Genomic DNA, 53519 nt, shown 5'->3' with positions numbered 1-53519 from the left:
GATGTAGTACTGAGTGCCGGGTATAAAAGTTGTGACGCGTAAGAAGCGTCTCACACGTCCCTTCTCGTTCCCTCTTGGTTTTATGGAGGGACACGCAGCCTTGAAGGCTTTGTTGCATGCCTCCGTGAACCTATTTACAAGACTGTTAAGGTCGTCTTGTGTATCAGGGCATGTTGGTGTTGTTGGGGGAAGAAGTTCTTCCAGGGTTTTAGAATATATCTCCCAGTTGGCTTTCCTGGGGTTGATATTAGCTATTGGGCATTTGAGAGATATCATCGTCTCTAAGTACCTCGTCGAGGTACCTCGTCTAAGTACCTCGTCGGAGATGGAGTGCTCTTCTAGGACTCTCCAGCCCTTAACTAAGCCCAGTATGCTATGGGACACTAGATTCGAGTTTAGGATGAAGCTGAAAAGTGACTCACCCCTTACATTTATGTCCGAACTTCCCCATTGAGTATGGTGGGCGTTGGCATCGCAACCTATCAGTAGGCCTGTGTTTGACCTCTCGCTGTCGCTGGCTATCTTGCGGACGAGGTCGCTGGGAGGGTCACATTGGTCATGAGCCATATAGGACGACACCACTCTGAGGTGTGTCCCTTGCAGCACTAGGCTAGCTGCTGTGTTGTCGCCATCGCTAAGATTGTGGAGCAGAAAGATGTTTATGTGCTTTCTAGCTGAAATGCAGGTACGAATTTTACCTTCCTTTGGTGCTACAATCAGCTTGTAGTCCTTCGTCGCTAATCCACCTTCTCTCGAACTACCGAAGGCTCCTGCATTAGGACTACGTCGCCTCCGCTCGATTCCAAGCGGAGTAGGAGGGCAGCAGTTGCTGATTTACAGTGGTGGAGATTTATCTGAAGAAGCCTCAGAGGGATCCTTGCACATCTCCACCACTGTATTGGCGGCGTCCGCCTCGCCGGAGCTCTCATTACGGCACATTGCCTCGAATTCGAACATCAGCTCCGACTCTAGGGAATCGCTTTCGTGGGCTAAGTCCGATCTCCGAGGCAACATCCTGCTCGACTGGGTTGTCGACAGGACGCGCCCTTCGCCCCAGTCGACTGCGACTAGTTTCGCCCCTAGGTATACTTCCCCAACTTGCGTTACCGCTGCTTTATACAGCTGCACGGAGCGCTCGTCTTCGCAGGCTATGATCTTTGTGTTACCCTCGAACCATCCCATGTCTTTGCAGACTGGAGGTGGGCCGAGGTCCTTGTCCAGTAACTCGAAGAAGCAGTCGGCCAATGCCACTTCCACCCACTTCGACTGGCTTCTGGGGATTCTGCCGTCCTCTCATTGTCAATCTGCGCGAACGACACGCTTGGCAGTATCCTGGTCCTGGCATACGTGAAGTGTTTGGCTTCTGCGCTGGTGGATGGCTCAACCTCCCCCTCTACTTTGCCAGAAGGTCGGGCAGCCGCAATGTTGCTTAGCTGCCTCTGCAAGGCGTCAGTATTGGCGGGTGGTGTGCCACCCACCCCAGGATTGGAGTGGGGCCCCAACGGGCTCGCACCCTCGCTTTCCACCGAGCAGGTCTTTCCTTCTGTCGAGCGGGTTAGGCCAGGCCTTTGGGCCGCTGCCTTCCTCTGCTTGGGATTACTACCTGTAGACGTTTGGGGAGTGTCAGTCTCATTCGTTTTTTTTTGTGTTTTTTGTTTTTTTGTTTGAATTTATCTGTTTCATATTTTTCCCACGAGATGCAGAGAAGGGGAACGGTCAGCCCGGGCAGAGATCCACGTTGACCGAGTAAGGCATCATTATAACAGGGGTCTGCCATTTCCCTGAGCTCTCCGTTCACGACTGGGTTAGTTTTTACACCGGGCCCCCAGCCGGACTGACTCTCGGAACGGGTCGAATAACACCTCAGTCCGGCCCAGTTTGAGGTGGGTGGGTGGGATGTGGGGAGGGTTATTGTGTGAGCTACTTATACGAGGCGGCACCACAAGCGCATCGTCAGTGTTGCTACTTCGCGAACACCCGCTGGCTGTCCGGAGCTGTTTATTTCCGCTTATTCACAGCTGACCTACCTAAACAAGGTAGGCCGTTCGCTATCCGCAACCTGCGACCCGTCCGGTGGCCTCAGCTAGGCCCTCTTGAGCCACCTCATGCTCGTTGGATTCGTCGTTGGATTCGTCGTTGGAAGTTCAAGAATTAATAAAGACAGTTTTAATTTAATGAAATTTATCATGTAAAGACCCTCTGCCGTCAGATAATAAGGTTGAGGCGAAAATCAACTGAAATTGCGCAATGTCGTCGATGCCAGAATTATTGCCACACGGCTAAGTACTGCCGTCGACATCCCAACTGTGCGAAATGTGGTGAAAATCGCCAAACATCGCAATGCACTAGTCCCCTAGATGCGCAGCCTACATACATCCACTGTTCTGGAAGCCATATGGCCACATGCAAGGGATGCTTAAGCTACCAGCCGTTCAATAGAAACTGCAAAGAAGTCAAATAACCAAGAACGGGTCAAGCCCACTTTAATACGCAAGTGGATTATTCTTACCTAACACACAGATCAGCCACGGTTTCCGACCTTGGCGTCTGGACGCAGCAAGAAACCTAATAGACCTACAATGCAGAAACAACAGATAATATCACAACAGCGGATAAGTACTGGTCAACATCCACCATATGTAGCTACTTCAGGCAATGCAGGAGTTTCCTATTCCGTAATAGTAAAAGGCAAATCAAATGCAATACTTTGTAGAGAAGAACCTGCTTAGAATCGTCTAAATTCTCAACAAGCGAACCAGTTAACTCAACAACAAGGATCGCAACTGAATTCCTGTGACGTGCAGGCACTGCTGCAGCAGCAGCAACAACATTTCCAGCAATGGCAGCAGCTCCAACAACAACAGCAACTGCCGTTCCAGTTAACTCAACAACAAGGATCGCAACTGAATTCCTGTGACGTGCAGGCACTGCTGCAGCAGCAGCAACAACATTTCCAGCAATGGCAGCAGCTCCAACAACAACAGCAACTGCCGTTCCTTGTGTGGTTACAGCCGCAGCATCAGAAGAGTAGCAAGAAGCATTAACAGTACTCTGATCCAATCTTATCCCAATTCGGTGATCTGATAGAAATGGGCATTCCCTACAGAATGCCATTTTTAGTTCTTCTTATTTTCTTAATTGTGGCTGGGCGAGTATTCGGAGCAGCAGCAAATGCATATTTATTAAGAGCAGCTCGTCTCATTTATCTCTTTTACTAATGTCCACAGTGCATAGAAGCGCACGCAGTCCGAGAATCGTAGTTCACGGCCACGCCCCTTTAAATTGTATTTAATCGTCGAATAATAAACCAACGAGAAGGAACGTGTGAGACGCTTTTTATGCGTCACAACTTTTATACCCGGCACTCAGTAGACCATCTGTACCTTAACGCTTTTTTTTTAATTCAAAAATTTAAAATTGTTTCTACATCTTTCATCAACATCTACATCACTTCTCACGCCAACACGCTCCTTTAGCTCGCCCCCCTCCCCTAGAACCTCACACTGCAGAAGCAGAGTGTGAATGAGAGAATGTGAAAAAAAAACAAAAGCTGCGGGATGGGGTGGGTTAGCCACTGCAAATTAATTTCTTCGTTGTGGCTATAATAATGATCCAATCGGATCCCAATTCGGTACTGATATATATGGTCCTTCCCTACGGAATGACGTTTTTAGTTTTCTTTTATCTTCAAAATTGTAGGTTTGGGAGGTTTTCGCCCTTTTGCGGGGGCGGGGCTCATTTTTTAAATACACTTGTAACAGTGTGAGCGTACAGAAGTCTGGATGCAAAATTTGGTGGCTCTAGCTTTTATGGCCTCTGAGATCCAGGACGGACCGACGGACATGAGGACAGACGGACGGACGGACAGACAGACATGGCTCAATCGACTCGGCTATTGATGCTGATCAAGAATATATATACTTTAGGTTCCAATTTAACTTCCTGTCTATTACCAACCCAAGGTAACTAGCACTGTCGCTAAAGGTTAACCTACATTTGTTTAATGTTGGGGGGTTAAGTGGCGGGGTTTTGTACTTGTTAGTAAATAGTACAAGTTCCGTTTTCGAGGCATTTACACCCAATCCGCTCGATCTTGTCCATTCTGACAGTCGCGCAAGTTTTGTGGGGAATTTCCCCGTGAACATTAGGACAACGTCGTCTGCATATGCCACTACTTTGCACAGTCAGTCTGACAGCATCTGAGGGTTGATGATTGTCCTCAGATGTAGTCCGACTATTTTTTCGAATGTTTTTAGGAGAAAGGAGGTAAGACTTATCGGTCTCAAGTCCTTTGCCGTCGAGTAGTAGGCGTTTCCCGCTTTCGGGATGAAGACAATTTCTGCTTTGAGCCATGCCTTAGGAATCTTTCCTACCTTTAGTATCTTCTTGAAGATACATTGTAGCCAGTGGATAGGTTGGTCCCCAGCCTTCTGAAGTTGAACTGGGATGACCTTGTCTGGCCCTGGCGATTTGAACGGTTTAAAGCTGTTAACCGCCCAGCAGATATTCCGTTTCGTGAGGAGGTGCGCCAACGAGATGGCTGATGGTGGTTGTGCACCCTGGGAAGTGGGTATCGAGTAGGATGTGTAGGGACTCCTTGCTGGAGTTGGTCCACGTACCATCTGTACTCTTGATGTATCCTACAGAGGTATTTGTTTTTGAGAGGATCTTGCGCAGCCTTGCGGCTTTTGCCGTCTCCTCGATCTCAGTACAGAATTTTTGCCAGGAGGCTCTTTTCGCTCACATAGTTTCTTTTTTGTATAGGGCAAGACTGGTCTTTTAGTTTGATCATAGTTCATCCTCGTTGCTGTTTTTGGCTTTATTAAAATTTTCCCTGCAGCTTCTACGTAGGACATCAATGTTCTTAGACCACCAAGGGGGTTTCTTTTTATACACGGTACTCGAAGAGTAAATAGGGTATATTGTATTTTTGCGGATAACGGTAGTATGTAATGCACAGAAGGAAACGTTTCCGACCCCATAAATTATATATATTCTTGATCAGCATCAATAGCCGAGTCGATTGAGCCATGTCTGTCTGTCCGTCCGTCCGTCTGTCCGTCCGTCCGTCTGTCCGTCTGTCCGTCTTGTTTGTCGGCTAGTTCTCAGAGACTATAAGAGCTAGAGCCACCAAATTTTGGCACCAGACTGCTGTATGCTCACACTGAAACCAGTGTATTTCAAAAATGAGCCCCGCCCCTCTCCGCCCCCGGAACGCCATTCCGTAGGGAAGGACCATATGTATCAGATCACCAAATTGGGATCCGATTGGATCATTACTATAGCCACAATGGAGAAATTAATTTTCACCTATTTACCTATTTACAAGACTGTTAAGGTCGTCTTGTGTATCAGGGCATGTTGGTGCTGTTGGGGGAAGAAGTTCTTCCAGGGTTTTAGAATATATATCCCAGTTGGCTTTCCTGGGGTTGATATTAGCTATTGGGCATTCGAGAGATATCATCGTCTCTAAGTACCTCGTCGAGGTACCTCGTCTAAGTACCTCGTCGGAGATGGAGTGCTCTTCTAGGACTCTCCAGCCCTTAACTAAGCCCAGTATGCTATGGGACACTAGATTTGAGTTTAGGATGAAGCTGAAAAGTGACTCACCCCTTACATTTATGTCCGAACTTCCCCATTGAGTATGGTGGGCGTTGGCATCGCAACCTATCAGTAGGCCTGTGTTTGACCTCTCGCTGTCGCTGGCTATCTTGCGGACGAGGTCGCTGGGAGGGTCACATTGGTCATGAGCCATAAAGGACGACACCACTCTGAGGTGTGTCCCTTGCAGCACTAGGCTAGCTGCTCTGTTATCGCCATCGCTAAAATTGTGGATCAGAAAGATGTTTATGTGCTTTCTAGCTGAAATGCAGGTACGAATTTTACGTTCCTTTGGTGCTACAATCAGCTTGTAGTCCTTCGTCGCTAATCCACAAACCTTCTCTCGAACTACCGAAGGCTCCTGGATTAGGACTACGTCGCCTCCGCTCGATTCCAAGCGGAGTAGGAGGGCACATCTCCACCACTGTATTGGCGGCGTCCGCCTCGCCGGAGCTCTCATTACTGCACATTGCCTCGAATTCGAACATCAGCTCCGACTCTAGGGAGTCACTTTCGTGGGCTAAGTCCGATCTCCGAGGCAACATCCTGCTCGACTGGGTTGTCGACAGGACGCGCCCTTCGCTCCAGTCGACTGCGACTAGTTTCGCCCCTAGGTATACTTCCCCAACTTGCGTTACCGCTGCTTTATACAGCTGCACGGAGCGCTCGTCTTCGCAGTCTATGATCTTTGTGTTACCCTCGAACCATCCCATGTCTTTGCAGACTGGAGGTGGGCCGGGGTCCTTGTCCAGTAACTCGAAGAAGCAGTCGGCCAATGCCACTTCCACCCACTTCCACTGGCTTCTGGGGATTCTGCCGTCCTCTCATTGTCAGTCTGCGCGAACGACACGTTTGGCAGTATCCTGGTCCAGGCATACGTGAAGCGTTTGGCTTCTGCGCTGGTGGATGGCTCAACCTCCCCCTCTACTTTGCCAGAAGGTCGGGCAGCCGCAATGTTGCTTAGCTGCCTCTGCAAGGCGTCAGTATTGGCGGGTGGTGTGCCACCCACCCCAGGATTGGAGTGGGGCCCCAACGGGCTCGCACCCTCGCTTTCCACCGAGCAGGTCTTTCCTTCTGTCGAGCGGGTTAGGCCAGGCCTTTGGGCCGCTGCCTTCCTCTGCTTGGGATTACTCCCTGTAGACGTTTGGGGAGTGTCAGTCTCATTCGTTTTTTGTGTTTTTTGTTTTTTTGTTTGAATTTATCTGTTTCAAATTTTTCCCACGAGATGCAGAGAAGGGGAACGGTCAGCCCGGGCAGAGATCCACGTTGACCAAGTAAGGCATCATTATAACACGGGTCTGCCATTTCCCTGAGCTCTCCGTTCACGACTGGGTTAGTTTTTATACCGGGCCCCCAGCCGGACTGACTCTCGGAACGGGTCGAATAACACCTCAGTCCGGCCCAGTTTGAGGTGGGTGGGTGGGATGTGGGGAGGGTTATTGTGTGAGCTACTTATACGAGGCGGCACCACAAGCGCATCGTCAGTGTTGCTACTTCGCGAACACCCGCTGGCTTTCCGGAGCTGTTTATTTCCGCTTATTCACAGCTGACCTACCTAAACAAGGTAGGCCGTTCGCTATCCGCAACCTGCGACCCGTCCGGTGGCCTCAGCTAGGCCCTCTTGAGCCACCTCATGCTCGTTGGATTCGTCGTTGGAAGTTCAAGAATTAATAAAGACAGTTTTAATTTAATGAAATTTATCATGTAAAGACCCTCTGCCGTCAGATAATAAGGTTGAGGCGAAAATCAACTGAAATTGCGCAATGTCGTCGATGCCAGAATTATTGCCACACGGCTAAGTACTGCCGTCGACATCCCAACTGTGCGAAATGTGGTGAAAATCACCAAACATCGCAATGCACTAGTCCCCTAGATGCGCAGCCTACATACATCCACTGTTCTGGAAGCCATATGGCCACATGCAAGGGATGCTTAAGCTACCAGCCGTTCAATGGAAACTGCAAAGAAGTCAAATAACCAAGAACGGGTCAAGCCCACTTTAATACGCAAGTGGATTATTCTTACCTAACACACAGATCAGCCACTGTTTCCGACCTTGGCGTCTGGACGCAGCAAGAAACCTAATAAACCTACAATGCAGAAACAACAGATAATATCTCAACAGCGGATAAGTACTGGTCAACATCCACCATATGTAGCTACTTCAGGCAATGCAGGAGTTTCCTATTCCGTAATAGTAAAAGGCAAATCAAATGCAATACTTTGTAGAGAAGAACCTGCTTAGAATCGTCTAAATTCTCAACAAGCGAACCAGTTAACTCAACAACAAGGATCGCAACTGAATTCCTGTGACGTGCAGGCACTGCTGCAGCAGCAGCAACAACATTTCCAGCAATGGCAGAAGCTCCAACAACAACAGCAACTGCCGTTCCTTGTGTAGTTACAGCCGCAGCAACAAGAAGAGTAGCAAGAAGCAGTAACAGTACTCTGCAATTTAATTTCTTCATTATGGCTATAATAATGATCCAATCTTATCCCGATTCGGTGATCTGATAGAAATGGGCATTCCCTACAGAATGCCATTTTTAGTTCTTCTTATTTTCTTAATTGTGGCTGGGCGAGTATTCGGAGCAGCAGCAAATGCATATTTATTAAGAGCAGCTCGTCTCATTTATCTCTTTTACTAATGTCCACAGTGCATAGAAGCGCACGCAGTCCGAGAATCGTAGTTCACGGCCACGCCCCTTTAAATTGTATTTAATCGTCGAATAATAAACAAACGAGAAGGAACGTGTGAGACGCTTTTTTATGCGTCACAACTTTTATACCCGGCACTCAGTAGAACATCTGTACCGTCTGAGGACAGACGGACGGACGGACAGACAGACATGGCTCAATCGACTCGGCTATTGATGCTGATCAAGAATATATATACTTTATGGGGTCGGAAACGTTTCCTTCTGTGCGTTACATACATTCACTTTTTGCACAAATACAATATACATTATTTACTCTTCGAGAACCGGGTATAAAAATATGCATTTTAAAAAAACGTTCTCATGGCTGAGGCTATGTTACTTTCGAAGTTACTTTCACCAAATATCAACACTTAATATAAGATTTAATTGGTAGATGCTAGCAAATGGCATTTTTCATACACACATATTCTAAATGGGAACTACCACTGTCGCCTTCTCACACCATGCGGTTAATGCTCTTACTCTCTAAGCATCGATGCGACGCCAGTTTTGTATTTGATGTGCCTTTGTAGTGATCAGATCAATGTTTTAGTTGTTGCTATTCGGCATAGTGACATTTACATATCCCGATTTTCCTTCACAAATAGAAAACACATCGAATTGCTGAAACGTTTGTGGTTAATCAATAGGATTAAACGGCTACATATTGGATATTGTTTGGTGTGATTTTTTTGTTTTATCTAGTTGTCAATAGTTTATAAAAATCGAAAAATATATACTGTTTTATCTTAACAAGACAGAATTCGAATTGATAAATTAAATAATTCCTAAAGAGTTGCATACAATGGTGAGTTTTTAGAATTGGCAGCTTTGGAGACTGTAACCAAAAAAAAAGTATTGTACAATAGACATACAAAAACAGAAGATACTGCAGAGATAAATAAGTGTAAGACTACAAAAATAAGTATATAAATCATATCTTTGCGTTATATTTGGCTAATTTTAAGAAAAATTATTGTGACGCGAATTTCTATTCTGAGCAGGGAAAATATATCACAATTTGCAGATCACACATGCAATGGGCGCATAATGATTTACAATTTTGTACGTTTTACAGGCTGAAGGAGAGTATGACAAAGAACAATTGAGAAGTACGTGGCATATTTTAATATTTTACTTATTGACTTATATCGGTACTGTTTTTCAGTTCTTCGAAATGCTTTTAAGGCTTTTGATCACGACGGTGCGGGGTCGATCGACCATACAGATGTATCTAGCATACTTGAAATTCTAGGTCAGAAGCTAGAGCCGCCAGCAGTTAAGGCGCTCATTAAAGAAGTCGACAAGGGAACAAGTGGTAAATTGGATTTCGGTCAATTTTGCAAACTGGCGGCTCGTTTTATTGAAGTAGAGGAGGATTTGGGAGCTCTGCAAAATGAACTAAAAGAAGCTTTTCGTGTTTACGATAAGGAAGGAAAAGGTTATCTCACGGTTGCCACACTGCGTGGTATTCTTCACGAATTAGATGATAAGATATCTAATCAAGACTTGGATTTGATCATAGAAGAAATTGATGCTGATGGCTCAGGCACGGTTGACTTTGATGGTAAGAGGAGTAATTATTGACTAAAATTTATTCATCTAAAATTAATCTAAACATAATGTTTCAGAATTTATGCAAGTTATGACAGGTAATACTTGATTTCTTATTGACAACTTATTTTGGCGATTCTTGTAGGTCGTCTTGGAGTCCGTCTTCACGCAATTTCTGTAGAGCATGTACCTATGTAGATAACCTTTAACATTCGGTAGAATATTTAAATTGTTCAATTGAACTCCTAAGAAAAACCCACACACTAATGCACATATTTACATATGCATGTACATATGTATGTATAAATGTACCCATATGATTTTTTCGAATTTTACATTTTATACATTGTTTTACATCTGCCATCTATGTATATATGTACATGTACATACATAACTTCTCATACCAACACGCCCTTTTAGCTCGCCAACCTCCCCCAGAGCACAACACTGCACATTGTGCGAATGAAAGAGAATTAGCAAAAACAAACAAAGCTGCTGAAGGGGGTTGGGGGTAGCCACTGCAAATAATTGTTGTCATTCTGGCTATAATAATGATCTAAGCTAATCTCAACTCGGGGATCTGATTAATATGGAAATTCTCTACTGAACTGTGCGTGCAAAAATTGCTTTTCAGTCCCTTAAATAAGTCTACAATCTGTCAGTCTATTACAGAGAATTTTCAGTAGTAACACTAAGCAAATAACAGGTAGAGGATGCAAATCGAGTAAAAACTGGCTGCCTGAGAGTCAGAGTTTGGCGTTGGCTCTCTTGAGTATTGAACGCAAAGCGTCTCTCGCAAAAACAAAGTTTGGTTTCCTTTTCAAGTCTGCTTCGTAATTTCATGTGTGCGGTGACACATCCATACATGATGGCAATGCGTGTATCCATTCTCGACTTCATATGCGTTTTCATTTTTAGCGCTTGAGACGTTTGGCACTTTTGTGTTGCTTTTGAGATCACATACCCTTCCTTCAAACTTTATGAAGAAGCTTGACCCAAAAAAATAAATTGATTTTGTGTATCCTCTCTATGCTCATATATTTCTTAAATACATTTAGGACGAAAGGGATAAACGGTTATAAACATCTAAATATATACATATACTTATAACAACAATTGACTTGGCGTTTCAAATATTTTCAATTAGAGTATTCAGCGTACACTGTGTGAATAAACATACAGAGACACACACGAGACTACAGAACCAACTCGAAAAGGAAAAAAAAATAAATTCTTTTTCGGCACAGCTGCCATGTTTCCACTTATAACTCTATGTATATTCACACAGTGTACGCTGAATACTCTAATGGAAAATATTTGAAACGCCAAGTCAATTGTTGTTATATGTATACATATTTAGATGTTTATAACCGTTTATCCCTTTCGTCCTAAATGTATTCAAGAAATATACATATGAGCATAGAGGGGATACACAAAATCAATTTATTTTTATTTGGGGCAAGCTGCTTCATAAAGTCGCAAGTTTGAAAAAAGGGTCTGTGATCTCAGAACAACAGAAAAATGCCAAACGTCTCAAACGCTAAAAATTGAAGTCGAGAATGGATACACGCATTGCCATCATTTATGTATGTACATAGTATGTGTCACCGCACACATGAAATGTCGAAGCAGACTTGAAGAGGAAACAAAACTTTGTTTTTGCGAGAGTCGCTTAGCGTTCAATGTTCAAGAGAGCCAACGCCAAACTCTCTCAGCCGAAGGCTCTCTCACCAAGAGCCGAAGCCAATGGGAGCCGATCCACTATACTGATTACGCAGCCAGTTTTAGGTCGCTCTGACCACTCTATGAGTTCTTTGCTTAGTGATTCAATGCTCAAGAGAGCCAACGCCAAACTCTCTCAGCCAATCTACCATACTGATTAGGCAGCCAGTTTTAGGTCGCTCTGACCACTCTATGAGTTGTTTGCTTAGTGGTTCAATGCTCAAGAGAGCCAACGCCAAACTCTCTCACTGGGAGCCAATCCACTATACTGATTAGGCAGCCAGTTTTTACTCGATTTGCAGCCTCTATGAGTTGTTAGCTTAGCGGTAGTAATTTACTTTTCTCGGATACCATATTATCTGAAGCATTCGTCCGACAATGGAATATTTCACTATCTGTGTGTCCGTTTATTGTTTTTGTACGTACATATGTAACGCAGTGCAGAAAACGAACCGAAGTTATATATATATATATACTTGATCATCATCAATAGCCGAGTCTATATGAGAATAGAGAGGATACACAAAATCAATTTATTTTTTTGGGGCAAGCTTCTTCATAAAGTTTGAAGGAAGATTTTTATATCAGATTAAGAAATGGCCAAGCCTGTCTGTCCGTACGTCGTATTTGACGCCTCGTTCTCTGAGACTATAAGAGCTAGATTCACTAAATTTTGTGTGAAACCTCATTTGATATCTCACTGACTAATGTTTGTTTCAATTTAGCCACGCCCCCACCTGCCCCCACAAAGGGTGATAATCTCTGACATCCACAATTTTAAAGACATGAGAAAACGTAAATACAATTCAGTAGAGAATGGCCATATCTATCACATTAAGATTATTATAGCAAGGATGACTCAATTCATGTCCAGTGCCTACCCCACCCCTTCCAACAGCATTTTTTTATTTTTTACACATTTACTCACTCAGATGTCTGTCCGGAGAAGCCGTTAGACTATATACATACATATGTACATATGTACATATATATGTTTTTGGACGTTCAATCATTGAGTCATACCTAATGAAAATATCTTTATAAACTTCTCTACCTTGTAGGGTAATCATCAGCAAGAATCCAGGATAATGGATAGCGGCAGGTGGATATCACGTTATATATTATGTAATTGCTTACATATGTATTTTCTTCAAACTTACTAGTATCTTCCTGTACATCATGTGTTTTTAATCCCAAAATTGAATGTAAGAAGGATATCCAAATCAAAATAAACTTTGAGGCAATTACTTTTAATATGAATGTATGTGTATGATAGTGAAAATGAATTAGACCTGTAGGTCTGTCTCAACCTGTGAATTGTGATCTTAGGGTCAACGAATGGGGTCGTTTTACACACAAAAAAAAAATCAAAATAAAAGTACAAATCGGCAGGTCTGTCTATCTGACTGTCAAAGCACCTGAATGTACGAGTATGAGATAATAATAATAATAAGACCTAAATTAAAAAAATTTAAACCATGTAAATTCTGGTCAAGTGTCTTTGTGCACTTCTATACTGGCGGCGGTGGACGGAGATGATTTTCTAATATCATATTATTTTCTAAATGCCAATGTACGTGCCAATAGATAGTTTCTGAGCCGATTGTATTTACGACGTCGCTATAGTTAAGTATAGGAGATTTTAATTGTGGTCGAAATATGTAACAGAGAGAAGGAAATGTTTCGTGGGCGTGTTTGCGAGAGAAGTGATGTACATACATATGTATGTAGATGTAGATGACAGGTGCAGAAAATGTAACATTTAAAATCTAAAATTCGAAAGAACCACTAACCGGTTGAACTGAACTGACCGGGTATAAAATTTGTGACGCGTAAGAAGCGTCTCACACGTCCCTTCTCGTTTCTGAAAGATTTGGGGCTTTTAATTTGGTTTGTTTTTCTTTGGCAGAACTTTTTATACCTGGTACTCGAAGAGTAAATAGGGTATATTGTATTTGTGGGGAATAACGGTTGTATGTATCGCACATAAGGAAACGTTTCCGACCCCATAAAGTATATATATTCTTGATCAGCATCAATGGACGAGTCTATAGAGCCATGTCTGTCTGTCCGTCTGTCCGTCCGTCCGTCCTGATGAGCGCCTAGTACTCAGAGACTATAAGAGCTAGAGCCAGACTTCTGTATGCTCACACTGTTACAAGTGTATTTCAAAAATGAGCCCCGCAAAAGGGCGAAAACCTCCCAAACCTACAATTTTGAAGATAGCAGACAACTAAAAATCACCATATCTATCCGATCACCAAATTGGGATACGATTGGAGCATTATTATAGCCACAATGAAGAAATTAATTTGCAGTGGCCAAACCCACCCCGTCCCGCAGCATTCACACTCGTGACTCATGACACGTCTCTGCCTCTGCCTCTTCCACGACTCTGCAGTGTGTGTCTATAGGGGAGGGTGGCGAGCTAAAGGAGCGTGTTGGCGTGAGCAGTGTTGTTGATGTAGATGACAGATGAAGCAAAAATGTAAAATTTGACAAATAACCGCTAAAGTGCAGATGTATTACTGAGTGCCGGGTATAAAAGTTGTGACGCGTAAGAAGCGTCTCACACGTCCCTTCTCGTTTTTAAAGAATTTTTAAAGGTTTTTATACCCGGTACTCGAAGAGTAAATAGTGTATATTGTATTTTTGCGAAAACCGGTTGTATGTAATGCACAGAAGGAAACGTTTCCGACCCCATAAAGTATATATATTCTTGATCAGCATCAATAGCCGAGTCAATAGAACCATGTCTGTCTGTCCGTCCGTCCGTCCTGATGAGCGCCTAGTACTCAGAGACTATAAGAGCTAGAGCCACCAAATTTTGCATCCTGACTTCTGTATGCTCACACTGTTACAAGTGTATTTCAAAGATGAGCCCCGCCCCCGCAAAAGGTCGGAATTGATAAATTAAATAATTGCTAAAGAGTTGCATACAATGGTGAGTTTTTAGAATTTGCAGCTTTGGAGACTGTAACCAAAAAAAATGTATTGTACAATAGACATACAAAAACAGAAGATACTGCAGAGATAAATAAGTGTAAGACTACAAAAATGAGTATATAAATCATATCTTTGCGTTATATTTGGCTAATTTTAGGAAAAATTATTGTGACGCGAATTTCTCTTCTGAGCAGGGAAAATATATCACAATTTGCAGATCACACATGCAATGGGCGCATAATGATTTACAATTTTGACAAAGAACAATTGAGAAGTACGTGGCATATTTTAATATTTTACTTATTGACTTATATCGGTACTGTTTTTCAGTTCTTCGAAATGCTTTTAAGGCTTTTGATCACGACGGTGCGGGGTCGATCGACCATACAGATGTATCTAGCATACTTGAAATTCTAGGTCAGAAGCTAGAGCCGCCAGCAGTTAAGGCGCTCATTAAAGAAGTCGGCAAGGGAACAAGTGGTAAATTGGATTTCGGTCAATTTTGCAAACTGACGGCTCGTTTTATTGAAGTAGAGGAGGATTTGGGAGCTCTGCAAAATGAACTAAAAGAAGCTTTTCGTGTTTACGATAAGGAAGGAAAAGGTTATCTAACGGTTGCCACACTGCGTGGTATTCTTCACGAATTAGATGATAAGATATCTAATCAAGACTTGGATTTGATCATAGAAGAAAATGATGCTGATGGCTCAGGCACGGTTTACTGGCGGTTGGGCGGAAACCTCCCAAATCTACATAAAACATCTACATCTTGAAGATAAAAGAAAACTAAAAACGCCATTCCGTAGGGAATGACCATATCTATCAGATCACCAAATTGGCCTATTATTATAGCCACTATGAAGAAATTTATTTGCAGTGGCTAAACCCACCCTGTCCCGCAGCTTATATTTGTTTTGTGCACATTCTCTCATTCACACTCTGCTTCGCGCAGTTTGTGGCCTCTGCCTCTGACACGTCTCTGCCTCTGCCGCGTCTCTGCCCTTACTCTGCAGTGTGTGGCTCTAGGGGAGGGTGGCGAGCTAAAGGAGCCTGTTGGCTTGAGTAGTGTTGTTGATGTAGATGTCAGATGAAGAAAAAATGTAAAATTTCACAAATAACCGCTAATAACCGCACAAATATCTGCTAAAATGTAATACTGTGTGTGCCGGGTATAAAAGTTGTGACGCGTACGAAGCGTCTCACACGTCCCTTCTCGTTTTTTTTTTGTATATTTAGAGGTAGCAGTTTTTTTTCACATAATTTGAGTGTCTTAGATCTGATTGTAAAGACCTTTGTTTAACTGAAAAGCTAATTTATGCAGCTAAAAAGTTAAATTAAACACTTTGTGGTTTAAGCTTACCTCTGGGAAATTTTCAGCTTTGAAATGCCAAATTTTTTTTAATTTATTGTGACGTATTTTTAGTAAAATGTCGACTTTAAAAACTCAGGAAATCTGTCAGTCTCGGATACCATATTATCTGAAGCATTCGTCCGACAATGGAATCTTTCACTATCTGTGTGTCCGTTTATTGTATTTGTACGTACATATGTAACGCAGTGCAGAAAACGAACCGAACATACATACCCTTTTAAGTGATCATCATCAATAGCCGAGTCTATATAGCCATGCCTGTCTGTCCGTACGTCGTATCTGACGCCTCGTTCTCTGAGACTATAAGAGCTAGATTCACTAAATTTTGTGTGAAACCTCATTTGATATCTCACTGACTAAAGTTTGTTTCAATTTAGCCACGCCCCCACCTGCCCCCACAAAGGGAGATAATCTCTGACATCCACAATTTTAAAGACATGAGAAAACGTGAATACAATTCCGTAGAGAATGGCCATAACTATCAGATTAAGATTAGATTGGATCATTATTATTTATTTATTTATTTATTTCAATGAACAGTTAGTTATCTGCTAATTATGGAATAGGAATAAAAATGTAAGTACAGGAGAGAAAGGAAAGATCCAATTTACAAATTTTCTAAACTAAGGTGATGGTAAATGAGAAATACAATTTTTTCAAGAGATATTTCGGGGGATATTAAATGGTACAAGTAATTAACCCGAAGAGGTTCATGCTGGACGTAATTAGATCGACATATGGGTAATCGGATGGGGCGGAAAGTACGGGTTGGTCTGGAGGGAACTCTGCGATGGTGTTAAGAAGGTAGGTCCAGTAGTTTTAGCCTAGATAGGTATAGTGGAAGGAGTATGTCAGAGTCCCGGCTCATATTTCTAAGGGCGGATATTAAAAATTGTTTTTGAACGGACTCAACAAGAATTTTTTGCTCCTTGTATTGTGGACTCCAAACACAAAAACAATGCGCTAATATCGGGCGTACCAACGAGACGTACAGTGCTTTACTTACACATACATATACGGACCGTTAAATTCTTTTGACCAACGCTTAATAAACGATAGGACTCCCTTGGCTTTGTTAACCGTTGAAGCAATATGGCTATTAAAACATAGCTTGTGATCAAAAAGGATATAGAGATTCGATCCAGAACATGGTGTCCTAGAGAATAGGAGACAAAATATGGTGCACGGCGGCGAAAGGTCATAAAGGTTCCACTTAGAATGGTTCAAGAAAAGTAGGTTATTCGAACACCAAATGCTTAATTCATCAAGGTCAAGTTGTAGGCGAGCATGCAAGTACCAGTCGGAAAAGTCAGTCATCAGCACGCATTAAAGTAACTGAGTGTAAAATAACTTGGGGCAACAGATGGAATAAGAGCGGACCTAAATGACTTCCTTGAGGAACGCCAGAGGTTACTTTTGCAATATTTGACAAAACATTTGACGCTGTATGTGATTCGACAGACACGATGATATCCAAATTACGAGATTTGTAGGAAACCCTAATAAAGATAGTTTATGGATCAGCAAAGTATGATTAACAGAGTCAAAAGCTTTGCTGCAATCTGTAAAACTGACTTCTGTTTGCAAGCCACTTTGAAATCCTCGGTTGATTAGAGACGATAACTCTAAAAATGTAGTTGATGTTGATCGATGTGTAAAAAAACCGAGTTGCGACGGGGATATTAAACTAGAACATCCGAGTTGCAATTGACGAGTAACAAGGTGCTCGAGCAACTTTGGAATGGCAGATAGTTTAGCAATACCGCTGTAGTTTTCGATGTTAGATCTGGAACCTTTTTTGTGAAGAGGATCAAGGTAGGGCACATTCCAAATCATGGGGAGACGAGAACGCTCCAGGGATAAATTAAACAGGAAGGTCAAATGAGATAGGTCTTGATCCCAAAATTTTAGGATACAACTTGGAACTTTATCTGAAACTTTCGAAGACTGCTCTTTCTTCAAGGAAGGGAAGATCATTAACATGAGGTGGAAGGAATGGAGGAGTCATAAGTATCCGAGGAGTACGTCGTTTGAAAGAAGGTGGCAAATAAATTTGTAATCCTGTAATCCAATATCCTGTAAATGAAGGGCAGAAGGGAACGCGTTATACTTACGTTTTGAGTTGACGAACGAAAAGAATATTTTGAGATCATTACGGAAATTTGTACCACATTGGGAAAGATATAGGTTATTACATTTCTATTTGACAGTAAGAAATTTAGAGAGAACCGAAGAATATTGAGCAAAGACAGACAAAGAACCAGTTATCTGGTACTTTTTGTAGAGCCGGAATTTTTTATTTTTTAGGTACGACAGATACTTGGAAAGCCAGGGAGGTTTAGAGGAAACCTACATATATGGTAACTTCAGGGACTTAAGAATTCAGGGCAGAGTAAAACCTTAAAACAAATTGCCAGTTGGCGCTATATTTGATGAGGACTGAAGAAAGGACCAATCAACTTGCGAGAGATGTAGACAAAGAACGAAAAAATTAGTTTTTGCTTAAACACTTTATACGACTTCTTGAAGGTAAAGTGGTGTTAGTACTTGAGAACTCGACAAATATAGATAAAGTAGGATGACGCGGATCTTCGGGAAAATATAAATGGTAATCGGTCAAAACCTGTTTTACGTTTTCCTGAGCCGCTCTATGGGAACGATTGTCTTCAATTGTGATGATTTCTTTTCTCGAGCGATTCTTGCGATTCTTCCGATGAGAATGAAGACTCGCTTTACAGGGAATTGGGCTTCCTCTAGGACTATCTGTTTCCTAAAACAATCGACGGGCTTATATGTCGTCTGTATGGTATAGGATAGCGATATTTCTCTATGTACCGTCGCTGCGTCAGCAACGTGACGCAAATATGACATATTTGTATATTTTTAGTGTGAATTAATATTTTAAAGAGTACATTTTTCTGATACATGTATAGTATATGTAGTTCACAAGAGACATTTTTTATTATAGTGTAAATACGTATATTATCCATAATTTCACAATACATAAGTAAGATGATGCTGAACTTACGATGCCTCTACATATACTTTCTTGGTACGGCTGGTAGGGGGTCACTAGAAAGTCGTTTTGAAAGTTGATAAATTTGCGTATCCTCTACAAAGGTCGATTTATGAGAACCCTTCTCGACCGATATACAAACTTCGTCCAATGTCATGTAGGCTGGTACGCTTTCGTAGAGGTTCGCGATCATATAGCTTTGAGTACTGGAAATACTTTCAGAAGAGTTATTTCTCGAGATACAGGAAAGAAGCCTTGATAAATCGAACGCATATATTAATAACAGAGAGTAAAAAAGATCAATCACATACCGTTTTGGCTTACTTCCCGAAATTACAGCTTCTTGTCTCTCAAGGTTTTGAACAGTATTGCCTCTAGGCAAAACAACTATATTTCCAGAGCTGCTCTTTGGTTTCATTACACGTTTGCTGCCTCTTAACCAATCGGGCTTTTGCTTCAGTACTAGAAACATAAATATTATCCCCAGAAAAAGAAATGTCACAATTCCCAAGATCATCCACGATATGCCCTTAAAAATAAACAGTATTAAAATATATTTTAAATCAAATAAAACGGGTTTTTTTTTATTTACTTTGGAGCGAATATGTTCTGACATCCAAGAAAAATAATACACTTCTATGTTTCCGCTTATGTGCACAGATTTACAACTGAATGGTGATACGCTATTTTGATTCGAGTCGATCAGGCAGAAGGTATAAGCAACGTTAGGAACTAAGTTCGTTACAATTGTTCTAAGTGGCATTGTAAAATAACACCCAAAACCGTACTCATCAGGAAAAAGCTCCATCATATAGTACTCTTTTGTTGTCTTAGAGAACCAAACGATTCCAAATTTAGAACCATTTAAATCTTCCAATTCTACTGTAATTTGAACAGTGAGTGATCCATGGGTTTTTGGAAAAAAGTTTATTTGAGGCCACCATAAATTTTGTCGAATGTTTTCCTGTGCTTTGGTACCAGTCTGATTTTGTGCAAGACATTCCAGTGCTACGACTTCGTTCGGAGGTACTGTGGCTGGTGTCGGTAGTGTTGGTATATGTATTGGACTTTCCGTTGTCTTCATGGTGGAATTTTGTGAGGTAATTGTTGCTCCTAAGGTGCTGTCCGTTTCGTACGATTCTTCGGTATCATTGCTATAGCAATATCGTTCATCAAATACCGAGCAGTTCTTGAAAGCCTCTGGAGACCAACAATACATTGGTAGTTTTGATGATGCAAAAAATGGTATTCATTTCATATTGTAGTGTACAGTCGCAGTGCCAAACATTATCGTTAGCTATGATCCGTACATTTTGTGCAATGGTACGACTACCAAATATGCTACTGGAAATTGTTTTCAGCTTATTATGTGATATATCCAAGTACTCTAAGTATTCCATTCCTGAAAAATAATAAAAACATTTTTTATGTTTAGTGTTCTATCAGCTTCGATTGGAAATTTGAACTTTCTTCTTAAAAAGTTTATTTCTCTTTAGCATTATATATTTAAAATCAGCTCGTTAGTTGCGATGTCAGCCAGGACCGCGATGTCAGCAAGGTATACCTGGTAGGGCCACTTCGGCCCTTTGGAATTAATTAATTGAAATAAAAATCAGAAAATCCTTTTAACTGCTTTTAGCAAGTGCTTTACTTCTCGTGCTTTCAAGATCTATCGATATGCAAATGGTATTTTATGACTACTTAACAATACACATATGTATATGCATACATATGTACATATGTGTAACAATGCCGTGATTTAAGCCTAGTACTCAGATCGAAAAAAAAGGGGCCGCTAGAAAAATCAGGGATGATATTCGTATGTAACCGTTAAGAAATTTACTTACTAGACTCTAACGTTACTAACAGACTCTAACAGACTCCTTCCACCATACATATCTAGGCTAAAACTACTGAACCTACCCTCTTTATACCATCGCAGAATTTGCAATGGGGTGGTATTCATGCATAAGCTCATTCTCGGGATTGTGGACTCCCAAACGCTTTTGGGACGAATCTATTTTTCGGTTCCCTCCAGACCAACTCGCACTTTCCGCCCCAACCGATTATCCATATGTAGATCTAACTACTCCCAGCATGAACATTTCCGGGTTTTATGCAATAATTATAATTATTTGTACCATCTAACATCCCCCGAATTATCCCTTGAAAAAATTATATTTAACATTTATCATTACCTTAGTTTAGAAAATGTGTAAATTGTATCAGATAATTGTTAATTGAAATAAATAAATAAATAAAAATGAGGGTGGGGGTTGGTGGACGGACCCTTGGGGGTTGGAAAAAATAAATATACCAATAAAAGTTGTTATTGTATTTGAATGCTGTAATTGTTTTAAATTCAGATTTTATACTGCAAAATTGTATACATACATATTATGGAAGCGCCGTCGCTTCTCGACTTCATTGCTGCCTTATTATCAACATTGTTACCAAATCCATCTTTTACAGACAAATCTTTTCAGATACATATAAACACATATTTGTACATATATGTATGTATAATGCATACACAACTTTTCAACTGCTGTTCTCGTCGTCGTTTCTGTTCTCGACTTCATGTGCGCTTTAATTGTTAGCACTTGAAACCTTTTCCATTTTTTATACCCGGAACTCTAAGAGTATACAGGGTATATTGTATTTGTGGGGAATAACGGATGTTTGTAGCGCACAGAAGGAAAGTTTCCGACCCCATAAAATATATATATATTTTTGATCGGCATCAATAGCCGAATCGATTGAGCCATGTCTGTCTGTCCGTCCGTCCGTCCGTCCGTCCTTATGAGCGCATGGATCTCAGAGACCAGAAGAGCTAGAGCCACCAAATTTTGAATCCAGACTTCTGTATGCTCACACTGTTACAAGTGTATTTCAAAAATGAGCCCCGCCCCCTTCCGCCCCCGCAAAAGGGTGAAAACCTCCCAAACCCACAATTTTAAAGATAAAAGAAAACTAAAAACGCCATTCCGTAGGGAATGAGCATATCTATCAGATCACCAAATTGGGATCCGATTGGACCAATATTATGAGGAATGAGGAAATTAATTTGCAGTGGCTAAACCCACCCCGTCCCGCAGCTTATATTTGTTTTTTGTACATTCTCTCATTCACACTCTGCTTCGCGCAGTGGCCACACACTGGCCGCCGGCCGCTGGCTCTGCTTCTGCCGTGAGTCTGCAGTGTGTTGCTTTAGGGGAGGGTGGCGAGCTAAAGAGGCGTTGGCGTGAGTAGCGTAGTAGATGTAGATGACAGATGAAGAAAAACTTAAAATTTAACAAATAACCGCTAAGGTGCAGATTTAGTACTGAGTGCCGGGTATAAAAGTTGTGACGCGTAAGAAGCGTCTCACACGTCTCTTCTCGTTTGTATTGCTTGTGAGCTGACATACCATTCAAAATGAAAACCCTCAAGACTTTATGAAGAAGCTTGCCCCTCAATATCAAAATAAATTTATTTTGTGTGACCTTTATATGCTTTATATAATTTAGGATGAAAGGGGTAACGGATATAAACATCTGAATATGACTACAAATAATGAATTGCGGCAATCGACTTTGCGATGCAAATATTTCCCATTAGAGTATTCAGAGTCACGGTGTGAACAAGCAAGAAGTTTTGACGGAACGGGACATGGAGACATGTTTGCTGGCAAGGCGGCTGCCTTGCACATGTACACACACATTACACACACATTAAAACTTGAACATTTTCCTCCGACTCCCATCGGCAAATCGAGATTTGGACAACTGACCTCAAATTTGATGCCCAAGCAAGGCACTAAAATCTACATAGACCCACCCATCGATTTGCCGATGGGAGTCGGAGGAAAATGCATATCAAGCAATACAAAAAAATGCAAAAGGTTTCAAGCGCTAACAATTAAAGCGCACATGAAGTCGAGAACAGAAACGACGACGAGAACAGCAGTTGAAAAGTTGTATGTACATACATATACATACATATGTATATACACATGTGTATGCATATATACATACATATATATGTGTTTATATATATCTGAAAAGATTTGTCTGTAAAAGATGGATTTGGTAACAATGTTGATAATACGGCAGCAATGAAGTCGAGAAGCGACGGCGTTTCCATAATATGTATGTATACAATTTTGCAGTATAAAATCTGAATTTAAAACAATTACAGCATTGAAATACAATAACAACTTTTATTGGTATATTTATTTTTTCCAACCCCCAAGGGTCTGGCCACCAACCCCCACCCCTCATTCTGCACATGTTGCGGCAGGTCAGGTTAAAACGCTAAGCCCCGAAAACAAAATCAAATCATCAAAACGAATTTTCGTTCCATCGCAGTTAAGCAAGTCAACGCACCAACACATACATTGTTTGCAGTGTCCGTGTGAATGAAGACAAAACCGGTTTGAAGCGCTAAAAAATCATTGGCTACACGCACTTATACAAATGTAGCTGGGGCTTCTAGCTGCGTGCTCTACACGCACTAATCCCCATGTAGCTTATGCTTCTAGCTACGTGTTCTACACGCACTAATACTTGTAGCCGGGACTCCAGGCAGAGGCCTGGGACTCCAAGACGCACATTTAGCGGTGACGTTTCGCTTGGCTCAAGTTGAGAGTCTATTATACTATTTGGTTAGTGGCAGTACTCAGATCGACAAAAAAACAGGCCGAAATAATCTAGAAAGTCAGACGATAGTTTTTTGTGGTATTGTGTGATATTGATTTTATTTGTGTGGTATTCGTTGGTATGTTGCTAGCAGCTCGACAAATATAGATCTGCTCTTTATTCCGAGAGGGTACCTAGCAAACATAGTCTAAAGTCTCAATCAAATGGAAGCAACAATGCCTCTGAAGTTGAAAGATAAATGAATACGATAAGATAAATCTTATCGGTTCCATACGAATATCATCCCTGATTTTTTTAGCGGCCCCTTTTTTTCGATCTGAGTACTAGGCTTTAAGATATGAGACTTAAAAAAATAAAGATTGCCTGTTGATATTTTGCTTGCGATTCATTTGCATGTTTATATAGTAATTTTTTTATCATACCTTGGAAAATGTATTGCGGTAGGTACATGATATTTGAATTCGATAAAACGAATCGCTCAACCATGGTTAGTTTACTGAACGTGTCTTCCAGCAATTGTGAGCTGAAGTTGTTGTAGCTGAAGTCAACAAAGGCGAGTAATCCCATAACAGGGTCATGAGCTGTCACATTCCTTACACATTCGAGTCCTACTCGTATTACTAGGTGCTCAATTTGAAATTTTACGCTGTCCAGAAAACTTGGGTATATACATTGTACTGGTTCTTCCCGCTGCGTAATATAAATTCCCTTTAAATCTTCAGAAATGTTTCTAAAAATTCCATTAGTAATGTCTTTTAACCGAAGATCCTCAAGAATAATTTTATTGAAGATACCTTCACCAAAAGCACCATTCTCAATGGCAGTAACATTTGAGATAGCTATATAGATATCTTTGACTTTATCACCAAAAGTTGATAAGAATCCGATTCCCACAGTTGCATTAATAAATTCATAGTTGTATAGACGGAGCTCGTCAATAACATCACATGATTCTGACTGTAAAAATACCAAGCAATTTTAGGTATTTAGTAAATTTTCCGGAATTCGTACTACTCACATGATTAGAGATAGATATTGCGTACTGAATATCGCTGACGATTTCTTTTTGTCGGCCGTTAAAGCAGGTGTAGCTACATTGAACCTTCAAGCAATGCTGTGGTAATTTTTTAAAGGAAGCTCCTAAATATGCACTGTCACATAAAGAAAAATAAGAAGATGTTCGGATATTTTACTTAATTTCAGTTCCGTTTAGATTCTAAAATTTAGAATCTAAATACATATATGGAAAGACCTTTTTTTAAAATTATAAGTGCTACAGACACCATATTTTGCATCCAGACTTCTGTGTTATCACACTGTTACAAGTGTATTTCAAAATGTCGGCTTATTGGGAATAAATTCTGTTGGCCGTTCGGGCCATCTTCGGTCATTATTCTACCAGCTGTGCTCTGGTGTATTTCACTTTAAGTACATATATATTTAATAGCTTTAAGTCTGTGCCTTCCCCTTTTACAGTAGAACGGTTCTACTATGCGTTCAAACTATACAAGGCCAGAGCCTACCTTCAAGATATTTGTATATCCATTCGACAACCGACTCATTACACACCCCCTGCCAAAATTACACTTAGGGGTCAAAAACTTCCAAGGGTGATCATCCTTTGGAGAGTTCGTTGTATCGATCATTGTTTAATGTCTTTGGCATGGTACTATCTCCATAAATTACCTGGAGATCCTCCAATTCATAATAACCATGTGCTAACCTTGTCCTTACGCCAGCCAAACGTCTGGGTGAGTTTTGCATTTTCATCTCGCCTATGTTGCTTCTGCATGGTTTGTTGGGCCGTTTTCGATTGAGGTCGAATGAATCTCGTCTATCGAATGCAATTGAACAATCCTCCAATACCCCTCAGTTCCGTAACAGCGTATAAGCAAAGCCGCTCGTGATCATATTCTTACCAGAGAAGGCTTAGGGCTTAGAAGTGGTCCTTGATAATCATTTTTTCTTTCTATGCCAAAACTTTTTTTTTAAGAATCTTTTAAATCTGGTGTTGTTTTTAAACTTTTTTCAGAGGTGGCGGTTTGTTTTTACATATAACTTAATTATCTTAGATCTGGTTGAAAATAACTTTGTTTATCTGAAAAGCTGATTGATGCAGCGAACACTTTGTGGTTTAAGTTTACCGTCTGGGAAATATTAAGCTTTGAAATGCAAAAATATAGATTTTTGTGCGGTATTTTTCACAACATTTGGACTTTAAAAACCCAGGAAAAGTCAAAACAAGGCTTTAACGACATATACAGTCATCAAGAACATCAATTTTATACAGATATAGTTGAATGAAACGCCTTTTCCACCAATATTTTTCCGACGTGGATGGACCTTTGACCTTTGATGGCCTTTCTTATCGATGGACAACTAGCCAAAGAAGTACCCAACATACCTTTTAGTTCGCTCAGCAGCATCGTGATTGCTGACCACTTGAACTCGGCTATCTATATTATTAACCCGGGTTTTTACGTAAGGACTTATATCTCCGCTATACGAATCATAAAGACAAACGTATTTTAAAAGCCAAAAGATAATAATAATTTGGAATGATAATAGAGCCATTTTTACTCGTATAAAAAACAACTTCTATTCAGAGTGCTAAATAATGCATTTTGGTGTTCTCTTTAGTAGAGCAGATGCTACGGCTACTAAAATGTAACTCAACTGAGTAGAATGGACTCTCATTCTTCTTGTAAATATGTATTTTGTATACCCTTTCGAACAGATATGTATGGAACTCACTTATACTGGTGACACTATTGACAAAAATATCAAAAATTAAAATGGTTTAAAAATAACACACTAAAAATTACTTATAAAGTCTTTATTTCAATCGATTTATTCAAACGCATGTAAGCCAATTACACTACTCGACAAAATCGAACTTTCTTTTCCTCAAGGAACCAAACCTACTTTTTCTAATAGATATCGGGCATTAAAATTGTTTAATTAATCATGTTTTTTTGTATGGCAAATCTTTTTTTTAAGAATTAAAAAAAACGTATTTTTTGCTAATGCTTTAATAACTCAGAAATAGTAAACAAAAAATGAAATGCTAGGTTCATTATTTTTTTATGAATAGGTGAATTCATTAGGCGCCGTTTAAGGTATTGCTCGGCACAATCTATCTAAAGATGCCTGAGCCAAAATTGGTTAACCAAACCTAAAAAAGTTAAGAATAAATGTGTACGATAGAAAGACGTTCTAGCAGATTCACAACACGTTTTGAAGTTAGATACTCAAGAGTAAATAGGGGATATTGTATTTGTGGTCGAAAGTGGATGTTCGTAACGCACAGAAAGAAACGTTTCCCACCGATTCGATATAGTAATGTCTGTCTGTCTGTCCGTCTTGTTTGACGCATCGTTCTCAGAGACCATAAGAGGTAGAGTCACCAAATTTTGTGTGAGGACTCATGGTATATATATCACACTAAGTACATCAAGTTTGTTTCAATTTTTCGCTTTGCCCTGTTCCGCCCCAACAAAAGGCGAACATAAGTTAAAACTAAAAACGCAGTAGACAATGGCCGTATCTATCAGATCGAAGAATAAGGATCAGATTGGATCACTATTATGGCCATAATGACGAAATTCTTGTTCTGTGGCTACGCCCACCCCTTCTTTCTTTATTTATTTTTGCTCGCACACTCAGCCTCGTGAAGTGTGATGCTCATGGTAAGGGGGCGATGGTAGATGTAGAAAAAATGTAAAATTTAATATTCGTTTAAATCATTTGTTAAATAGGGACCTATATGTTCATGTTAATAAATATTCTGTAAGATATTTATCCATATTATCCACTTTGGAAAGGTATTTCTCGGCTCCTGCTCTTCACTCTAATTGGTAGCCACTGAAACAAATACAATTTAGAGTAGATTTAGGTTACCAAATCCAACAAAAAAATATATATCTACATATACATATTTCAAATCTAAGAAGGGGAAATATATTTTGTATTGATCAAATTTAAAATATCAATACAAATTAACATATTTTATATTGAATACATTTTAAAAAATAAAATACATAAGGTCTCGTGACAAGTTTCATTTTATTTTAGCTAAAATAATTTACTTTAAATTTGGATGCGTGATTGCGTTGCTGCATATAGAAAAATAATTGTTTGTTGGAAAAACGAATTTGATTCTTAAGATAATTGTTTACAGCAGAGACAGCTGTCATATAAAGTACATGTTAACATTCGGTCTTAGAGTATTGAAAGTTTCGACCATCAAGAGTAGCCTTTCCCTCTAGTCTTCATTACTTAGGTCGTGAAGTCAACAAATGATTATCTCAACTTGATAAAAATATACATTTGCACGTACGATTACGAAAGGAATCCTATGATTGTACTTATCTTCATATGTACACTCCCAATCAGACGAATAGACTCACGAGTTTTCAAAATGACAAAAGGGTTCTAAAAATCCAGCAGCGAATGATAGTGGAGCAAATTTATTTTTCCATTAATCAAAATTCTTTTCCTTATTTAAAAAGTAAAGAATTCGACTTCTTAGTGAAGAGGGTTTTTTTTTATAAATTATTTTGTGTAAATACCCCAAAAAAAGGCCCGTTTTAGCGATCACCGAATAGACTCAATGATGCATTTTAGACAAAATCTTTTAATAGCTTTGTAATACATATTTTTTGTATGATGTTTATGATGTATGTATGTGGGCAGGGTTTTGCCAATTGCGATCCCTAGACAAAACGAGAGCAAACACAAAGAGAAAACGAAGGAAAGTAAGAAAGTAAAAAGTGTTTCTGCATTGAGTCAATACGGTCTGTACGTAGTACTGAGGGCATCAAACACAGATGAGCCGCATTCTATGGCTTTATTTACCATGCAAGAACTGTGTTCAGAAAACTTTAATTTGGGGTCTAGTTTAACACCAATATAATTTCCTTATAAGTCTTCGAGAGTTTGATAAGACAAAGGGCAGGTCATTAATAAATACTATGAAAAGTTGGTGGCCTAGATGGCTACCCTGTGGTAGTCCAGAAGTAACCATAACAGGTCAATTTAAAGTGTTTTTGAATAAGACTCTTGGAGACCTAACATACAGGTAGTTGGAAATCCATCTCAAAAGATTATGCGGAAACCCTAGAAGGCCAAGCTTTTGTGCAAGAAGAGAGTTGTTTACAGAATCGAATTCTTTACTAAAATCAGTGTAAATAACATCCATCCAAAATTAGTGGTTGTTAATCGACGCCTTATAAATCCGTGCTGAGCTGGAGAAATAAGTGATTTGCAGAGATGCTGCAAGTGCTGAGTTGAAATTTTCTCAAACATTCTAGGAATAATGGATAACTTAGATACACCTCTATAGTTTTTTGCGTAAGATTTGCTACCGTTCTTATGGAGAGGATTTATATAAAATTCCTTCCAGATGGGGGAAAGCATGAGGAATGGATGGATATTGTGAAAAGTTTAAGCGAGGGTCCGCACAGAGACTCGCCACAGTACCTGAGTACACAGCCGGGAAATCCGTCAGGGCCCTGTGAAAATACCGGCTTAACTAATTGAAGATCATGAAGCAGGGAGCTTTTATTTAACAAAGGGCTGAAAATGACGTTCGACCTTGGTAAACTGTATCGATACACCCTGTATCGACCAGGGTAGCTGTCCTGGGAATTAGTCGGTGCCAAAAGATCAGCAATTGCCTGATCATTCTCTACCGACGTATTTAAAAATGATAGCATGGATGGATGTGCGGACGTTCTACGCTTACTGTTTACAAAGCTGTAGAACTGTTTAGGGTCCTGTGAAAAACGTATCCTGCATCGAAGTAGGTAGTTCCTATAGCATTGAGCATTAAGAACAGTGAAATTTGACCGAGCTATTAATTAGAAAGAGAAGAGGGAGAACCAACTTCTTGAGATTTTTTAAATAGTCTTGATTTGAGGTTCTTTAGACTGGATAACTCTTTGGTGAACCAAGGAGGTTTCGCAGATCTAGTCGGACATGAAAGTGGGACACACGTGTCAAAATTGTGTCAAGTACATTGTAAAAAATGTCTGTGCCTTCAATAACGTTAGTGCTCAAGTACAGAGGGGACCAATTACACTCCCTAATTAACTATTGAGCTTTGTAAACTCGGCTTTACGAAAGCAGCGGACGCGTTCAGATAGCCTACCCGCCCGATCCGATCCGAGGTCCAATATCTACCGACCTTTTGAAAGTAGGATGATAGCTGTTTTCAGGTATAGTGAGCGGAAGTGCTCGGTCGGATACGAGACAAAGCACAGATCATGAAATTTACCCAAGGAATTTTTTTAATGGTTGACGAGACAGAGACAGGTTTAATAAGCCATCAGTAAAGTCATGTCGTGACATGGGCACAAGGTTATTAGACTCGTTAACCGAAGACCAAACAGTACCTGGCAGGTTGAAATCACCAAGAACTATTATATGGCCTATATCAGATAGCAAGAAAGAAACAGTTTTTAAGGCGGACAAGTGCTGCTCGATATTAGGACATCCGAATTCGATGGAAAATACGAGCAAGTGACATAAATAGAATGGCCGGGAAGAATCAGTCTTACACAGAGGGGTTTAATTTAATTTTTATATCTGGCACTCGATGAATAAATAGGGTGTATTGTATTTGTGTGAAAAGTGGATGTATGTAACGCAGAGTTGGAAACATGTCCGACCCCATAAAGTATATATGTATATTCTTGATCAGCATCAATAGCCGAGTCGATTGAGCCATGTCTGTCTGTTCGTCCGTCTTGTTAAGCACCTGGATCTCAGAGTCCATAAAAGCTAGAGCATCCAAATTTTGAATCCAGATGGCTGGATGCTCGTACTGTTACAAGTGTAAGTTTAAAGTTTTGGCCCGCCCTTTTTCGCCCCCGCAAAGGCCGAAAAACTGCGGAACCCACAGTTTTGAAGATAAGAGAGAACAAAAACCGCAATTCTGTAGAGAAAAGAAAAATCAATCAGATGCCCGAATTAAGATTGGCTAAGATCATTATTATAGCCAGAATGAAAAAATTCATTTGCATTGGCTTCTCCCCAGCCTCTCAAACAGCTTTGCTTAAGATTGCTTATTGTTGGCAACTTTAAAATGCAGAATGTAAAATTGGAAAAAATCATAATGTAACATATGTTTGTACATACATACATACATATGTGCATACTTATCACACATTTAGGTAACGTTTGTAACATTTCATATATATGTACCTACATATGTATGTATGTATGTACACACCTATTTACATACATATGTACATATATACTGAGTGAGTACGGGGTATAAAAGTTGTCACGCGTACGAAGCTTCTAACAAACGTTCCCTCTCGTTTAATATGTAAAGCCTAGTACTTCCCTTAGAAACGAATAGAAATCATCGGTTATTTGTTCGACAGAAAATATCGCTGCCAGCTTTTCTATTAAATGATTACGATTAACGATTAAATTCTCCCATCTCGAACGGAAAAATAGATTTAATCTATCTGCAGTCGACAGATACACATACACACACAAACACACTTACCCGTGCGGTGAGCGCTCAACGGATCGTCGACGCAGGCGATCAGTCCATGATAAGGCGGAAGCCGTCTCTGCGAGGAACACCGTGCTACTGGTGGACCCAGGAGATATGCGAGCTGAGAAGAGCTTGCCTCTGACACCGCGCCCAACGAGCCAGAGGCCGCCACGACTTCCCAACTAGGCAAGAGGATGTCGAGGAAGGTCGACAACTTCCGACGCATCTGTGACGAAGCGGACATCGATATAGGCAGTACCTGCCTATAAGGTAGTCACCAAGAGGGTCCGAGGAATGAGCACCCCAACACCGACGTGCCCAGATCTGCTGAGCACGATCGTGACAGCACTGTTCCCCAGGCACTTAGCCCAGTCCAGGCGGAAACACCATTCATGCCAGACAGTGTACAACAGACTCTCTTCGGAGGAGACTCAAGCTCCATCCGAGGCACAATACGGCTTCCGGAAAGCCCTCTCGACGGTGTCCGCCATCATGGCGGCTGTCAGCATCGTAGAGAAGGCCATAGAGGGAGTAAAATGGAGGTGGGACACGAAGGAATATTGCGCCGACCTCTCGACATCCAAAATGCCTTCAATTCGGCCATCTGGGCGAAGATCGAAGCTGCGCTGCGTCGAATCGGACTGACGGACGGGGCGCTCGAGTACTCAACCGATCAAGGAGAGATGTCGTACGATGTCACGGCGGAAGCCCCTCAAGGATCAGTCCTTGGACCTCTTCTATGGAACCTGATGAACGACAGCGTGCTCAGACTGCAGCTACCATTAGGATGCCAGCTAATCAGCTTTGCCGACGTCGTCGACACTAGGCGTCGTATCAAAGGAGATCAGGAAAGTCGAGTCCTCAGCCAACAGCCGGTCTGGTTTTGGCCAGGCGCAAGACGGAGGCGATCCTAACCAGCAGGAAGAAAACGGATTACGCCACAGTGAGGGTAGGAGCGGATGTGATAAAGTCGCAAGACTTTATCAAGTATCTGGGCGTGATGCTGGACAACCGCCTAACCTTCCGCCACCATTTGGAGTACGTTGCCCAGAAGGCAGCAAAGATGCAACGATAGTCTGCGGATAGCCAGATCCATATAGACTAACCGCCTTGAGGGTCATCTTCGGCTTCAGGACTGTCCCTGAGGATCTCGAAGGGCAAGTCCCGCTTATGGAGCCGGTAAGGGAGAGGTAGGAGACCCACGCCGCCATCCTGGGCGGAAGCGAAGCGACAAAAGCCGAACTGAAGGTTGCCGCAAGGAGTAGCAGCATCGATGAGACAGATCACCTAAAGGTCGCTGGACACACACCCTCATCCGGACAGGTGGATTTTTATCACACCAAGGCGCTGAGTGGACACGGATGCCTTCGCAGGTACCTCAAGCGCTTCGGCTACGAGACGTAGTGCTGGTGCCAAGCGTGCGGCACCGGTATAGTGGAGGACGCACAGCAACGCCTGGAGGTAGTCGCAGGGGCCAGGATCACCGCCCTGACCTTAGTGCCGATTATGCTGCCAGAGCCGAGGGCATAGGAAGCGGACGCAGAGTACGCCCAGAGCGTTATGGGAACCCTAAGAGCCCTGGAGCGAAGGCGGAAGCAACAGATGGAGTAAGAGTCTAGCAGTCTAATATTGTAAAACCACTTAGAAAAAGAAGTCATATTTAGATGAAGAAAAGTCATAAGTAGAAGCTGCACAGTAAAATATTTTTTAGAAACACAACCTAAAATGGAAGTAATCAAGCGAATTTTTAAATTTATGAATTCAATCGAACAAATAAATGTTATAATGTTAAATATATTATAGTTTATTAATATTTTTCTCGTTTCTCATTTTATAATTTTATAAGGAGATAAAACACATGTTTATTACTGTTCGAGGGGGAGGTTCCTGTGAGTATGTTATATCGACTTCCTTCGATATGCTGAGGTCGCTTTCTCGGGTATAGTCGGGGGGAATATTCGGTGCTCGAAATAGATTAAAGCGCGCGTGCGTATGGTTTGTTTCCGTTTATTCGTGACTCTGTTTTGTTTCGAAGCTTAATTCTAAATCTATTCGGGCGCGCAGTCCGCTGCTCTGCTCAGAGCTTTCGGGTTGTAGGTGAGTTTGGAATGTTGTGTTTTTTGGATTGCTAGGGTGCATGGTGCATGCTTTTCGGTATGAAAATCCAGTGAAAAGTGTCGTCGAAGGAGCAGGGGATCTGGAGGTCGATCTCGTTGGTGGCGAGCCTGCCCTTGATGGAAGAGAGCGTTACTTCGGACGTGAAGTCCGACGGGTTTCGCCCAGGTGGAGGAGTGTGTGGTGGCCTTTTCCGCATACCCGGCATGTGTAGCCGTTTCGGCAAAAGGTCCCGGAGTGCTGGTGAGCCAGGAAATTATGGCAGTACTTGTTAATAAGCACTGCCCGTAGATGCTTTTTCTCGGACAGCTTCAGGAACCGTTGGCCCATCCTTAGCGCGTGGACTTCTCGGCAGACCCGACAGCGGAAGCTGTTAGATCCCTTCGGCTGGTTGCGCTGTACTGGACGTTGGCGAGGTGTCATGCTTAAAAAAGAAAGATCGTGGAATATTAACGGATGGATAATTTTCAACAAACAACATCAAACATATTGGTTAGTTGGATACTGGGACGCGGACAGCACTGTCTATCGGAAGAAGAAAGTTTTGCTACTGGCCGCTAAATGGTATCACGCGGACCATGGGAGAAATCGCTCCTATCTTGGAGAGGAGGGTCGACAACTTTTCAAAAGTGTACTTCAATGTCGACGTGGACTTGTAGAAAAGCGTTTTGAAACTTTTCACTCCCGCTTCCCACAAGCCACCTATGTGAGGATATGCGGAAATAAAGCAATCTCTTGTGGCTACTAAAAAGTCTAAGGACATGGCTTTGTCGGAGCATGAAGAAACTATATAAGGAGGTCTCGTCGTCAAAAATAAGCAGAGCGTGCGAGCGGGTGACGGCTTGGACAAGTTGCACTCACCGTGCGTTGCTCCAGTTCCGTCTCGTGCGGAGGGTCAGCAGGGATATTGGTCTTGGTTGAGTTGCAACCATTCTGGCTCGTGCCACCATAGATCACTGCTCGCAAAATCTTGGGATGAAACCCCTCTGCTAGTTAAATCCGCTGGGTTGTGCTCCGATCTTACAAGAGACACGTTCCCTGGATGACTGACTGTGTGATTCTAGTCACTCTGTTGGCCACAAAAGTTGTCCATCTACAAGGAGCTTTGTTTAGCAAGGCTAGCACAATTCTGGAGTCTGTCCAATAAAAGCATTCGTAGCTATAAAGGGACAGTCGATGAAGAAAAGACGAGGACAGCTCAGCGAGAAGAACGGCACACAATTCCAAGCGGTCATCCTCGCAGGCGATGGCTTTTACCGTGCCTTGGTGCCACCCGGCGTCCGTACATTTTGGTGGCGGTCCGCCGTTTTCCTCGAGCTCCAGCAGGAATCTATCCTGGAGCTCTGCGGCAACTAGGTGCCTTTTGTCCCGAGGGACATTGCCATCCATGGCGCCCCTGTCCCAGAAGCCAATGAGGGTTCTGCCCTTCGCCACCTCTTCGAACGATCTGTTCAACAACTGCGTTTATGCCCGCTTGGCTTGATGGGTCTGGCACGGATTGGCGGCAGGGTCCTCTGCTACTCGCTGGTAAAATTTGAAATAAGCCACTTCGGTACAAATGTACTACTAAGTATCGGGAATAAAAGTTGTGACGCGTAAGGAGCGTCTCACACGTCCCTTCCCGTTATCTATCGCTCGGACTCGGCTAAGCAGCACCACGAACTGTTCCAACGATCTCTAAACAATCAACAGCTTTTAAAAACGCTAAATATCTTAACATTTCGAATTCATATTTTTTAGTCCAAATGAAAGACACAATTCCAGTTTGTCCGCGATATTTAACTTATATAATTCCTTGATTTAATTTAATAATAAATTGTTAGAATTACGCTTTGGTAATGGTGGTGGAATGGCAAATTTACTTCCCAAACTGAGATCACTATACTCTTTTAATGAATAAACAAGATCTTTAGGCATTTCATACTCGTCCGCTTTATAAACGATGTCGAGAACACGTCCAGTGTCAACATCAGTTTCTTCTGAGTAAAGACTGTAAAAAAGTGTTTTTTATTAAATTTCTTCAAAAAAATTAACCGAATGAATTACTTACTGCAGAGGTTCACTGCCAAGTTGTGCACCAACGTGTTTTCGGTTTGATGCATCTAGTGTGTATTCCGATTCTGCTATGGTTGATATATAGCACGTTTTATCCAACTTCTTGATTATTAATACTTTATTTGAGCCTTCTAAAAGATCTGGGTATACTTTGATACTAAGATATGCAATTATTGCACCAAAAATGGTAGAAAGAAAAAAAATTAACCCCAGCATTGCGACCGAAAACTGCTTATTACTGTTCTGATCAAAATTCGTCGCATTATGAGTTAAGAGCGGGGAAATAGCTACGTTTTCAGTTGGCATCATACAAAAAGCATAGGTATGATTTCCATAAAGGGGAATCGTTAAAAACGGCGCAGAATATTGCACACAGCTGTATGAGGAGTCTACATCACGAACATCTTTATTACCATCAAACATTTCTGTGAACCAAATAATGTTTAGCTGGTCTACATCATTATAATTATCAATCCGTACTTGTACACTAAGGTCATCAGATAACTCCAAATAAAGGTCATATGCGGGGGGTTGGAAAACAAAAAAGTTATTGGCATAGTTTGACTGATTTTGCTCGACTTCATCTGTGTTTAAGTCTCTCTGTGCTTCGTGACTTACACTTTCATTTAAATCAATCGCCTCAGAGCAACTTAACTGTATTATAGGACCGTAAGAATATTCATTTGTGTAAGAGCTAGTGTATTTACCACTCCCAATTGTAGTTCGCGGCAAAAGATCTTCTTGGCTGCCTGCAGTAGTATGAGTCAGTTTCTCAGTCGTGGTTGAAACATATATTTTCTGTGTTGTAATCATAGGTTCATTAGGCAAAGAACAATTTATTTCACTGCTGTTCAGGTCGTTAAAGAGTATACCAAAAAAATGGTAGGGCATGCGACAATAAGGTACGTTTATAAAGATCCTAGAGTTTTTAGCGACGTAATTTATCAAGGATAAAAGTTCGCAATTACAAAGCCAATTGTTGGGCTCAAGCTCAATATATATAGGATGAATTCCAGTTAGCACAATCGAACTGACCGAAGAAAGCATGTTGTATGCAAGATCAACAATCTTTAAATTATGAGCTATATCACTAAAGCATTATTATATTCTATAGAAGTAAGCGAACAATGCTGTAAGTAGAGGTAAGTTGTGTTAGGCACGGCAATGAATATTCGCTTGTTAAGCGGACCAAGAAATCTATTGTGGCTAAGGTCCAAATAAGTAACCTTTTTAAGATATATATTCTCAAAAAGACTCAAGTTACTGTAAAATATGAAGTGTGTATTCAGTTTAAGATGTGTTAACGTGGTTTGCACTGGCTGTAAAAATGACATACTCATGGTTGGAAGTTTCGATTTTATCTCCAGCTTATTTAACGAGTATAAACCAAGCAAAGCACCACTGTCGAGTTCTTGAATCTTCAGGTTTATCCAGGACATGTGAAACACCTTCGAAAATATAGGTACGTTAAATGAAGCACTTTTGATTGCAGTCAAGTGGCTATGGCTTAGAATAATATCTAACACATCCACATCTTTATATACCCAATTATTTTCAAGACAATATCTGAATTGATTCAAGATAATTATTGAAGTGATCACTTTACATGAGCTCGTATTCATTATAGCAGACATGTCCTCGTATAAATCTTCGTTGTTTGAACAGACAACTCTTAAAATATTTCCGTACATCTGACCTCGCTGATATTGGATATACCATTTGAAGTTTTACTAAAAATTTAATTATATGCATATATTTTTAAATTAATTAATATAATGATTACACTATTCGACAAAATTTAACTCTTCATTCGAAGCAAACCGACACTTTCTGATAGGCGTTCCGAAGACTTAAGATGTTATTGTATTTGTCTGGACGTTGATATGCAATGACTGCACCAGCAAGTGGCTAATGCGACACCAAGTTAAAGCCTGTTACGCGCGGAACCCAGCAGGCCGCAGCCCTCCTCCCGACCAACCGACCTAGGGGTGCTGCCGCATGACGCGCGGCGCGATTAACCGAACCGGTCGCGAGCATGCAGGAAAGATAGATGTTACGCTAATATTCGAGGAAAATTAGAGCTAAACACAACTAAACTAGAGCAACTATAGCTAAGCAAGCAAAAATTACCAAAATCAGAAACAAGACAAAGCTAAAATTAAACTAACTACGGGAGAGGTAGGCTAGTATAATAAATTTAAGAAGAAGAAGGGAGTTAGTCGACGATATAATGTGATAGAGGAAATTATAATCCGAGCATAAAACTCTAAAGGGTTCGTGCAAGGCATAATTCGATCTACACATTGGAAGGAACAAAGTAATATAGTTTCTAGTGGGTCTAATGGGAATCGTAAAGTTTACGCGGCTCAACAAGTCTGGGCTGTCTACATCCCCCCTGATCAAGTTGTGCATAACAATTACACAAAGCATTTTTCTACCATTAACTAAGGATGAAGGTTTATTAGAAGGAGTCTACTACGGTAGGATGGCAGTCTCATAGTTGCATCCCAGTTGAGGCCACTCAGGGCAAAAAGTAAAAAGTGCTTCTGCACTGATTGAATACGGTCCTGATGTATGTATGTTGTACTGAGGGCACCATACACATGAGCAGTATTCCAAAATCGCACGAACAAAAGATATAGATATAGAGAGTCTTCGTTATATAGGGGTCATCAAATTCCTTTCACCACCTCTTTATAAACCCAAGCACATCCATGGCTTTATTTACCATGGTAGAAATGTGTTCAGAAAACTTTAACTTGGGGTCTAGTTTAACACCAAGATCATCAACTAATGTAATTCTCTCAAGAGAACTACCGCAGAGGGTGTATGGTGCCAGTAAGGGGCTGGAGCGATGAAAAGTCATTACTTTGCACTTCGAGGCATTAAGGTGTAACATATTTGCACAACACCATGACTGAAAGCTATTCAGATCAGATTGCAAGCGAGAAAGAAATGAAATTTCCTTATACTGGACACAGAGCTTAACATCATCAGCATACATAAGTACTCCAGAATTTGTTAATACAGAAGGCAGGTCATTAATAAAAAGTGTGAAAAGTAAGGGGCCTAAATGGCTACCCTGTGGTACTCCAGAAGTAACCATGACAGGTAAAGATAAGGAGTTTTTGAAAAGGACCCTTTCAGACCAAGAACACAGGTAGCTAGAAATCCATCTCAACAGATTGGGCGGAAACTTTAGAAGGTCGAGCTTTTGTGCAAGAAGAGAATGGCTTGCAGAATCGAATGCCTTACTGAAGTCAGTGTAAATAACATCCGTCTGCAAATTACCTTGGAATCCTTTAATGACAAAGGAGGTGAACTCTAAAAGATTAGTGGTTGTTGATCGTCGCCGTATAAATCCGTGCTGAGCTGGAGATATAAGTGATTTGCAAAGATGTTGCAAGTGCGGAGTTAAAATTTTCTCGAACATTTTAGGAATAGCGGATAACTTGGATATACCTCTACAGTTTTTAGCGTCAGACTTGCTACCTTTCTTATGGAGAGGAATTATAAAGGATTCCTTCCATATGGGGGGAAAGCTAGAAGAATGGATGGATAGAGTGAATATTTTAAGCAAAGGTCTGCACAGAGACTCTGCACAGTACCTGAGTACACAGCCGGGAACTCCGTCAGGGCCCGGTGAAAATACCGGCTTAACTAATTTAAGTTCATGAAGTAAGGAGCCTTCATTTAACATAGGGCAGAAAATGCCATTCGACCTTGGTAAACTATATGGATACATAGTGCCTGGGTAGCTTTCCTGGGAATAGGTGGTTTGGAAAAATTGTGCAAAAAGATCGGCGATTGCCTGATCATTGTTTGCCGACATATTCAAAAATGATAGCATGGATGGATGTGCGGACGTTCTACGCTTACTGTTTACACAGCTGTAAAACTGTTTGGGGTCCTGTGAAAAACGTTTCCTGCATCGAAGGAGGTAGTTCCCATAGCATTGAGCATTAAGAACAGTGAAATTTGACCGAGCTATTAAGTAATTAGAAAGAGAAGGGGAAGAACCAACTTCTTGAGATTTTTTAAATAGTCTTGATTTTAGGTTTTTTAGACTGGATAACTCTTTGGTGAAACAAAGGAGGTTTCTAGTCGGACATGCGAGTGGGACACACGTATCATAAATTGCGTCGGGGCTCATTTTTGAAATACACTTGTAACAGTGTGAGCATACAGAAGTATGGATGCAAAATTTGGTGGCTCTAGCTTTTATAGTCTCTGAGATCCAGGCGCTCAACAAGACGGACGGACGGACGGACAGACGGACAGACAGACATGGCTCAATCGACTCGGCTATTGATGCTGATCAAGAATATATATACTTTATGGGGTCGGAAACGTTTCCTTCTGTACGTTACATACAACCGTTATTCCCCACAAATACAATATACCCTATTTACTCTTCGAGTACCGGGTATAAAAATTACGAAAGCAGCGGACGCGTTCAGATAGCCTACCCGCACGATCTGATACAGTAGGTCCAATATCTACCGACACTTCGAAAGTAGGATGATAGCAGTCTTCAGGTATAGTGAGCGGGAGTGCTCGTGTTAACAACGCTACGGTCGGATCTGAGACAAAGCACAGATCAAGTAATCGACCCAAGGAAGAGTCTGACACAGAGGAATTCCAGGTCTTGTGAGACCTGGACTATGAAAAGTTCCGACGTGAAGTAAGAGTTTACTGCAATTAGAACCCCTCCTCCACGTCGAGACGAACGATCATTCCTATAAATTGTCTACCGACACTAAGCAAACAACACTATACTGATTAGGCAGCCAGTTTTTACTTGATTTGCAGTCTCTATGTGTTGTTTGCTTAGTGGTACCGATCTGCCAAAACTTCGGAACTAAGAATTTCCGACTTTAACCAGGTTTCGGTAAACACAATAACATTGGATGAAAATGTGAAACTATCCATAAAAAGAGTGCTCAGTTTACTACGTAAGCCGAGAGCATTTTGATGGGCTACAATCAGGTTTTTGACTGCGAGGAATTGCAGTGGGAAGAGGTGGATGGAGCAGAGGAGGAAGGAGCACTGGTTTCACTACTGGGAAGAGCTATGGGGGGCCTATTTATCTTCTTAGCCTTAAACTCTTTTACAACCAGGTGCTCTGGCCAAAATTTGGAAGAGAAAATGGTCTCGAATTGAGTTGGAGATACGCTAATCTTGAAAGAAGCTCTCTCCCTGGCATAAGAGCCTTTGTTCCTTCCAATGTGTAGATCGAATTATGCCTTGCACGAGCCCTTTAGAGTGTTATGCTCGGATTATAATTCCCTCTATCACATTATATCCTCGACTCACTCCCTTCCTCTTCTTAAATCTCTTATATTAGCCTACCTCTCCCGTAGTTAATTTAATTTTTGACTTTGATCATTTTGCTTGCTTAGCTATAGTTGCTCTAGTTTAGTTGTGTTTAGTTCTAATTTTCCTCGAATATTAGCCTAACATCTATCTTTCCTGCATGCTCGCGACCGGTTCGGTTAATCGCGCCGAGCGTCATGCGGCAGCGCCCCTCGGTCGGTTGGGCGGGAGGAGGGCTGCGTTCTGCTGGGTTCCGCGCGTAACAGGCTTTGGCTTGGTGTCGCATGGGCCACTTGATGGTGCAGTCATTGCATATCAACGTCCAGACAAATAAGAGCAATTAAACTTCTCCACCTTTAAGCCATCGGCCTTTATTTTGCTCTGTTTAAAAGCAGTTACGTCATTAGATGTGAGGTCAGGGGCAAGCCGAGAGACAGCAACTTGCCGCTTTGGTGGGACTCCCACCAGAGGTTTTGGCAGATCTGGTACCTGTGACGGCAATATCCGGTGGTCCGGGACGTTTATTAACTGGTGGGATCGAAATAGATGGGAAATGATGTGGCTTTGGAACGGACTCGACAGACACGGACGCTATAGTACTAACTGGCTGCATGTTCTCCGAAATGATCGATTCGGTAGCTGAAACTTGATCACCAGCAGCTGTCGTTGCCCTTGGGGTGGCAAACGAAATTAGCTGCTGCACTATCGAAGTGGACGGAAACAGTTGATCAGCAGCGAGCGGTCGAGAGACAGGCACTTGCAGATCACGAGGAGTGACTTTTTTGCGCCTAGGAGACTCATTCAGCAGTTTAAAACCGCTGAATTGAGACTCCATGGCTAGGAGCCGATCGTACTGCTTCTTAAAGCCCACGGTCAGCTCCTTAAAGCCCTTTCGCGTTTGCCTCATAAACGTGACCATGTCATTTTCGACAGACCGACATGCCTCGCAACTGTAATGCAGACCATTACGCTTTGAGGCCTGAAAACCCACTACATTTTGCGTGCACTACGTTATCGCAGAGCCAGCATGTGATGTTCGGCTGGTCGTGGGTGATCTGCTTCTTGCCAGTCTTAGCGGAACACACAACCACGTATTCCATTATTTCTATTACTTATATTAAATATATAAATAAAAAATAAATAAAAATTATTTTCTCAAAACAAATAGCAATGGGACCAGTGTGCCGACAAGCGGGATCGAGAAACAGTTAAGTGGAGAGAGGACTGAAGAACAAGTGCAGCAACAGCTAAGCAGAGAGCGTGCGCTACTGCACAGAAACTTTAGAGAGCGAGAGAGGAAGAACAGTTAACTCGACCGAGAAAGACGCAACTACAAGAGAGAGCGGCTAATAGTGAGGGCGTACTTACAAAAAGAAAAAGCACAAACACACGACTAAACGACGCAAAAAATAAAATAATAAATAATAAATAAAATAAATAAAAATACTTTTACACAAATAACAGGCATGCACTCGCGTGTCAGGACAGGTTAAAGTTGTAAGGGATGCAAATTTAGAAATCAATTTTGAAATAAACACCGGTCGTTTATCCAAAATAGAAAAGAAAGTACGGAGCGCAAACCAAAAAAACGTCTGGTCACTACGAAAGAGAACGAACAAACGAATTTGTGGTCGAAAAATGTAACACACAAAAGCAAGCGTTTCGGACCCTATAAAGTATATACATATATTCTTGATCAGTATCAATAGCAGAGTCGATATGGCCATGTCTGTCTGTCCGTCCGTCCGTCCGTCCGTCTTGTTGAGCGGCTGGATCTCAGAGACTATAAAAGATAGAGCCACAAAATTTTGCATCCAGATGGCTGTATGCTCACTCTGTTACAAGTGTATTCCAAAAATTAGCCCCGCCCCCTTCCGCCCACCGTATGAAATGGCCATATCTATCAGATTACCGAATTGGGAACAGATCGGATCATTATTATAGGCGTGTAATATAGTATAGTTGCTTCATGTATCCAACCGCGGACGTAAAAGGTTGGGTGCGAGACCAGACGACGAGCGACGCAGAAATCTAGTTCTTGTACCGTTATACCATATTTAATCTTTTATTAACCTTAACTTATAAACAACAAACATAAACCTCCTATTATTTGTGGATTTATTTCTTTATACCTATAATTCTATAAATCGTTACTAGAAATAAGATTGATTCTTAGATTAAGATATTACTCAATTACTTGCTTAAAGCTTAGGGAATGTAAATCAGCTATGAAGTTGAATAGCGAAAGTTTGACGATTTCGCATTCAGAATACACCTAGAGTTAGTACAGTGAACTAAATTGTTTTGCTTGGACTCATGCCCTAGCCCATAGGCGATCATGGTAGGGTGGGCGTCCATGTCACTGTGCATATGCAGCCCAAGATCGAGCACCGCCTGACCTAAGTCTTTTCCTAACCTAACGCATTGTCTTTTTGGTCTGCTGTACAGCGAATATTTATTCGGAAAAGTGGATATACATATGTAACGCAGATAAGGAAACGTTTCCGACCCCATAAAGTATAAATATTCTTGATCAGTATCAAAAGCAGAGTCGATAGAGCTATGTTTGCTTGTCTGTGCGCCACCAAATTTTGATTCCAGATGGCTGCATGCTCACACTGTTTCAAGTATGTTACAAGAAAACTAAAAACGCCATTCCGTAGGGAAGGACTATATCTATCAGATCACCGAATTGGGATCAGATTGGATCATTATTATAGCCAGAATGAAGAAATTAATTTGCAATGGCTACCCCCACCCTGTCAAGCAGCTTTGCTTATTTGTTGCACATTCTCTCATTTCACAAATTTAATACAAATAAATAATATTAAATAAATAAATAAAATATTTGTAAAAGCCACTTAGGTACAAATGTACGACGACGAGCGACGCAGAAATCTAGTTCTTGTACCGTTATACCATATTTAATCTTTTATTAACCTTAACTTATAAACAACAAACATAAACCTCCTATTATTTGTGGATTTATTTCTTTATACCTATAATTCTATAAATCGTTACTAGAAATAAGATTGATTCTTAGATTAAGATATTACTCAATTACTTGCTTAAAGCTTAGGGAATGTAAATCAGCTATGAAGTTGAATAGCGAAAGTTGACGATTTCGCATTCAGAATACACCTAGAGTTAGTACAGTGAACTAAATTGTTTTGCTTGGACTCATGCCCTAGCCCATAGGCGATCATGGTAGGGTGGGCGTCCATGTCACTGTGCATATGCAGCCCAAGATCGAGCACCGCCTGACCTAAGTCTTTTCCTAACCTAACGCATTGTCTTTTTGGTCTGCTGTACAGCGAATATTTATTCGGAAAAGTGGATATACATATGTAACGCAGATAAGGAAACGTTTCCGACCCCATAAAGTATAAATATTCTTGATCAGTATCAAAAGCAGAGGCGATAGAGCTATGTTTGCTTGTCTGTGCGTCCGTCTTGTTGAGCGCCACCAAATTTTGATTCCAGATGGCTGCATGCTCACACTGTTTCAAGTATGTTACAAGAAAACTAAAAACGCCATTCCGTAGGGAAGGACTATATCTATCAGATCACCGAATTGGGATCAGATTGGATCATTATTATAGCCAGAATGAAGAAATTAATTTGCAATGGCTACCCCCACCCTGTCAAGCAGCTTTGCTTATTTGTTGCACATTCTCTCATTTCACAAATTTAATACAAATAAATAATATTAAATAAATAAATAAAATATTTGTAAAAGCCACTTAGGTACAAATGTACTACTAAGTATCGGGTATAAAAGTTGTGATGCGTAAGAAGCGTCTCACACGTCCCTTCCCGTTATCTATCGCTCGGACTCGGCTAAGCAGCACCACGAACTGTTCTCTAAACAATCAACAGCTTTTAAAAACGCTAAATATCTTAACATTTCGAATTCATATTTTTTAGTCCAAATGAAAGACACAATTCCAGTTTGTCCGCGATATTTAACTTATATAATTCCTTGATTTAATTTAATAATAAATTGTTAGAATTACGCTTTGGTAATGGTGGTGGAATGGCAAATTTACTTCCCAAACTGAGATCACTATACTCTTTTAATGAATAAACAAGATCTTTAGGCATTTCATACTCGTCCGCTTTATAAACGATGTCGAGAACACGTCCAGTGTCAACATCAGTTTCTTCTGAGTAAAGACTGTAAAAAAGTGTTTTTTATTAAATTTCTTCAAAAAAATTAACCGAATGAATTACTTACTGCAGAGGTTCACTGCCAAGTTGTGCACCAACGTGTTTTCGGTTTGATGCATCTAGTGTGTATTCCGATTCTGCTATGGTTGATATATAGCACGTTTTATCCAACTTCTTGATTATTAATACTTTATTTGAGCCTTCTAAAAGATCTGGGTATACTTTGATACTAAGATATGCAATTATTGCACCAAAAATGGTAGAAAGAAAAAAAATTAACCCCAGCATTGCGACCGAAAACTGCTTATTACTGTTCTGATCAGAATTCGTCACATTATGAGATTCTTCTCCAACCACAGGTACATAAAAAGGTTGACAAAAGAGCGGGGAAATAGCTACGTTTTCAGTTGGCATCATACAGAAAGTATAGGTATGATTTCCATAAACGGGAATCGTTAAAAACGGCGCAGAATATTGCACACAGCTGTATGAGGAGTCTACATCACGAACATCTTTATTACCATCAAACATTTCTGTGAACCAAATAATGTTTAGCTGGTCTACATCATTATAATTATCAATCCGTACTTGTACACTAAGGTCATCAGATAACTCCAAATAAAGGTCATATGCGGGGGGTTGAAAAACAAAATAGTTATTGGCATAGTTTGACTGATTTTGCTCGACTTCATCTGTGTTTAAATCTCTCTGTGCTTCGTGACTTACACTTTCATTTAAATCAATCGCCTCAGAGCAACTTAACTGTATTATAGGACCGTAAGAATATTCATTTGTGTAAGAGCTAGTGTATTTACCACTCCCAATTGTAGTTCGCGGCAAAAGATCTTCTTGGCTGCCTGCAGTAGTATGAGTCAGTTTCTCAGTCGTGGTTGAAACATATATTTTCTGTGTTGTAATCATAGGTTCATTAGGCAAAGAACAATTTATTTCACTGCTGTTCAGGTCGTTAAAGAGTATACCAAAAAAATGGTAGGGCATGCGACAATAAGGTACGTTTATAAAGATCCTAGAGTTTTTAGCGACGTAATTTATCAAGGATAAAAGTTCGCAATTACAAAGCCAATTGTTGGGCTCAAGCTCAATATATATAGGATGAATTCCAGTTAGCACAATCGAACTGACCGAAGAAAGCATGTTGTATGCAAGATCAACAATCTTTAAATTATGAGCTATATCACTAAAAGCATTATATTCTATAGAAGTAAGCGAACAATGCTGTAAGTAGAGGTAAGTTGTGTTAGGCACGGCAATGAATATTCGCTTGTTAAGCGGACCAAGAAATCTATTGTGGCTAAGGTCCAAATAAGTAACCTTTTTAAGATATATATTCTCAAAAAGACTCAAGTTACTGTAAAATATGAAGTGTGTATTCAGTTTAAGATGTGTTAACGTGGTTTGCACTGGCTGTAAAAATGACATACTCATGGTTGGAAGTTTCGATTTTATCTCCAGCTTATTTAACGAGTATAAACCAATCAAAGCACCACTGTCGAGTTCTTGAATCTTCAGGTTTATCCAGGACATGTGAAACACCTTCGAAAATATAGGTACGTTAAATGAAGCACTTTTGATTGCAGTCAAGTGGCTATGGCTTAGAATAATATCTAACACATCCACATCTTTATATACCCAATTATTTTCAAGACAATATCTGAATTGATTCAAGATAATTATTGAAGTGATCACTTTACATGAGCTCGTATTCATTATAGCAGACATGTCCTCGTATAAATCTTTGTTGTTTGAACAGACAACTCTGCAAGATATTTCCGTACATATACCATTTGTAGTTTTACTGGAAATTTAATTATATGCATATTTTATAAATGATTTAATATAATGATTACACTATTCGACAAAATTTAACTCTTCTTTCGAAGCAAACCGACACTTTCTGATAGACTTTCCAAAGAGTTAAGAGGTTATTGTATTTGTGGTCGAAAAATTTAACACACTGAAGCAAACGTTTCCGACCCTATGAAGTCTGGACGTTGGACGTTGATATGCAATGACTGCACCATCAAGTGGCCCATGCGACACCAAGCCAAAGCCTGTTACGCTCGGAAACCAGCAGAACGCAGCCCTCCTCCCGCCCAACCGACCGAGGGGCGCTGCCGCATGACGCGCGGCGCGATTAACCGAACCGGTCGCGAGCATGCAGGAAAGATAGATGTTAGGCTAATATTCGAGGAAAATTAGAACTAAACACAACTAAACTAGAGCAACTATAGCTAAGCAAGCAAAATTATCAAAGTCAAAAATTAAATTAACTACGGGAGAGGTAGGCTAGTATAAGAGATTTAAGAAGAGGAAGGGAGTGAGTCGAGGATATAATGTGATAGAGAGAATTATAATCCGAGCATAACACTCTAAAGGGCTCGTGCAAGGCATAATTCGATCTACACATTGGAAGGAACAAAGGAATATAGTTTCTAGTGGGTCTAATGGGAATCGTAAAGTTTACGCGGCTGAACAAGTCAGGGCTGTCTACATCCCCCTTGATCAAGTTGTGCATAAAAATTACACCAAGCATTTTTCTACGACTAACTAAGGATGGAAGATTTATTAAAAGAAGTCTACTACGGTAGGATGGCAGTCTCACAGTTGCATCCCAGTTGAGGCCCCGTAGGGCAAATAATAAGAAGTTTTTCTGTACTGATTCGATACGGTCCTGATGTATGTTGTACTGAGGGCACCATACACATGAGCCGTATTCTAAAAATCGGACGAACAAGCGAGATATAGAGAGTCTTCGTTATATAGGGTCATCAAATTCCTTTGACCACCTCTTTATAAACCCAAGCACACCCATGGCTTTATTTACCATGGTAGAAATGTGTTCAGAAAACTTTAACTTGGGGTCTAGTTTAACACCAAGATCATCAACTAATGTAATTCTCTCAAGAGAACTACCGCAGAGGGTGTAAGGTGCCAGTAAGGGGCTGGAGCGATGAAAAGTAATTACTTTGCACTTCGAGGCATTAAGGTGTAACATATTTGCGCAACACCATGACTGAAAGCTATTGAGATCAGATTGCAAGCGAGAGTGAAATGAGATGTCCTTATACTGGACACAGAGCTTAACATCATCCGCATACATAAGTATTCGAGAATTTGTTAAGACAGAAGGCAGGTCATTAATAAAGAGTGTGAAAAGTAAGGGGCCTAAATGGCTACCCTGTGGTACTCCAGAAGTAACCATGACAGGTAAAGATAAGGAGTTTTTGAAACGGACCCTTTGAGACCTAGAACACAGGTAGCTAGAAATCCATCTCAACAGATTGGGCGGAAACCCTAGAAGGTCGAGCTTTTGTGCAAGAAGAGAGTGGTTTACAGAATCGAATGCCTTACTGAAGTCAGTGTAAATAACATCCGTCTGCAAGTTACCTTGGAATCCTTTAATGACAAAGGAGGTGAACTCTAAAAGATTAGTGGTTGTTGATCGTCGCCGTATAAATCCGTGCTGAGCTGGAGATATAAGTGATTTGCAAAGATGTTGCAAGTGCGGAGTTAAAATTTTCTCGAACATTTTAGGAATAGCGGATAACTTAGATATACCTCTATAGTTTTTGGCGTCAGACTTGCTACCTTTCTTATGGAGAGGAATTATAAAGGATTCCTTCCAGATGGGGGAAAGCATGAGGAATGGATGGATATTGTGAAAAGTTTAAGCGAGGGTCCGCACAGAGACTCGCCACAGTACCTGAGTACACAGCCGGGAAATCCGTCAGGGCCCTGTGAAAATACCGGCTTAACTAATTGAAGATCATGAAGCAGGGAGCTTTTATTTAACAAAGGGCTGAAAATGACGTTCGACCTTGGTAAACTGTATCGATACACCCTGTATCGACCAGGGTAGCTGTCCTGGGAATTAGTCGGTGCCAAAAGATCAGCAATTGCCTGATCATTCTCTACCGACGTATTTAAAAATGATAGCATGGATGGATGTGCGGACGTTCTACGCTTACTGTTTACAAAGCTGTAGAACTGTTTAGGGTCCTGTGAAAAACGTATCCTGCATCGAAGTAGGTAGTTCCTATAGCATTGAGCATTAAGAACAGTGAAATTTGACCGAGCTATTAATTAGAAAGAGAAGAGGGAGAACCAACTTCTTGAGATTTTTTAAATAGTCTTGATTTGAGGTTCTTTAGACTGGATAACTCTTTGGTGAACCAAGGAGGTTTCGCAGATCTAGTCGGACATGAAAGTGGGACACACGTGTCAAAATTGTGTCAAGTACATTGTAAAAAATGTCTGTGCCTTCAATAACGTTAGTGCTCAAGTACAGAGGGGACCAATTACACTCCCTAATTAACTATTGAGCTTTGTAAACTCGGCTTTACGAAAGCAGCGGACGCGTTCAGATAGCCTACCCGCAGCCTATAATTCTTTTCTTTTTGTGTGATTACTCATGTCATATCACACTGAATCAAGTTTGTTTGAAGATGAAGCCACGCGAACTTCCGCCTGCACAAAGGACGAAATTCTGTGACTTCCACAATTTTGAAGATTTAAGAAAACAATAAACGAAGTTCCAACCAATTTTTGATCAGTCGTTTCTCCATAGATTTAAAAAAAACAATTTTTTTAACAAGTAGAGACTTTTTCTAAGTCAACACTTAAAAAACGAGTAGGAACGAGTGACACGCTTCGTACGCGTCATAACTTTCATACCCGGTACTCAGGCAGTGGGTAGTGATCTTTTTCAAATTTTGCATTTTTCTTCATCTGTCATCTACATCACTTCTCCCGCCAACACGCCCTTTTAGATCGCCCCCTTTGGTAAGTTTGGTTTAAGGTGCTTTGTAACATATTGAAGAAAAGGGTCGAAAAAGTACATCGAATTCGAGCGCACGCATTTCTCCCCTTCTTTCGTTTTCCTTTTTGCCAAAATAAATAATTAAATTGCAGGCACTCAACTCGGGTTTCGTTGTTGATAATTTAGAACTCTTCTAATATTTTACTGTCTGTTACATTTTTCGACCACAAAGCAATATACACTATTTACTCTTCTACTGCCGGGTATACAAATTCTCATAAAGCATGATTAAAGCCTTAAATCTATTAACAAAAGTTCGTTTGCTTCGAAGCGGAAAAATGGTGTCGGGTAGTCTTAAATTTTATAATGGAGTTTTTACCGTTGCTCTTTTGATGAGAACTCAAAAATTTCTGTACTTTCATTTTTACTCTCAATGTTGTGCTTGTAGGTTTGTTCATTTGATCTATCTTTTCTTGTATTTTCATCATAGGGGCTGCTGGATCGTAATGAAGCATTCGCTGTAATGCATAGGCCGCTAGTTACTAGCATCCAAGCCATTAGTTTTATACTAAAACTATTAATATAGTTCGATGAGCTGCAAAGAAATTATAAAAAAAATATAATTATATACAATTATGTTTGTAGAGTGCGGAAGGGTAAAGAGGCTCACAGCATTTACAAAAATTGTAAGTTTTAAAAGGTTTATAGCTTAAGTCCCAAGAATGGGCACTTTCCTTGTATTGCATTCGGACTTGAACATTTTCGATTTCGACAAAGATTTATAAGATTCTTCGAAATTGTTCGTTTTTTTTTTTTTGAAAAACGTGTTATGACGGTTGCAAAAGAACTTTCCGTTTTCATGTATATAATTGTATATCAACAAAAATCGGTTGAATAGCCTCGTGCAGGCTTCTAAATTAGCAAGGGACTTAAAGATTAAAAAAAAGTACAGCAGAAGCTCACAAATCAGAACCACTTTGCCCGCCCCCATTACTTTAAATTTGTCTTTGGCTATAGCTCTTGCTTGCTTACAATCCACATTAACTCCATCATTTATAGGCAATAAGCCCATTGGTCTAGCCTCTTTCCAATCAGCAGTGCTAATATGCTGAATTTTGTTACCGTGTATGTTTATGTATGTACCGTGTTTTCACTTAGTGCGTCGTGCCAAGAGCGTTAATCAGTCTCTACACCTGTCAACATATCCTTCATTGTGCTATTCACTCGTTTAACTTGGACATTGGTCCTACTTGCACCTGTGGCTATCAAATGTAATTCTATTTTGAAGATTCTACAGTTTTCTGCTTTAAAATTCGTAGTATGATATGATTGAACAAATTTAGGGAACGCATCAATTTGTACTATGAAATATTCGTTGGTATCATTTATATATGAACAGTATGCCATGGTATTCCAACTTTCGGAATTGAAAATTCCATCTGAACTTTGCCTGGAGACTTTGAAAGTTTGCATGTTATGCAGTTTTCTACGTATTTTTTTACATACTTGGACAGGTTTTCAAACCAAGACTGCTCATAAACCTTATCTAACGTTTTCTGGCACCACAGTTACCACAGACCACCTCAAGGCTCTCGGGATTACAGGTATTTACCATTTCGCTGAATATTACAACGGAGAATGCCTGTTCTTAATTCATATGTATGTAGGTCTTCGCCAAACTCTCCTGCAACAGCCACAAGCCAATTGTCCGGCACCTCGGTCAAGTCGATGCGAGCTTCGGGTGGCCACGTTCAGTGACAATCGGATTTCCCTTGCGGTACTCTTCAGTGAAATCAAAGCACTGTAATTATGCCCATCAACGGTGTACTCTTGGCATAAGTTCTACGTTAGACCGGCTTGATTCAAGGCGCTACAATCCGTAAAAATTACAAACTTTCGACCGTGAAAGTAATCTCGGAAATTCTTTACACCGTTGTAAGCTGCCAAAGTCTCCAGTTTGTATGAATGATACCTCGATTCTGGGAGCTGTACACTTTGTATAGTATTCGACCCCACTAGGTTTGCCGTATTTTTATGCATGAGTGTGGCACCATAGCCATCTGCACTTGCATCCGTATGCAGCTCTATAGGATTATAAGTTAGTACTGAGAAAATCTGTTGCGCTTGGAGCATAAAGAAGCTCAGTTTTCCAAACGCAAGGATATCGTAAGATAGCGATAGGTCCGTCATAGGTCACAACTGCATTCTGAAAGATATAAGGCTTAGAAATGGTTTGATGATAATTTTTTTTTCCATGGCAGAACTTTTTTTTTATGTATTTTGATGTAGCGCTTATTTTTTTAAAATAACATGTATCTTACATCTGGTTGTAGTGAACTTAGCCATTATATAAAGCTGATAAATACATCTATCAAGTGTACCCCAAACACTTTGTGGTTTTAGCTTAGGTATTTTTTACGATATGTTGACTTTAAAAACTCAGGAAAAGTAAACAAAAAAATGTGTCCACTATTTTTTTTGTGAACAGGTGCTAAACCAACCCTAAAAGGATGAAAAATCCAAAATATGCTGTTGGATTGCGCGCCCAACTGCCAGAGTATGTCTGGCTACAAACTAAAAAAATACTGAAAAAAGTACTAAAATTAAAAAACATCCTTAACTACGTCGGTACTTAAGGGAAAAGTACGGTTTTTGGGTTGGTTTAACGATTTTAGCTCATCCGTCTCTAGATAGATTGTGACAAGGAATACTTTAAACGAAGCCCAATTAATGTACTTGTTCATACAAAAATAGTGGACACATGATTTCTTTTCCACTTGTCCCCCTATCTAACAAGGATAAACACTTTTGCATTTCAATACTTAATATTTTTCAAAGGCTAAGCTAAAATCACAAAAAGTTTGGGTGCATTTAATAGATGCATTCATAAGCTTTACAGACTGACTAAGTTCATTACAACCAGATTGAAGATACTTGAGTTGTATAAAGAAAAGATGCACTACGTCTAAAAAAAAAAAAGCGAAAGCAAAAAATACCAGATTCTAAAAATTCTTTACAAAAAGTTCTGCCATAGAAAAAAGAAACTATTATCAAACCATTTCTAAGCCCCATATCGTTCATAAAAAGTTGGTCTGGATCACAGCTGCAAAGTCGTGTCGAGTAGTGCTATAAGAGTTATTTTGAAAAAAAACACCGGTCTTTTATCCAAAATAGTAAGGAAAATACGGAGCGCAACACAAACACACTAGAACGAAAAAACATTTATACCCGGTACTCAGAAGGACAACTGTACCTTAGTGGATTTTTTTAAATTTGAAATTTGTTTTACATATGAGATCTACATCTATATTACTTCTCATACCAAAGTCTCTTTAAGCTCGCCCCCTCCCCTCGAGCCGCACACTGCACCAAGCAGAGCGTGGAGTATGAGAATGTGCAAAAAACAAAAATAGCTGCTGGACGGGGTGGGGTTTGCCACTGCAAATTAATTTATTTATTTTGGCTATAATAATTCCAATTCGGATTTTATCTTAAAAATTGTGGATCCCGCAGATTTTTGAAATTTTGAAACACATTTGTAACAGTGCACTCCAGTGTGAGCATACAGCCATCTGGATCCAACATTCTGGATTCCGCTCAACAAGACGGAAGGACGGACGTACAGACGGACGGAGACAGTCATGACCATGAAGTAATTACATAAGGAGGTGCTGTCGGGTCGGCGTTCGGGTTTGCTCGGCCTATGATTTTTCAGTGCATGCTCGCTTGTTCATGCGAAAGATTGTGGGCGAACCAATTTTTTCGTTTTTATACTCGGTACTCGAAGAGTAACGAGAAGGGGACGTGTGAGACGCTTCTTACGCGTCACAACTTTTATACCCGGCACTCAGTACTACATCTGTACATTAGCGGTTATTTGTCAAATTTTAAATTTTTTCTTCATCTGTCATCTACATCTACAACACTTCTCACACCAACACGCTCCTTTAGCTCGGCCCCCTTCCCTAGACCAACACACTGCAGACTCACGGCAGAGGCAGAGCCAGCGGCCGGCGACCAGTG

General features: G+C 40.7%; 5 protein-coding genes across 8 annotated transcripts; 2 read left to right on the top strand and 3 right to left on the bottom strand.

Moving 5' to 3' along the window:
• Positions 1–8892: 8892 nt before the first annotated feature.
• On the top strand, positions 8893–12800 carry LOC117889788 (troponin C, isoallergen Bla g 6.0201-like). Of its 2 annotated transcripts, none has more exons than XM_034794258.1 (5): positions 8893–9108; positions 9379–9412; positions 9469–9867; positions 9917–9952; positions 12638–12800. In XM_034794258.1, exons 1-5 carry the CDS (start codon positions 9106–9108, stop codon positions 12640–12642), a joined length of 477 nt encoding a protein of 158 aa, XP_034650149.1. In that variant the 5' UTR covers positions 8893–9105; the 3' UTR covers positions 12643–12800. The 2 variants fall into 2 exon arrangements, with proteins under 2 accessions (XP_034650149.1, XP_034650150.1); XM_034794259.1 differs by having other exon boundaries at positions 8895–9108; positions 9932–9952.
• Positions 12801–14664: 1864 nt separating this feature from the next.
• Positions 14665–15328, top strand: LOC117889789 (troponin C, isoallergen Bla g 6.0201-like). Its single transcript, XM_034794260.1, has 2 exons — positions 14665–14796; positions 14853–15328. Exons 1-2 carry the CDS (start codon positions 14763–14765, stop codon positions 15293–15295), a joined length of 477 nt encoding a protein of 158 aa, XP_034650151.1. The 5' UTR covers positions 14665–14762; the 3' UTR covers positions 15296–15328.
• Positions 15329–18208: 2880 nt separating this feature from the next.
• LOC117889786 lies at positions 18209–26213 on the bottom strand. Of its 2 annotated transcripts, XM_034794257.1 has the most exons (6): positions 25955–26213; positions 24569–24701; positions 23973–24507; positions 19503–20312; positions 19222–19439; positions 18209–19164 (listed from the first exon to the last, which is right to left on the bottom strand). In XM_034794257.1, exons 1-4 carry the CDS (start codon positions 26122–26124, stop codon positions 20083–20085), a joined length of 1068 nt encoding a protein of 355 aa, XP_034650148.1. In that variant the 5' UTR covers positions 26125–26213; the 3' UTR covers positions 18209–19164; positions 19222–19439; positions 19503–20082. The 2 variants fall into 2 exon arrangements, with proteins under 2 accessions (XP_034650148.1, XP_034650147.1); XM_034794256.1 differs by lacking the exon at positions 25955–26213 and having other exon boundaries at positions 24569–24726.
• An 8740-nt stretch (positions 26214–34953) lies between these two features.
• Positions 34954–36318, bottom strand: LOC117889785. Its single transcript, XM_034794255.1, has 2 exons — positions 35226–36318; positions 34954–35165 (listed from the first exon to the last, which is right to left on the bottom strand). The coding sequence occupies exons 1-2, from the start codon at positions 36275–36277 to the stop codon at positions 34976–34978; spliced, it is 1242 nt and encodes a 413-aa protein (XP_034650146.1). The 5' UTR covers positions 36278–36318; the 3' UTR covers positions 34954–34975.
• An 8193-nt stretch (positions 36319–44511) lies between these two features.
• Positions 44512–46508, bottom strand: LOC117889784. 2 transcript variants are annotated; one of them, XM_034794254.1, is made up of 3 exons: positions 45187–46508; positions 44784–45123; positions 44512–44723 (listed from the first exon to the last, which is right to left on the bottom strand). In XM_034794254.1, the coding sequence occupies exons 1-3, from the start codon at positions 46454–46456 to the stop codon at positions 44534–44536; spliced, it is 1800 nt and encodes a 599-aa protein (XP_034650145.1). In that variant the 5' UTR covers positions 46457–46508; the 3' UTR covers positions 44512–44533. The 2 variants fall into 2 exon arrangements, with proteins under 2 accessions (XP_034650145.1, XP_034650144.1); XM_034794253.1 differs by having other exon boundaries at positions 44784–46508.
• Positions 46509–53519: the final 7011 nt, after the last annotated feature.

Source organism: Drosophila subobscura, chromosome E (genome assembly GCF_008121235.1).
Source record: "Drosophila subobscura isolate 14011-0131.10 chromosome E, UCBerk_Dsub_1.0, whole genome shotgun sequence".
NCBI classification, from domain to species: domain Eukaryota; kingdom Metazoa; phylum Arthropoda; class Insecta; order Diptera; family Drosophilidae; genus Drosophila; species Drosophila subobscura.
The sequence above is the reverse complement of the archived record's forward strand: the minus strand, read 5'-3'. Positions and strand labels throughout refer to the sequence as shown.

Bases quoted from the DNA above. Each gene is read 5' to 3' on its own strand.
- LOC117889789 (XM_034794260.1), top strand. From the start codon at position 14,763: ATGATTTACAATTTTGACAAAGAACAATTGAGAA. The intron at 14,797-14,852 runs GTACGTGGCATA...ACTGTTTTTCAG, and splicing joins TGACAAAGAACAATTGAGAA to TTCTTCGAAATGCTTTTAAG.
- LOC117889784 (XM_034794253.1), bottom strand. From the start codon at position 46,456: ATGTCTGCTATAATGAATACGAGCTCATGTAAAGTGATCACTTCAATA. The intron at 44,724-44,783 runs GTAAGTAATTCA...ACTTTTTTACAG, and splicing joins CTTGGCAGTGAACCTCTGCA to TCTTTACTCAGAAGAAACTG.
- LOC117889788 (XM_034794258.1), top strand. The intron at 9,413-9,468 runs GTACGTGGCATA...ACTGTTTTTCAG, and splicing joins TGACAAAGAACAATTGAGAA to TTCTTCGAAATGCTTTTAAG. The intron at 9,868-9,916 runs GTAAGAGGAGTA...AAAATTAATCTA, and splicing joins AGGCACGGTTGACTTTGATG to AACATAATGTTTCAGAATTT.
- LOC117889785 (XM_034794255.1), bottom strand. From the start codon at position 36,277: ATGCTTTCTTCGGTCAGTTCGATTGTGCTAACTGGAATTCATCCTATA. The intron at 35,166-35,225 runs GTAAGTAATTCA...ACTTTTTTACAG, and splicing joins CTTGGCAGTGAACCTCTGCA to TCTTTACTCAGAAGAAACTG.
- LOC117889786 (XM_034794256.1), bottom strand. From the start codon at position 20,129: ATGTATTGTTGGTCTCCAGAGGCTTTCAAGAACTGCTCGGTATTTGAT. The intron at 19,440-19,502 runs GTAAATAAAAAA...TTTATTTTTAAG, and splicing joins CAGAACATATTCGCTCCAAA to GGCATATCGTGGATGATCTT. The intron at 19,165-19,221 runs GTATGTGATTGA...CGATTTATCAAG, and splicing joins TCGGGAAGTAAGCCAAAACG to GCTTCTTTCCTGTATCTCGA.